Source organism: Cygnus olor, chromosome 13 (assembly GCF_009769625.2).
Source record: "Cygnus olor isolate bCygOlo1 chromosome 13, bCygOlo1.pri.v2, whole genome shotgun sequence".
Taxonomy (NCBI): Eukaryota; Metazoa; Chordata; class Aves; order Anseriformes; family Anatidae; genus Cygnus; species Cygnus olor.
Window position 1 is genome coordinate 1,777,274 of NC_049181.1, and position 69,765 is coordinate 1,847,038.

General features: G+C 48.9%; 3 protein-coding genes and 2 long non-coding RNA genes across 7 annotated transcripts; 3 read left to right on the forward strand and 2 right to left on the reverse strand.

Moving 5' to 3' along the window:
• Positions 1-431: 431 nt before the first annotated feature.
• LOC121077403 (putative P2Y purinoceptor 10) lies at positions 432-5,860 on the forward strand. The gene is made up of 2 exons (XM_040572642.1): positions 432-835; positions 3,999-5,860. The coding sequence occupies exon 2, from the start codon at positions 4,049-4,051 to the stop codon at positions 5,162-5,164; it is 1,116 nt and encodes a 371-aa protein (XP_040428576.1). The 5' UTR covers positions 432-835; positions 3,999-4,048; the 3' UTR covers positions 5,165-5,860.
• A 5,097-nt stretch (positions 5,861-10,957) lies between these two features.
• GPR174 (G protein-coupled receptor 174) lies at positions 10,958-19,090 on the forward strand. Of its 2 annotated transcripts, none has more exons than XM_040572793.1 (2): positions 10,958-15,505; positions 15,887-19,050. In XM_040572793.1, the coding sequence occupies exon 2, from the start codon at positions 16,484-16,486 to the stop codon at positions 17,468-17,470; it is 987 nt and encodes a 328-aa protein (XP_040428727.1). In that variant the 5' UTR covers positions 10,958-15,505; positions 15,887-16,483; the 3' UTR covers positions 17,471-19,050. The 2 variants fall into 2 exon arrangements, with proteins under 2 accessions (XP_040428727.1, XP_040428726.1); XM_040572792.1 differs by having other exon boundaries at positions 10,969-11,105; positions 15,887-19,090.
• Positions 19,091-22,308: 3,218 nt separating this feature from the next.
• LOC121077525 lies at positions 22,309-26,269 on the reverse strand. Its single transcript, XR_005824105.1, has 4 exons — positions 25,729-26,269; positions 24,706-24,985; positions 24,450-24,612; positions 22,309-23,088 (listed from the first exon to the last, which is right to left on the reverse strand). It is a non-coding gene; the product is annotated as an uncharacterized LOC121077525 (long non-coding RNA).
• A 4,294-nt stretch (positions 26,270-30,563) lies between these two features.
• ITM2A (integral membrane protein 2A) lies at positions 30,564-40,221 on the reverse strand. Of its 2 annotated transcripts, none has more exons than XM_040572795.1 (6): positions 40,044-40,221; positions 36,590-36,721; positions 36,178-36,366; positions 35,424-35,534; positions 34,135-34,285; positions 30,564-31,657 (listed from the first exon to the last, which is right to left on the reverse strand). In XM_040572795.1, exons 1-6 carry the CDS (start codon positions 40,125-40,127, stop codon positions 31,569-31,571), a joined length of 756 nt encoding a protein of 251 aa, XP_040428729.1. In that variant the 5' UTR covers positions 40,128-40,221; the 3' UTR covers positions 30,564-31,568. The 2 variants fall into 2 exon arrangements, with proteins under 2 accessions (XP_040428729.1, XP_040428728.1); XM_040572794.1 differs by having other exon boundaries at positions 30,564-31,681; positions 40,044-40,208.
• Positions 40,222-60,398: 20,177 nt separating this feature from the next.
• Positions 60,399-65,069, forward strand: LOC121077490. The gene is made up of 2 exons (XR_005824085.1): positions 60,399-64,180; positions 64,842-65,069. It is a non-coding gene; the product is annotated as an uncharacterized LOC121077490 (long non-coding RNA).
• Positions 65,070-69,765: the final 4,696 nt, after the last annotated feature.

Consider the following 69,765-nt stretch of genomic DNA (forward strand, 5'->3'; position numbering starts at 1 on the left):
TGTAGGCGGGCCAGTTTTCAGCAATCCAAAAGAGGAAGGTCATTCTCAGCAGGCAGTACAAGAATTAATATATATATATATATGTATGTGTTTGTGTATATATATATATATATATATATATACTTACACATCTGGGAAAGGAATTAAAGGAGGCAAAAAGAAAAAAGAAATTGGGAATGATGGACATTATGTTTTTATAAAAATACAGTTAGGGGCAAATTTCAACCTGAAACCATTATATTATTTCAGAAACAAAGTCCAAACCCTTAGAAGATTTAGCCTGTAGGCTAAATAGTCTGAGGTCAACAAAACTTCCAAGAAAATGCAAGAAAATTACTACCTTCCAGTAAGTTTCTACTGATACAGCTTTTGGTTTTCCTTTAGTGAGTACTTACTGGAAAAATAAATTGTTTCTGTATTTTATAGTTTTTTTGCAAGCGAGTGACAGCAGGGAAAAGGAGAAGCAGCTTGACTGAAGGGCACGTTCGTGCAACACAACTTCTGAGCTGACAGAAAGAAATCCCTGTCCGCGGGCTCGGTCCCGCGGCACTGGATGCACTGATGTCATCGTCCTTCCAGCTGTTTTAACGTCACAGGCTGTACACATTTTGTGTGGCGAAGAGAAACAAACTACAGGATTTCCTGTTCTGCAGCCACTGTGCTGGGCTGCAGATGCCGGCAGGATTCCAGCGCTCCGAAAACATGTGGAAGTTCAGAGGGGAGCCTCTGGGGCTGGGACTGCTGCGAAAGCCGGTAGGGAATAGCAGCAGAAGGCTCGCTCCTCCTGCTCTCTAGCATGGATGTCTTCCTCCTGAAGGATGGGAGCTACAGGGAGGTAAGCTTGGTTTCTGCTACGTGCTTTCTTCAGCAGATAGAAGCTATTGCAGTTTCGAGCAACGTTGTCACGGTGGGCTTTTTTTCTTTTCACAAGATCTTATCAGACAGGCTAGTGCAACATCCTCAGCAGCGTCGGTGTGTCTGTGTCCTTGCCTTGCAGGGGGTGTGCATGCAGGCAGGAGGCTGCTGCATGTGGCAGTGCATGGAGCAAAGCCTCTTTTACAGAAAATACCAAAACTTTGTCGTTGCGGACAGAAGCTGCTGTAACCCATCAGCTCTGTTTATGCGTTTCCTATCAGTGCCTGGATTAAACAAACAAAACTACTGCTTAAAGCACAAGTTCCAAAAAGCCTCCACTACTTGAAATCCGAAACTTATTTCAAGCCAAAATTGTGGAGGTTTTTGTTGTTGTTTTTTATTTTATTTTATTTTATTTTTGGACTTGGTTGTATTTCTCTCCAGCATCCCAGCACTGAACAGACCAGAGCGAGGCTCTGCTGTCCCATCCTGTCCTGTGCCGTCCCGTCCTGCTGTGGCCAGAGCCCCGTCCAGCACTGTCTGTCCAAAAAACCTGTGGAAAAGATGAGGGTGCCTTTGCCAGTGGCTCTGGGAGCAGTAAATGCAATACCGCAGAAATGTAGAGCTGGGTGGGGCATGCAGTGATTCAGAGTAGCCAGGCAATTTCCAATAATGACAGCCATGTACGCGTCCAGAAAAATATACTGCTAACACACTCGGAAACGGCAACATGGGTGTTGTAATAGCTGCCTTAGCGTCCTAAAGAACTGCAAAGTTAACTGATGCTTAGTGACCGCAGTGCTGCATCCACGAGTAATGGCCTTGCCCCTCTCTCTCTGTGTTTCCAGCCTGTAAACCCGCCAGGACAGGAATTAATTTCAGCACGCAGCTGGATAAAACTCAGCTTTGCTGCTTAAAAAAAGCCCCCCAGCTCCTGGCTGTGTGTAAATTGGGGCTGAGAGAGGGCTTTACCCGTCACACCAATAGCAACAAATAAGTAAATAAGGAATAGCAAAACAATGAAGGAATTGCAGGGAATATTTTGTGAAAGCTTGGTGCCATCGCTGAGGCACAGCCCGGCCAAAACATGGGAGCATTTCTGCCCCAAAACTGGCATCACCGATGGCAAAAGACAGGGAGGGCCGGAGGGGCCTGGAGCAAGGCGCAGTGAACGCTCCTCACACAGTGAAAACAGAAAACCAACACCAATAAATTAAAATCCCCGCTCTGCCAGGAAGTATTGCACTGGAGGAGCTCTGGCTGGGTCCTGAGCTGGCGGTGGCTTGCAGAAAGCTCCCCGCTGCTTCTTGCCAGGTGCTGACAGACATCAACCAAACACTGAAATAGCAACGTCCTGCCCCCCCGCTGAGAAACACGCACTGCTGGGCTTCCAGGGAAAGCCAAAAAAATGGAGAAAATGGGTGAGATGGCTCCCCACATCTCTTAGGATTTGGGCTGGACGCTTGTGGCAGGAGAGGGGAACCCTTTGGACGAGCCCAGGAGCGAGGCTGGCATCAAGCACGAGCCTCCCATGGGTTTCCAGGCAGGCGAGGATGCTGCAGGGACCGCAGGGAAGGGGCTTTGCTGCCCACTGTCCCCTCGTGCCCTACGCCCCCGCTCCCTGCCACAGCTCGGCAGAGAAAGCAGAAACATCCTGACCCGGGGCTGCCGGGTCAAGTGCGGTCAGCAGCCAAAAAGTGCACGAGCGTGGCAGCTGCAACACCACCAGGCTTTCACTTCAGCCTCGTGTTCTTGCAGCTGAACCCTGGAGAAAGCAAACGGCAGCCAGCACCACGGCCAGGTTCGGCTCAGAGGTAGGTGACCCTCCTGGCAGAGGTGCAGGCAGTGGGCAGCTCAGCCGAGAGGCTGCTGCCTGCATACTCTGTAAGATTTAGAGCCTTTTAGATACAAACATATAGATATGGGATCTATATATATATAGCATCCTACATATCTTTATAGAGCATCCTATATATATATATCATCCTATATATCTAGAGAGAGAGAGAGCATCCTCTATGTATATATATCATCCTATAAATCTAGAAAGAGAGAACATCCTATATACATATGTATCATCTGACATATCTAGAGAGGGAGCATCCTCTCTCTCTCTGTCTCTGTCTCTCCCCCTATATATCTATAGAGAGGGAGCATCCTGTACACAGCTAGAGCACCCCCTCTCTGCAGCACCCTCCTCCTGCACACGAGGCATGCCAGCCCCATGCAGAGCTGCCTCCAGAGGAGGAGCAGGGTCAGAGGCTTCACCCTGACACCTCGTGTGCCGGAGCTGCTCGCCGCTGCGGGCGCTTTAGCTTTGGGAAACCCATCCTTGTGTCAAGCACCAGGCGTGGGGCTGTGGGAAGCTGCTTCCAAATGAAACACCGCTGCTGAGGGGCTTGGTGGCAATGGCAGAGCTGCTGGGGCTGTCCCAGAGCAGGCTCTGGGCTGCTGGAAAGAAACCACAGGCGTCCTGACACCCTGCAGGCTGCCCGAGGCTCCGTTTCCAGCACCACATCTCCTGGAGGCAAATTGCACGGCATGGGGCTTTGCTCCCAGATGGCCAAATCCATCACCCTCCGGAGACCCACACGTACCCGTGAGCCCCGCACGACCCGCCAATGCCCCCGCGCTGGTGGTGAGAGGTGAATCAGGCAAATGGGGAAAAGAAAACCTGCTGCAGCTCCGAGACAAGCGTATTTGTCTTCCTGCAGGGCCTGGGCTGCTGCTGGCAGATCCTTTCTGTTGCTACAACACGATGCCTGCACAGTGTGCCGTGAGCGCCCAAATCGAGTTAGCAGGACCGACAGAGGGACTGGCGTGCGTTCGGCTGGCTATTAGCTTAGGAAAGCAGCCTTGGATCTGGAGCCAGAGCTGTGATAGATCTGTCTGCACCTCCCTGGCTGGCCTCTGCTCCGCTCTGCTGCCAGCACCATCGTTTGCTGAGGCTAATTACTCTGAACCTCTGCGTGGATCCAAAAGGACAATTTTATCAGCCCGCTCAAAGCCGCTATTTATTTGCAGCCCCACTGAAATCCCTTGTATATATGCAGCTTGTTCTTCCACCCTGAGGTGCATTCACTCAATGTGGGGCAATACTGGGAGGTTTGGGGCATCACAGCACTTGTTTTTGCTCCCCACAGAAAGCCTCCACCCGCCTGAATCCACCGCGCAGCGAGGAGACTCAGCCGAGATGGAGAGCAACGCGTCCTCTGGGAACTGCACCCACCCGCAGATGGCCTTCCAGTCCACGCTGTACGCAGCCACGTACACCATGATCTTCATCCCCGGCCTCCTGGCCAACAGCGCTGCCCTGTGGGTCCTGTGCCGCTTCATCAGCAAGAAGAGCAAAGCCGTCATCTTCATGATCAACCTGGCCGTGGCCGACCTGGCCCACGTCCTCTCGCTGCCGCTGCGGATGTATTACTACATCAACCACACGTGGCCCTTCGGGAGCTTCCTCTGCCAGGTGTGCTTCTACCTGAAGTACCTCAACATGTACGCCAGCATTTGTTTCCTCACCTGCATCAGCATCCAGCGGTACCTCTTCCTCCTCCACCCCTTCAGAGCCAAGGACTGGAAGCGCCGCTACGACGTGGCCATCAGCGCGGCCGTCTGGCTCTTCGTGGGGGCCGCCTGCCTGCCCCTGCCCATCGTCAGGAGCCCGGCCCTGTCCAACAGCACCAACACCTGCTTTTCGGACCTGGCCGTGAAGCAGCTGGCGCCGGGAGCCTCCATCGCGCTGGTGACGGTGGCGGAGCTCTTTGGCTTCATCATCCCCTTCGGCATCATCGCCTGCTGCACGTGGAAGATGAGGCAGTCGCTGCGGGAGTGCCAAACGCAGCTGCAAAACGCCAGCGAGAAGCAGAGAGCGCTGCGGATGGTCCTGATGTGCGCGGCCGTCTTCTTCATCTGCTTCACCCCCTACCACATCAACTTCCCCCTCTTCATGATGGTGATAGAGAACATCATCACGGACTGCGCCGTGCACAGGAGCACGCTCCGCTTCCACCCCATCTCCCTCTGCCTCGCCAGCCTCAACTGCTGCCTGGATCCCGTCCTCTACTACTTCATGACCTCCGAGTTCCAGGACCAGCTGCTGCGGCACGGCTGCACCGCCCTGCGGGCTCGCCTCGCGCGCAGCCGCAGCAGCTTCTCCGTGGTGGACGCCGGCCACGACATCCGCACCAAGCCGAGAAACCTGCCGCGCTTCGGGCTTTGGTCCCTCCCCAAGCTCTTTGGCCGGATAAACAGCATGGAAATTCCCCCGGTGCCGCCCGACGAGCTCCTCCTGGAGTCCATCTCTTGAAAAGAAGACGTTCCCCTCCGCGTAGGTGCTTCCCGTAGCTTGAGTGAAGATCGTGTTGGGTCTCCACATACGTGCTGAATTACCCCTGTGTGCAGCAGGTGCTGGGATCGGGCCCAGGAGGACGTTTTGATGAAGGAGGTTTGGGTGCTGTGTTGTAGGTGTCAGGGACCGTTCGCCTTACAGTGTTCTCCGCCGTGTTGTCGCTGAAATATCACAAACAGCCGCCACAACCATCAGTGTTTCTCCCCTGCTGGACTGCAGCTAGGTGTGGTGCCCTGCCTTTGCTGTCATTTCAGTGTTTGTACCCATTTATTGTGTTTGGCAGCCCTTCTGCATCCTGCCGGGGGTGGCGCGGGGCGCACCTGTGCCCTCCGCACCGCAGGCTCCGGATCAGGACGGGTAATGGTGTGCATGCAGAGCAAACCTCTCTCCTCCGAGAAAATCAACACTAAATCTGGACCTTGGGACTGCAGCAGAGAGGATGAGAAGTTGGCGTTGCCATCTAGGAGCCTGTGTTATTTGGGGTGTTGCTAAAGCCTCTGCTCATCGATACAGATGTCACACAAGCCCCTCGGGTCTGCTCATAAACCAGAAGTGGGTCCAGCCCTCGCTGGGACCGAGAAACGTTTACAAACCTGACCCGAGCGCATCCTTCGGGCTTCAAACTCGGGAGGAAATAAAATGTTCTCAACACGTCTTTGGGCACTGTGGGTGTTATTTTCAGCGCTGCCCCTCGCAAACCCTCCCGTGGTTGTAGGGACCGACTCGAGCCGCTCCCAAAGAACCCCAATGAGCCCTGACGGCCACCCCTGGGCAGCATTTCCATAGCACCTTTTTCTTGGGCAGCTGCATTTTTTCTATTTATCAGCTAATTCTGTACTGCCACCTCTCTCAAAGCAATGGCACAAGGTGCAGGGGGTGCCTGTCCTGCTCCTGGCCCCCCTCGGGCTGCCAGCAGCTCTGAAAAGCCCCACCACCACCACGGCCCCGTGGGCTGCGGGGTTTGCTCTCGTGCACTAAGGCGTTGGTGACTGCAGTGCCAAAAACCCTCAGAGGATTACATAAGTAAACGTAGGCAGAGGATTTTTTTAATAGAGAACAGATTTATTGATAATTGGGTGCACATGTCCAGCCCATGTGGCGTTCCTGGCGAGGTGCACGCAGGCGGTGCAGTTTGCTGCTCGCCGGTCGAAGGCAGACGAGGGGAGACCCACACAACCTGGGGAAATGCTTTTTGGGGCTTACCGTGCTCCAGCTCACACCGTCCCCTGCTGGCCTGAGTCTCCTCCTCTCACAAAAGAAGAGAATAATTAAGCGATGTGGTTTCCTTCCTTGACTGAGGGTTGGGAAAAAAGGCTTTTTAGGGCTGCAAAGAGCTGCTTCAGAGGGGCACGTTGGAGTGCCAGGGGTGGACGTCCAGGTCGACCTCGGTGACCACTGAGGGCATTTACAACATCCTGCTGAGCGAAGGCAAAGCCCCTACGGCAGCTCTGACCTTCCTGGCAGTGCCATGGAGCTTCCCCAGCAGCTCCAGTTACCGCCGGGGCTTCACCAGTCTGTTTGCAGATTGCGCAGCTTCACGGCAGCTTCTGCAACACAGCCCTTCCTCCGAGAGGAAAACAGGAAAAAGAAAGCAAAATAAAAACTCACAGCAAGCTGTCACGTGCAGATAACAGCAACCATTCCTGCGAGCAGCCCTGCCTGCACCGCAGCTTGCCATGGAAATAGAGCAGAACCCCCCTTTTGGGGGTTATCCACACAGGATAGCAATGATTTTGCTGTTGAATAACAGCTTTAATAACTCCCTGACCAGAGCTATGCCAGAAGAGGACTTGGTTCTCATCCCTAACTTGAACTAAGTGAAAGTTTTCTTGTTGCTGGTTCTGCTTTGGCAGATAAGGCTGTGCTGGGTTTTACCCAAACCCGGCCCAAACCCAAGGAAATTCCCTTCTTGTGCAGGCTGCTGCCGCCTGCCTGCCGGAGCCCGGGTGGCTGCCAGCCCGCCCTGTCCCACGGCCGGCAGCTCTGCGGCATCCCCAGCAAGATTTAGGACCAGAACGAGCTAACTGCTGAAATGGGAAGGCACAGTGCTGGAGAGAAAGGGAAGCAAGGGCCGAGAGCTCAGGCTGATAGCAGCAGGCTCACCTCTGCAGGTGAAATCCGCCTGCCCTAGCCTGCAAGCTGTCTGGGACAATTTTGGCTTCGGTGATTCCTGGCCAGCAAGGCGCATGGGCAGGCATGAGAAGGATGCAGCAAACCCGGCTGCTCAGCCAGGGACCCCCGGCTCTGCCTGCAGCTGCGGCAGCGCAGTGTCCTGAAATCTCACATGCAATTAGTCCTTCCATTCACATGCAATTAATTAAACACACAAAATTCCCCAGTACCTAAATAAAGGCTCTCTGAGGTGATGCCCCTCGCGCACAATGCTTTCTAGGGCACCGCAGGAAGGGAAGGAAGGCTGCTCTGCTCTGCTCTGCTAAAAATACCTTGTCCTGCCTCCGGGACCGCGTGCCTCCCAACTTCACCTCTGCAAAACCACCCCGCTGGTGGCAGAGCCTGCGCTGCACACCCGGGAAGGATTGATCCCCGGGCTCGGTGAGTGCTGGCACGGTGAGTGCTGGCACTCTGCTCCCTGCCGCCGCTCCCGGCCACTTGGTGATCCTCCCGTCCTCGCCCTGCAGCGAGGGGAAAGTGCCGCGGCTGGCACAGGAACAGACACAGCCAGGCTTGAACGCCGAGGATAACCTAGATGCACAGAAAGCAAACGTTGTTGCCAGGGAGTGGCTTCCCAGACAGCGGTGATTTCATCCCACCCAAGGCCAATTTTTTTGATTCACGGCTCAGCCATTAGCTGAAGATCGGGTCACTGATGGTTATCGGGGTGGCACCGTTTTAGAAATATGGGGCTGTTTGTCAGCTCCGGGGCCGAAGCGATGCGGTGCAAACCACAAATGCCTGCTCACGGCAGAAGGGAAAGGGCCTGGAAAATGCCTTGGTGCCCACCCAGCCTGGGCTGTGCCAGCGCTGGCAAGCCCGGGGCTGCCGTGGGTCAGCTCTGCTGCGGCGCGGTCACAGCCCCGTCCTGCCAGCAAGGTGTTTCCAGCACGAGCTGCCACACTGATCGCCTGGTCCCGCTCCTCCCAACAGGGGATTTTTATTTCTTATTTTTTCAAAAGAGAGAATTTCCCTGATGTGGGCAGACAGGGAGGCTGGGGAGGAAAGTCACTCGCAGACAGAACTTTTGAGGCACTGGATGGTAAAAGCAGCACCGCCGGCTCCACGGGGGTGCCCTTCCCTGGGCTCCTCCTTGGGTGTTCCGGGCCAGCACTGAGGCAAACAGGCAGGCAGCCACCCTGATTTCCAGCCTTGCATTCGGCTGCCGGTAAAGGTGAGGCTGCGCCGGCTGCAGCGTGACATGAAATGGGAAGGACGACCGCAGCGCGGCGCAGCGCGAGCGCCAGCTGTGCGCAGAGCTGGGCGCTGGCAAAACAGGATATGGTTACGCTCCGAAAGGTGTTTTTGAAGCAAGCAGCCTATCTGTACAGTAAGCACTCTTGTTACCCCAAAGGCAGGCCATGCTTTCTTATAAACGGGCCGGCTTCCGCAGAAATGAGAGTGCAAACTTGAGCACCCGCTGCACATCTGAGCAGGAAAAGGAAAGGTAACATTTTCGGAACCCGGCCACTGTTCAGGAATCGAGAGGTTTTTGGTGCTGCCTTTGTTCCTGGCGCTTTGTTGTCTGTTGCAGCAGCAGCAAACCCCACAGCACGAGGCGGCAGAGGCGTGATGTGACCACGGGCAGGCTCTGCAGGGGGTGCAGCTCAGCTGAGACGCAGCACACGGCTGCAGGCGGGCTCCCGCTTTGTCCAGCTAGCCCCATTTTCAGGCAGTTATTTGGCAAGCTCTATGATTCAGAAGCCTGGGGATTGCCCGGTTTTACATCACATGATTTTGGGGAGGGAAAAAGGGTTCTCTTGCAACTGCTAAGGTGAAAGCCCTTTGCAAAGAGCACCGTGCGCAGGCAGCTGCCAGGAGGCGCAGCGCGCTCGGGGAAGCTTCCCAGCGCTCGATGCAATTACAGAAACCCTGCGGGAGCAGCGCAAATGAGCCGGCATCTCAGCAGGGTCTCGGGGCAATGCCACAAGGCCACCAGCCCTGCTGAAGCACCAACCCCCCGGGTGCTTTTATTCTAAAAGAAGCAGCAGATTGATCCACCCCAGAGCCCCAGAGAATAACTCTGTGGTGAAGCTAGCACGGTGCTGAAAGCAGCGGCTCCCACACAAGATTAATTATCCCACATTAAGCAATCACCAGGCTTCCGAAACAATGGCTGTAAGCTTTATATAGTAGGAGCGTGAGCTGCTCAAACAGGCAAGTGCCTCTGTGCTTTGGGTGATGCTCCCCAGCAAGGAGCTGTGCCACTGCAGGGACCGGAGCATTGTCCCTGTGACCTTGCGTCCCCGTGACCTTGTGTCCCTGCACCTCTGTGTCCCTGAGGCTGCTCTCAGCGCAGCATTCGCAGAGCAGAGCAATGACCCTGGAGAACCTCCTTCTTTTGGGGAAGCCCAAATGGGGCTGTGATAAGCTTCAGAAGGAGTTTTTGAAGCATCCCCCGATGCAGGGGGTGCAGGGTCTCCTGCCCCAGCAGTCCCTCTCCTTCCCCCTCCATGGGCAGCACTGTCCTCTCTGGCGATACCATGGGTGACAGGGGCTCAGACCTGGGCTCTGCCACCTTTCTGCTTCGGGAGATGGACATGGAAGAGCTGACGGCCACCCCAATGTTGGCAGATCCCTGCAAAGCAGCAGTTATCTGGACTCGCGGCCTCCCAGAATGACGTCCCGTGCAGCTAACATGGGAAGGGCTCCTGAGTGTCCTGCACCAGAAGCAGAGGCAGAACAGGAGGGCACAGGGGTGACACAGACTTTACCCCCTTGTGCACCAGGCTGTGGTTTCCCAACAGGATCTGGCCCTGGCACTGCTTGCCCCAGGGCAGGAATCCCTTTGCCAACGCTGAGTTTCCATAAGGAGATCTTATTCCCATCGCACCCTCAGTCACTGGCCCTCTGCCCACTGACCCCAACGTGCGCCCACCCAGGGCCAAGAAAACATCAATTAGCACACATGCTCGTTTTTCTCATGGCTTTTCAGATCTTCCATTTCTGTATTTGTCATCAGCAGGGAGGAAGAAGAACTAAATACAGAGATGAGCAAGTGTTTCTGCATTAGAAATGTGTGAATCCACAAGTCTTGTCCCTGGCCAGGCGGGTTTGTGCTGGGCACCAGTGAGCGGAGTGGTGCTGGGAGCCCACGGGGAAAGCAGCCCTGGCCCGTGCCCATGGCCCCTGTGGTGGGGAATGAAAAAAGAGTGAAATAATTTCCTTTGGCAGAGGAGAGAATGGGAAAAGAGAAAAGAAACTGAGTGATGAAACATCTAGTACAGCTTTCGGTCTCATCAGCTCTGTGTCCTCGCAGAAGAGAGACTCTGCAAGGAGGTGCTGGCCCAGAGCCCCTGCTGGTGCCCAGAGCCCCTGCTGGTGCCCACGGGTGCGTGCACAATGCCACTGGGGCGCTGCTGGGGCCATCAAGCCCTTGGGGTCCCACAAGCCCTGCTGGGGCCACAGCCCCGCTGCGCCGAGCAGGAACCACCGCGCCGCTGCGGCAGTTTCCAAAACACACCAAACCCAGCGGCGCCCCGATATCTCCCTCCACCACAAAAAAAAAAAAAAAAAAAAAAAAAAAAAAGGCAAAAAAAAAAAAGGCAGGTCCAGCTCTGACCTGCTGGCACAACGAGCAGAAATAAACCAGGGCTGGCGGGGAGGGCCCCGCGCCGGCGCAGGCTGCACGCTCGCAGCAGTTGCACTTTTGCTTTGTGTGCCGGGAGGGGTGGAAGCGCGCACCCGCAGCGGGGCTCCAGGGGCGCAGCCAGCCGAGCCTGCCAAGGTAGGAGCACGCTTCTCATCCCCCGTTGTCTTCGATTCAAGGTTTAGATTGTGCTTTCTTTAGTTATTATCGCCATGTGGGTTTTGTGCCTCCTGCATTAAGAGAGGGCTGGGGGTGCCCAGCGGAGAGGCGGGTGGGGCGCCAAGTTAACCACCACAGGTCCTCAGAATTAAGTGATGAAAAGCAAGGAGACTGGGCTGGGCAGGTGAGCTGGTGCTCAGGAAGTGACCCTGGGCAGGGCAAGGAGCCGCTCGCTGTCTCCATGTTTCAGAAGTTCCTGCAAGTGCTGGCCAGAGGCCCCGAGCATGGCAGAGAGAGGGGCATGGCTCCAGCCCAGGTGCCGGGTCCCCAGCCCCATTCCCCAGCACTGCCCCAGGAGCACCCTGAGGTCCTGTGCCCGGTTTGGGCGATTCCCAGCCCGGGCAGAGCTGGTGGCTGCCAGGAGGGGCCGGGGCGCTGAGGCAGGGACACAGCTCGAGGGGGGCTTTTGGGGACCGTATAGCGCAGGCTCCACCAGCACGTGCATACAACCGGTGTATTTACTCCTTGCTTCAGGTCCCACTTCAGCATGTCTGAGTGTTACTAAATGGGCTGCTCTTTGCAGAAGGCAGCATGCTGACTTTCCACCAGCAATTTTTGCCACTCAATGGCAAAAACTCGTGGAAAAGGAAAAAGGGTTTCTGTCCCTGCTGGTGCCCGGCGAACCTGGTGCATGGGCTGGGATAGAGCCGGCACTGCGGGAGCGCTGGCTCCGCTTGCTCCAGCTCCATGCCACGGGCATGTGGCTGTGCCCTGAGGGTGTGCACCAACAGTTTGGGTGGAAAACTTGTGGCTTTGGTGTTCGATGCCGCTCCTTCCTACCAGGGCCATCGGCGGGTGCCAGGGAAGGGGCACAAGGGTGTGGGTACCAGGCTGACAGCCTGTTCTGCTGCTTGGGGTACATTTTCCATTTTTAGCTGGGATAAATACCAACAAGAGAGGAGAAGAGCTTGGGCAGATGGTTAAAAGACAAAAGTGGTATATGTCACCAGGAATTAAACCAGAGTGTTTACGTTTTCTTGCACATTTGTGGGATTTACCCAACTGAAATCCCCCTGCCGGCTGGGCTGACTGTCCCACGGCAGACCCATGGCTCCAGCCAGCCCTCTGGGGCAGATGAAATGCCCAATCCCTTCCAAAAGGAGTCCCAGGAGTGCATGGTGGGGATTTATGGTACTCAGGGGTGTTTCGGCACCTTGCTGGCTTACCTGACAGCCAAAACCTCTCCAACCCCCCAAACCCAGCCAGCATGGACACAGGCTGGGAACGCGGGGAGCGCAGGCAAGGCTGGACGCACCGATACCCTGAGCAGGAGCAAACAAGAGGTGAAGGATGAACAACAGAAAGAAACCTCTTCATCCTCCTGTGCCAATGCCCCACAGCCCCAGCCTGTAACATCTTGGCTGTTTCCCTGCTTTTTCCCCATAATGAGCATTCGGCACTTTAGTGACTCATGTTTGGAGTAACCACAGACGATGATGAACGGGCACCTGCTCGGGTTCTCTGCAGCTGAATCAAAACAAGCTGGCTGTGTTGGTATTGCCTCGCAAACACGGCGTTGGCAAATTTATTCTGGCAACCCAACGTGCGGCTGGTGCCGCAATGCAGAACGGGTGCTGCACGAGCAGATGGATGCTCGGGAGGCCACCGGTACCCAGGGCTGGGACGCAGCACACAGCTCCTGATGTAACCCTGATGTAAGGTGTCTGCTCTGTGCCAGGGCAACCAGGAATGCAGAAAGGCAGGGTCTGTGCTGCTTCAGGCCAAGCACGGTGAAGTTTCAGAAGAGGCAAAGTAAACAAGACCATGAGGATGGCCAACAAAAACGCACTGTGGCTTCCGCGGGCAGATGCTACCAAAGTAGAGAGAGAAATTTCCACAGTTAACACAACAAGAGGTAAAACTGCCCCTGGGGAAGGAGGTAGAAACCCAAATGTCTACCAGAAAACTGCTTCAGGAGAGAGAAGACTTTTTTTTTTTTTTTTAAACCCAGAAGCGGGTTTATATTTGCATAACTTATATTTTTATTTATTACTTATGATGATGATTATTATTACTATTATTACTGTTATTACTGGTAGTTACCGCTGCCACAACAGGACAGCAACAATTCCAGGGCCGTACAAAGCCCGGGCACCGGGCAGTGATGCTGTGCCCCCTCGCTGGTACCCATGGGAGGGATGCACACACCCCAACACCACCACTCACATGGCTTCATCAGGACCCTGAGCTGCCAGCTGAAATCCCCGCTGTGCTGGGCTTTAGGAGCTGTGCTGGGCTTTAGCAGCTGCGCTGCCTTTGCTTGTTGGGGTGAAGGCTGCAGGGCTTGCTGGTGGAGCTTGCAGACTCGTGTGCCCGGCTCTATCACGTCCTGGCCCTTAAACGGCTGGCTGCAAACCTCACCCGGTGTTCGTGGCTCATTAAGTACAAACGAACCGTCTTCATCAAGCACCTTAAAGTGACTGGCTATGGGGTCTCCTTGGCAAAATGAAGAGGGGAAAAAAGGTCAGGAGGAAGAAGGAAGTCGTGCCTGGGGAGAGCCTCACCCCCCCAACACGCGCCCTGAGCCGACGAGAGACGAGTGCAGATGACGTGAAACAAAATTTCCTCTTTCTGAAGCTTTTTTTAGCCTCCTGCTGGTTTTTACGCAGCGCTTTTGGCTGAACCACTGCGCTGTGCAATGTGACTGCCCGGGATTTCCAAAGTGCACTTTCTCACCACCACGGGGCGGGTGATGCTGCCCCCCTGCACTGGGGCTCTCGGGGCCCCCGGGGCCGCAGCAGCATCTCTGCCCAGGCGGGGGTAGCAGGAAAGTCCCTGGGCAGTGGGGAGGGCGAAACATGGGCAGCTACAGAGGCAGCTTGTGTACCCAGCGATGGTTTGTCCTGGAGGGGTCTTTACCCACGCTGCACGATGCTGAACCTCCCCTGGGAAGCTCACGGGAGTGCACCAAGCGCTGCCAAAACCCTGTCCTATCCTCACGCCCCTCGGTTACTGGTGCCAGTAAAGCAAATGGAAACTGAAGCCCTCAGCCCCAGTTCCCCACCCATGACTGATAAACCAACGAGTAGGTAAGCACCGGTTAGTTCTCCTACATGACTGAGAGATTACTCACATTTCTAGAATTAATCGTGCAGGTTTTTGCCCTGGAGGTCAGCCTCAGAATTAATAGCAGGACTGGAAAGTCTTCCCAGAGGAGGTTAGCTGACCCCACGGCTCGTTAATGGGCACCTCTGGAGTTGAGTGAGATTATTTCTTGAGCCCTTTTGCTCTACTGGCTGAGTTGGATGTGGGCTCCCTGGAAAAAGGAAAACATCTCAGTGTCTTTGGACTCATCACTCAATGGTATGGCAAGAGAAATAAAATACATGGGCACATAAAAGCTGCCCTGAGAACAGTTTCCTTTGGCAGATTTTGTAGTTTCACAGAAAGCTACTCCAAAGTTGCAGTGCAATCACACTGACAAGTGCTGAACATCAGCCTCACTAAAAAAGTTCGTATTTTAGCACCTGTGCCTCAAAGCACAGGAACAAGCATCACGGATTGCAGCAGGATGAAATTTTTAATCTATAAATGTGCCTTGTGCACATCACGTGGTAGCACACCTTCCTCACTTGGACCTGTAGGTTTGGTTCTTGATGCTGAAGCAAAAGGTGACCTGGAGAAAGGCTGATCAAAGGTCTGAATTCCCTCTATATTTATTAGATCTGGTTTTTGGTTGGTTGGTTAGTTGGTTGGTTTTTTTTGTTTGTTTGTTTGTTTTGTCTGACATATTCAGATATTATCAGCTGCCCACTATGCAATTTTTAAACAAAGTCATCCTACAGTCAGCTTAGTTTACGGGGAAATGACACCTGGTATTTCCAATGGCTGCAGCAGGCCTGCTCACAAGGTGGCTAGTGGAAAGGCTCAGAAAACGCTGCTGGGAGAAAGTGTGTGTTGTTCTGTGGCAAAAAGCATTTAATAAACAGGCCACTTGTCCCTGCTTGCAGTACAAATGTCTTATTTTCAAAAGAAAAATGAAAAAGTTGCCCCCCCCCCCCAAAAAAAAAAAAAAGCGTGTTGCTTTGCGGCAGCACCTGTGCTGATGCACCTTACGAGTGGCGGAGGCTGAGCCTTTTCTCTGCCTTTCCAAGAGAAAGCCCTGGCAGGGAGCTGACAGCCGCGGTCCGCGCCGCCCACGCAGCCCTTTTGCCTGCAAATGCTGACGGTTTGGTGAAAGCCGCCGTCCTGGGGCTCCCACGCCGCCGAGGTGCAGCACCGGCATCTGTACTGATGGAAGATTTACATGAAAATGCACAGGGCCATTTACATGAGCAGCACATTTCTTTCCGTCATCTTCTCAGTTCTTTGTAGCTGTGGTGAGTGTGGGAAGTTTCTGAAGGACTTTCCCGGAGTCCACGGGAGTGTCGAACCCACGGGGAGGATGGTCCTGGGGCTGTGGGCTGCAGAGAGCAGGCACGAGCTGAATCTGCCCCATGATGGAGCTGCTGCAGGGTGGGCTGTGTGCAGCAGCAATTAAACCCATTTTCTATCTGTTCCTCAGTGGTTTGGCACCAGCTTCCCTTGGGTGAGAGTTGGAGCGGGGTAGAGGGGTGAAGAGCTGACCACCGCAGTGCTGCTAGCGAGGGGTTGCTGTGAAAGAGAGATGTTCCTCCGTCTCCTGCAGTCCTCCTGCAGGCTTTGCTGCGTGCGACCCGTGGCTCCGTGCAGCGCTGTAACTGCACCTCTCTGTCTTTCAGCTGCGGGGCCGCGCCTGCCATCAGACTCCTGCGCTGAGGGAAGGGGCTGAAATGCCACCCAAAAGGTGACCGAGGGTGCAGACCTGGTGCTGGACTGTCGACTGCTTCAACACGTAAAGATGGATTTCTCCATGGGGATCTCAGCTCTGCCAGCACCACAAGCAGCTGCATTAAGGTCGGGTAACTTCTGAAAAAGCAGGAAGGGCACGTACAATACAAGCCGGACTTGAATGAATCCAGAGCAGAGCTCCTCACCAGATGGGACAGGATCGCCTAGCTGAAGCCTCATGCACAAACACCAGGGCTGAAGGAGGTTTACACCTGTTTATTTAAGCACCAACAACCTCAGGACAACCTGGCTGCAGAGTGCTTGTGAGGACCATGTTATTGTGCTGGAGTGCTGACCGCACATGCCTACGTTGGCACAGCAGAAGACTTCATGAAGAGCAAAGGTGACCAGTGCCCAAAAGGCAGGAAGGCAACAGCTTGGGACAGAGGTGCTTCTGAGCTCGCAGCTCTTCTGCTTGCCATCTACGCGCAGCACCTGGGGGCTCTGGGGGAAGGAACCAGAGCTGAGCACGAATCTAGAGCCCAGCCATGGAGAACAGCTCAACCTGCTCCAACAGTACCAACCTCAAGCCCTACTATGCAGCTACGTACACTTTCATCCTCGTCCCTGGACTAATAGGAAACGTATTGGCTTTGTGGGTCTTTTACGGGTACATGAAAGAGACTAAACGGGCCGTAATATTTATGATCAATTTAGCCATTGCTGACTTATCGCAGGTTTTATCCTTGCCTCTGAGGATTTTCTACTACTTGACTGGGACATGGGAGTTTGGATCAGGCCTCTGCATGCTTTGTTTCTACCTGAAGTATGTCAATATGTACGCCAGCATCTACTTCTTGGTTTGCATCAGCGTGAGGCGGCTTTTGTTTCTTATGTACCCATTCAGATTCAGCGACTGCAAACGCATTTGTGATGTGTACATCAGCATTGCTGGATGGATCGTGGTCTGCATTGGCTGTTTGCCTTTCCCTCTGCTGAGAAGTGAAGAAGCGAATGTTGCAAACAAGTGCTTTGTGGACCTCCCCGTACGGGAAGTTGACCTCCCCACCGCCATTGCAATGATGACGCTAGGTGAATTGGTGGGATTCATAACACCCCTTTTTATCATCGTATATTGCTCGTGGAAGACTATCTTATCATTAAAAGAAAAAAATGTCGCTTCGCCTGATCTTGGAGAGAAAAAAAAGGCTTTGAAGATGATTCTCACCTGCGCTCTGGTATTTCTGATTTGCTTTGCGCCTTATCATATCAGCTTTCCACTGGATTTCTTTGTCAAAACCAAAAAGATTAAAAACTGCCGCGTCCAGGAGGTGATCTCCCTGTTTCACGCCGTAGCCTTGTGCCTTGCCAGCCTCAACTCCTGCGTGGACCCCATCCTCTACTACTTCACTACGGACGAGTTCCGGAGGCGGCTGTCCCGGCAGGAGCTGCAGGAGAGCGTGCAGCTGCACAGCCACAGCTGCGGCAAGAAGCACTCCCAGGCCACGCTGCAGGAGGAGGCCACGGACTGCTAGCGCTGGCTGCCCCGGGCACGGCCCCGGACCGCAGGTGCTCATGCAGGTCTGGCCTCTGGCCGATCTGCTTCCCCAGGACACGTGCTCTAGGTGACCCTGCTCGAGCAGGACTTGATGATCTCTGGAGGTCCCTTCCAACCTCCACCATTCTGTGATTCTGTGATACCAAGAGCGGCTCCTCAGGCATGCTTCTGCTGGCCCCAGGGAGGATTTGAGCTAAAAATACAACAAAAAAAAGCCGACCAACCCCTTGATGATTTAATACTTTGGCTGTAAATGTTCCCTGTGTAAGCACCACCATGTAATTCCCACAGGCCCCGCTCCCGAGCTGGGCCTTGGCAGGATCAGGCTGTGTAGCCCTGCCCTGCTGCCACCTGCACACATCCCGGTCACGCACCCTGGCACCAGCCAAGAGGCTGCCAAGACTTCGGAGTTTCCCTATCCAGCAAGAATTCAGTCCTAAAGTTAGCACGTGGCCCAGTGTTATATTTTTCTGAAGCAACATTTTGGCACAACAGCTTTAATGTCTACATGTGCCTGAGGCCTCAGGTCGCCCCGAAGGCCTGGCTGCGTCAGTAAACACCCAGGACTCGATTCTGGGGGTGCATCAGTTGACAGCTCCCCAAATCACAATGCCAATCAAGTGCCCAGACACTATTTTTTTTCCTACCATCAGCCATTTTTTAACCATCAGGTCATTTCTGGATCAGGGTAAGAAGTAGCAAAATGCCACCAGTGGCCCCTTTTGCTGCCTGTGACAAGCTTTAAACACAGGGCTCTGCTTTGAGGGTATTTAGTCAGGGTAAAGGTCCAGTGAGCCTCTCAGGTCCTTTTTTTTTCTTCTCCAAAAATGGGGTAAAATGGTTCCCCTTTCGCTGAAAAGAGACTCTGCACCATAACACCTGCTGTGGTGTTATCATCAGTATTACGGTGAACTGCCCCTGAGTCCAGGAGTCGATGATTTTGGGGTTGGGATAACTTCCTGTAGTTGTAAAAAAGCCACCTTAGTGAAGTTCAAGTCATTAGCACCAGCTTCGTTAAGACGGGGCACAGGAAGCTGAGCTTTCTGAAGTTTACTGTGATGGGAACTCACTGTATGCCGAGTCCAAGGAGCTACCTCACAGGTGGCTTTAAAAATCTGAGAGAAATATTCAAATGTGGATGTATTTTTAATAGTAAGTTCTTTAAAATCAAACAACAGAAGCTTCGTGCTCCACTGATACTTTATTTGCACCTTCTTGTATAATCTGTTGTTATGTGAACGTTTGAAATGTTACATTTTGAAATGTAAAAATACTGTGATATTAGATTTTATTTAATGCAAATACTGTTTTATAGATTTTATTTATGAAAACATTTTGTAGAAAAATGATGTGAATTCCAGAGACTGTTGGAACACGGAAAGACTTTTTTTAAAAACTTTTAAAATCCCTCTATATAATAAACCACCCCACCCACACTGCCAGCCTGTGTCTGTACATGCGTTCAGCTGAGTATGCACCACTAATTTGCAGAAACCAAGCAGCACACTGTAATTTGTTCACAACAATAAAAAAAAAAACTATTTATTTTCCAGTATCTGCTTGCATTTCCTGTTGCATATAATAAAAAAATCTTTTCTTTAGATTTTTTTTTATTTTTTCTTCCCAATTTTAAATGCAGTTCTTGGCTTGCTCTCAAACCTTCAACTGCCTGCATCACCAGTAAGTTCCTGCTTACAGACCACGCAGGGCAGCTCCTGGAGCACCGCTGCCTCCCAAGCACCCGGAGAAAACACAACCGAGCACACACAACAGCTCCCAGCTGACCGAGGCACGTCAGGCACGCATCAGTTCAGTGCTCATATTTTAAGATAATGCACAATTTTAAGCTTTTGTGCCATTTTATGAACACCTACATGTTTCAGACCCACCCCAAATGGAGTGTTTTCCCTTAGGTCCATCAGGCTGTGAGTTGAGTGGTGTTTTCTTTGGGATGGGAATGAAGCCCCCAGCACCAGAGGGCGAATCCCCGACCTCTGCTGTGCCAGCCGCATGCGCACTCACCACTGACCTCCTTCCCCCGGCCGCGTGGGAGGCAGCAGGACGGCCCAGCACGACCCCACGGAGCCACTTTTAGCTTCGGAGCGGGGAGAGAAATCACATGAAAGAGTGTCAGAAGTTCAGAAATAATCAGACGAGAAAAACTCAACGTGTTTCAATTTTCCCATTTAGAAAATACCGTAGGTGCAAGAGCAGCCATTTCCTCCACAGTGTGGTTTATTCATATTACTATTAACGGTCTCTTTTTACAGGAAGTCTGCTGCAATGGTCGCGGTAGCTCGCGTGAGCCGGGTTCAGGTGCTCTGCCTGCCTTGCCCTGCCATCTGTGGCAGCTCTGCTCCAGGCAGGGTTTGCTTCAGCTGCCCTCTCCATCAGCTCATAGCACTTGGCCAACGGTGTTGCAGACACCTGGGGAACAAAGATGATGCCTCACTTAGGTGAGCAGAAGGCAAATGTCATGCCCAGGGGTGGCTCAGGACTGGCTCGGGGCAGAGGGATGCTCCAGTGTCCTCCCAACACCCTGCTTAGGTGCAGCTCGTGCTAGGCCCAAAGGAAAGGTGAATCCTCTTCTTATTTCTAGCAGTTACATCTCAGGGGAGTTTTTCTTCATCTGGCAATGGAAGAAGAGTCCTCCAAGGACTCACCCCGAGGCTGGAAGGCATGCCTACTGCCCCCCACTTTATCTTTTTCTTCAGATTGTTGAATTAAGTTTATTCTCAACTTTGAAGCTTTGGAGCCTTTACCATCACCCTGAAAAAAATCAAACCCTCCACAAGTGAAGGCAAAGCATTTTTCCCGGAAAAATAGGGTATGTTTGGGGACCTTTGAGTGTTGGGAGCAGCACCAAGGCAGGGTTTTTTGGGGAAGCCCAGCATGAGAAGAGCATGGCTGGGTCATGGGTTGGAGCGGAGCTCTCGGCTCTGGCCGTGCTGGTTTGTGAACGTCTCGCCACCCCGTTTCCATCAGCTCCCCCGCCGCCGCGCGCCTCCGAGCCCACGCACCGCCTGCCCCAGCCGTGGCCCGTTTCATCACAGCCCGGTGCCGCCTCGCACAGCTTCCCCTGCTAACAATGACACAAAGGAAGAGATGTGACAGGGCTTCTGCACGTTGAGACTTAAAGCTGCACTTGCGAGCCAGGGCTGCTGCAGAAGCAGGGGAGTGTGCACCCTCCCCTCTTCCTGTCCTCCTTTTCAGACCTCCACGAGACGGCTGAGACAGGTCGGAGGCCACTGGAGCCAGGAGCCCGTTGCTGATCGTGGGCTTGAAGAAAGCGCTGTGAGCGCTCCACATAACTCAAAGATCCCCTTCCGTACAGTTCTTTACCTAAGCACGGTTTTTGTTCCCCAATGTGCTTCTCTCCATTCATCAGCACTGCATTTATTTGTTATTTTGTCATCTTGTTGTCAGTGCCCAGCGAACGCTCCCCATTTCTCTGTACTCAGCATTAGGTTTTTCTGATGCAATCAAGCAAGCACCAGCAGCAAGTTCTGACACCTCGCTGTTCGCTTCCTTTTTAGCTTTGCTGTTAGAGGCTAAAAATCAGCATCACCCCCGGTGTCCCCAGAAGAGCTCGGCACCCGCACAAAAAGCCCGCACCGCTGGCCGGGCAGCCTGGAACACAGCTCGTGGACATACCCTACAACCACAGTGACTGAGCCAGATAAAAATCAACCCCATCCAACACAAAAACAAGAAAGAAGATAAAATATCATCAGAGATGGTTTGATGAATACCCTGACAAAGAACAGAGAAGTTGGAGCGGTCACAGCAGTGCCTGGGTTCATGCTGCTAGCTAACACCCAGGGCGGCGGGGCTCTAGATTTTGGGCTGATAAACCAAGCTCTATACAAATACAAGCCATATGCTATACACCAGGGGCCAAGAGATAGAGTTTCCAGATCTAGCTTTAGAAAAGGTTCTTTTACTTAAAGCCATCCAGAATAAAATAGCCCCCAAAACCACATCCTTGCCAGCAGTTTTGGTAGCACCACTTGCTGCTGTGATGATTTTGTTGGGAACAACAGCTACCACCAAAGAAAAGTGCTTTACTCACCCTTCTCTATAGTGATTTGCTCTAATGAATTAAGTTGCAGGGGTAACACTGCTGATATAAAGCAGAAGGCCCCAAGGATTCTCAAAATTTAAAAAAAACATGCCACAAAGGAGATCGTTTGGGAAGCTAGACGGCCCTAGGAGGAACTTGGGGTGAAAACATGACATTCCAGTTGAAATAAGCAGTCAGAGATGGGGATCGTTGTTTTTCTTACCACATCTTTCCTTCAGTGTTCATTGTTTTCTGCCCTATTAAAGCCTTGCACTGCATTTAATAATCTCCAGCTGTAACAGACTACTTTTGGGCATTGGTACACCCTCCTTTGTGGTTGTCATCCTCCTTCTGCTCAGAGAGCAATCTTCAGGCAACAGAAGGGGGTGCCTAGCCCAGGGCCAGGCATATCCGTCTGATATACTCAGGCCTAGATTTAAGCGTAAAGGGGTTTTAGCATCACCTGAATCTCACTGAAAGGAGCAGATCCTGGTTCCAAGACACAGAGAAGGGATAAAGCTGTCACTGCCCCTCCTTGTAGGTACAGGAAGAGGAATGGTCAAAATTCCTCCTCAGTCCAAGAGGGGATTTTAATTCCTTTTCCCCTTGCTATGAAAATGCCCTTGGCCATTCTGTATGAGGACGCATTGCTCCTCACATCAAAGCAGTGGAAAAAAGAAAAGGTGACAGACCAGTAGCTGGTGCTGGGTACAGGGAACAGACCCAAACATGACTTTCAGTGGTTAGTGCTGTCTCCTCAAAGGGGAAGGTGCTTGTTCCTGCTGCACGCTCTATTTTTGTACCTTGCGTCAAACCAACACTGGATACAATCCGTAAACACCACCAGCTGCTGGGAGGGCTGATGTGGGGTTTTTTTTGGTGGCAGTTGGCACTCCCCGATAAGGGAACTCCACCCTGCCCCTGGGGACGTGATGGCTGAGCGGTGGCTACCCAAGGAAGCCAGTCTGGCAACACGCACGGATGTCCCCAGAGCCCGTTCAGGCTGCGGCACCAGGAGACGTCAAGGAGTTCTCAACCTGGTCACAACTCGTGCTCAGTTCTGGGCAGACGCAGAGGTGGCAGCACAAAGTTAAAGTGAGGGGGAGAATGAAGGCTCTTGGAGGTTGGCTACCTCCATGGAAAGCAGGTGGTTGAGCTACAGTTGTCAGGATTACAATTTTTAATGCAGGTCTGATGAGTTTTTCTCCCCCTGCCTTTTTTTCCCCCCCCTAAACCTAGAATTCAGGGAGGGGAAAACATACAAACAAATAAAAAAACAAACGACCAGCAAAGGTAGGATGAACATAACATAATGGGTTCCCATATTGTACTATGAGAATTAACAAATCTCTTAGCTCTTCTGCCTACCCATTTTCCCAGTGAGCTCAACTGTGATGCAAGAAGGAGATATATCACTGGGGCTCCAGGTAAGGAAAGGTCATGGCTTTTACCAGCTACGACGTGCAGTCATCAGTGGTCTGCTGCAAGCACCGAACGCCCAGCTTCATCTCCCTGCTTCCCTTCCAGACGTCCTAAAGGAAGAAATCTATCTCAAACTCTCAAGTCCCCTAAGATCTGTTTTGCTGACTAGGTTCTCTAATCTGCTGGAAGTCTGCATAACGGCACTGAATCACAGGGCTGATACGTTGCCCAAACCCCACTATTACATGACATAGCTGATATTTAAAGAAATGGTAACTCCTTGTGGTCAGACAGAGGGCTGTGCAGCTAGAAAGAAAGTTCCCAGGAGACCTATGTAAAACAGAAGCTAAAAATCACATGGCTTTGAGTTTCTAGTTTAATGAGAGGTTTCTTATTTGAGTTAACACCAACCATCAAAGCCTCCGTCCCAGCCTGGTCCCGCTGGCGAGCAGTCCAGAGCAGCACCATCACAAGCCCAAAGGCACCAGCAGCACCATGCCGTTCTGCCAGTCACTTCACCCAGAATATCTCTCTCGGATCGTCTGCCCAGCTGACCTTGCCCAGAGCTCTCCCGTGGGACATTAAACCCTTGGTGGCACCTAGCTCAAAAGCTCTTCAGCTTCCTGGCTCAGGGGGATCTTCTACAGCAGTCGCTGGCTTGGGACAGGGCCAAGTTCTCTCTATAGGGCAGTAAAGGAGGCATTTACCCTCCACCCTGCCATTACGTTGCTATCTTTAAAGCAAGCCACAGGCTACAAAAGGTTCCAGGGGACACACCGGCCATAGAACAGGGATATCCTTGGAAATAACACTACAAATTCCAGGAAATCTTTTACAAGCAAGGGTCAAACAGTTCCCTTTTATGTGGGGCAGCTGGTGCGGTCTCCCCGGGGAGCAGAGGACCCCTCTGTGGCTCGGCCCCAGGGCCAGAGGCACCATCTTGAACTTCTGCCTGTCACAGAGGCAGAAGACAACCGCCAGAGCTGCCCCGGATGGGCAAGCAGGATGGTTTGGTGTGGGGCAAATAGTCCTGCTACTCACCGGGCTAAGGGACAGCCCAGTGAGTAGCAGGGAAATAAATGAGCTGAATTTGGCATGTGAGCACTGAACTAAACGCACAAGAAATCCTGTTTGCAAGCCCTGCTGATGACTTCATTGCTGATGGGGTTTGCCCTCAGATTCCCGTTGAACATCCACACACCTCTGAAGCTTACTCTGGATCGTATTTTGCAATGGGAACATGCTCTTGTGCTGGCTCAAGGCCACGTCTGAGCCCAGCGCAGGGCCCTGATGTGCACAGTGCCAACCCCCTGGGTGAGCTCGGCAGGGATTTGTTAGCATTTGCAAGGGCCACGTGAGGGCAAGTTTGCCTGCATTTGCATTCATTCAGCAGAATGAGTTCACTTTGGGGACTCAGGTGTTTGTTCTCAGAGATGTGCTTGTAATATGAAAGCCGCGTCAGGTTACTCACTGCCTGATCAGCGCTTCAGATGTGGCCATTGCCAGGCTGGGTTTTCCATGGCGACCCTTCCAGAGATATCCTGTGCCGCCCTCCAAGCAAAGCTCCAGATTAACGCCATGTAAATCCCAGGGCTTCACATCACAATAGGTGTGCAGTTTAACTCCTCAGGCTCCTAGTGATAAAGATGTCAAGCATCTGCAGACAAAACTCAGCCCTGAACCCCCACGATGGGGCAGCACCCACTGCCCTGGAACCAAAGACTCACCTCCAAGGGCACCCTGCCTGCCGGTGTGGGCATCTGGGAGCTGGGCAGCCTGGCACCAGCTCTGCCTTCAGCCTCTGGTTTAAGCGACTGCTTCCAAAGCTGGCCTGTGACGGAGCTGGTCGTTGGATCTCTGGTCCCTGAGCTCTCCCAGCAGGATGCTCTGCACTCAGTTCCTTCGCTCTTTCCTTTGGGGCACAACAACCGTCTCCCTCCAGCCAAAGCCAGGCGCTCGGTTTCCTATTCCAAGGTCATTTGCTCCTTGAGACCCCACATTGCATACCTGGAAGAGTTTAAGATCTTTGGCAACAGACCTTTTAATACTGACTGAAAACAGCCCTGACCCTTCTCTTAACTTTCTTCTTCCTCTGATCAGCCCCAAACATGTTGGTTGGAAGGAGCGCACCCAGCGCTCAGCCCACCGCTGCAGAGCAGCACAGCCCAAAGCAAGAACAAAAATCTGATCTCTGCACGACAAGCCCTTGGTAGGATTAGCAAACGGGGACTACAACACCATCCATCCAAAGGCAAAAGGATGAACACAGAAGCAACACTGCAAGGCTGAGATAGTAGGGCTTTGAAGCACACATCCATGCTCCTCAGTGCAATGGCAGAGCCAACGCAGCCTCTTCCATGGGTGAAAACACAGAAGAGGAAGAAAATCAAGCAAAAAAAAAAAAAAAAAGTTTTGTACAGGGAAACCATTAGCTCCACTAAGGAACAATGAATTTTGTGAGTCTAGGATATGAAAATATCCAGCGTATTTGCAAATAGGGTGTTTATAAATAAGATACAGAAGCTGTTGAGATATGGAGCTCCTTCTCTCACACTCGAGGCGCTCAGCCAGACACTTTGTTTTCCCTCCTGTTAGCATGAGTCACTTCCCTTCCAAAAATCTAGGGTTGTAATCTACCACGAAAACAGGGCCCCAGAAATACAGTGGCAGTCAGCATCTCCAGATGCAAGCTCCTCTCAGCCCATAGACAGTTCTACCTCCGACTCACCTCCAGCCAAGCAAACCCGTACCACAGATCGCGCCTTCAGACTGTCAGCAGTGGAAGGAGGTGGCATCTTTGGAGGGCCATTTCTGCTTCGCAGCTATCCACCTGCTTCAGCCATGGCTTATAAACTGTCCAAAGTGATAATACCAGAGTTTTGACAAGAGCAGAACAACTCAGGACATCAAGGAAAGCAGCTTATACTGCAGCGCAGATGTACAAGATAAGGATGAATGCTTTCATTTCTTTTTGGAGTGCAAACTTATGTGAAAAACAGCAGTTACAGCTCAGATCATAAACTCAGATCACAGCCACGGAAGTGCTGTCATTTACTTCGTGTGAAAAAGTCTGACTTCCTCTTTTACTGTTAGGTGAGGAGGCAAAGCCCTAAGTGCTGCCAGCTTCACACTGCGCCGGTGATAAGGTACGCCGGTACGGACAGGGCAGCCTGAATGGTAGCTCCTACATCTCTCTTATTTGTCTAAGCATTAAGGATTAAGTAGTGAGAGGGGCTCCTGAGGATCTGAGGTGACAAAGCAGCTGTCACTGTCAAGCCCAGGGAAGCCAAAGTACTGAATTACTGATCTTCAAATGAGAACGTAGTTACAACTGATATCATCTCACAAAAAAAATATGTATAAATAAATAAAATAAAGGCCCTACCTCCCCAAAGAAAGCAAGCACACACATTCCGCTGACCCAAAACGAGGGATTGTTGACCATCAAACAAACTGTGGGTTTATCTATCGGTGGAGCTGTTCCTGATGAATCCCACAGGCAGGCACTCTAATGCCAGCAGAAGAGCACCTGGCTCCACTCCAGCAAGGGATTAGGCTCACAGGAAGGAAGCTCTTGTTCCAGAATAAGGTGTCCACATGCGGGCTTAACCTGGAACAACTTCAAATGTCAACATGCCCTAAAATGGAACAGCTCAAGAGAAGCTGAACACGTCTGTAACACACACAGATCACCTACATCCACAGTCAGAATGGTTCTTAAGACAGTAAATTCACATTTGTCAGTGTGAAACCTGGGAGAGGTGCCACCATACAAAATGACAGAAAACAAGCTTAAGTAAACAAAATAGTTGGAGCTATAAGAAATAATTTCCTTTGGAGGTGGAGTGCTAGGTGGCAAGGCTTTAATTATTCTCAAGACAGGAAATACACCCATTTCTATTGCCTAGGCAATATAACAAAGATAAACACATAATAAAGAAATCATTTTAATGAAATAGTGTGACTATAATTATATATACGTATAATTATTTTGCTTAGAGTCTCAAAGCTTCAATCAGTGCTAGCATCTGGGCACCGTGCCATAGCTGGCAGCCAAGCCATCCCCCATCCAGCTTAAAACGAGGACAGTCAGAGCAGCTTTAATTCCTCCAAGCCTTACCTCGAGCGCAGTCTTCCCAGAAGTGGTAATTCAGCCACACGGCTAGCAGGTACCCCTGCAGGGACCTCACGAACTAACCGCGCTGTATGTATCTGGCCCTATATGTGTTCTTTTTTACTCTAGGATTTTTAGTCCGGGGCACATTAGAAGAATGTGAAATTAAACAACAGATTGGGCATGTTTTTACCTAAAAACCATAATGTTTTCTTTCTTTCTAGCCTTCCTGAGCAGTTTGGAAAGGGCCAAGAAACAAAATTGTCCACCTTCAAAAACTAAAGCTGGCACCTGCTCTGCCATTACGAAGAGGAGTGTCCAGTTTAGCCCAACCTGCTGCAAGCAGAGCCAAAACAATTGGGGAAGAACGAGTCCCAAGCACAGGAGGAGGATTAAAAATATAGTAAAACTTCCTCAGGGAAATTTAGTGCTGATTTCAGAGCTGGGATATTTCTGCCATCACACACCATAAACTCTTCTGAGCACGCCTGTGTTTTTGGTAGCTTTTCGTGTGATGCAAAGAACTAATAAAGTCCACAGAAGTCAGTCCAGTCTTGCTGAAGTCCTAGCAGATTCCTTTTCTCTGGGTGCCTACATGCACACCGTGACTTTCGATATAGCTGTGAGGTGAGTCTTTCACACCCCTGCTAGCAAGGCTGTGCTGCAACAGCCCATGGTATAGAGTTGAGCTTATGGTGAAATATGTCCCACTTTTAGCCAAACAGCTTAACAAGTCTGAGGTGCTAAAGCTCTAATTAATTTCATATCATGCTGAGGCCTCTGTATGTCTTTTGAATGTTTCATCACTGTCCCCATTTTTCCTTACTTGGATCTTCATCTCAAGGTATTTATACAAGCAAACAACAACTTAATTCCTATGGTTTTTGGTTTGCTTGTTTGTTTTGTTTTGTTTTGAACCACAAAATCAGGATGAAGAAGAACCTGAAGTTCTAGTGTAGGGTAGCATCTCCTCGAATGGCAATGTCTGCCTGCCACTCACACCACCACCAGCTGCCTGCATCTTACGGGTCACATTCAAACAGAAAGCCTTCAGGCTTCTGCAATGGTCAACAGCATCTGCCCCGACTAACAAACTCGTTTGCTCTTACTTGCCATTTTCTCACGTGTCTTCCTGATCAGAGAACAAATAAACTTGTAAAAACTCAAAGGTAGTGCTGGAAGATGAATCATCCAAAGCACTGGAATCCATTTTAACATTTGTAAAGGTATTTAAAGCTTTAGTTTAAAAACAATATCATAAAAGATAACCTGCAAGCTAGCATAAAGACAAATGTCTGTACGCAAGTGCACAGAGGCTGCTGATTGTCCTGGGCACACTGATTACTTTTTTAGTCAGCACACTTGTAAAAACAAGCCACTACTGTAAGTGAGTTTGCATTTGCATCTTGGCAATATTATCCCTCCAGTTACGACACTCATGTTTGAAGCACAGTCTCACTCAGACATTAAGTAGTATTTCACACATTTACACATTACTGTTATAAAGTAGTTCTTCAGTAAAGATGAGCTACGCCTAAAAGCAAAGACTCAACACCAGCTGAAGGAAGCCTGCACCAAACCACGTTTATGTTTAGTTACAGTAGTTACCTGGAAACCCCTGTTTCAGCCTAAATAGGTACAGTGTCAGTTTGAGTCACCTACCAGTGCCCAGCCCGTGCTGAGGCACCGAGTTTTTTACCCGTTATGTGTACCTTACCGCCCAGCCCCGGGCAGCTCAGAAGCACAAGGGCTTGCTGACTGTGCCACCTACCGGTGCAAGGCAGCCTTCTGACTCCTGCAGACCAGAGAGCTGAATGCAGGAGCTCCTCAAAGATACAGGATCTGGAAATAAGCAGCATTCCCAGGATCTTCTTAGAAGCCACCTTGCAGCGGCAGCCCTTTGATCGGAATGCCTGTCCGCAGCACAAGGCGATTAGGGCCGGACCACGAGCCCAGCACACCGCCCGCACGGCTGAAACTGCAGCTCTACTTTCTCAAAGACAGAGCACTAGGGAGGTAAGGAGAACAATGTGTTCCTTTCAATACGCTGGCTCATTGCCTAGAACATCTAATAGGTTTTTAAGGAACTGACTTCATTCTTCTAAAGTCTTTACCAGGCAAAGGTAAGAGAAACCGCTGCAGCCTATCTGGAAGCATTTCTTGCATTCCTGCTACGTGTCTGAAGATAGGCAGCAGGTTAAAGGCTCGTACACTGAGAGCTCTCCCCAAACAGCTGCTCAGAGCTGGAAGGAAGAATTACCGTCTCTGTTTTCAATAAAGCCAAAGCTTAATGCTGCAGTCAGATGCTCTTGCTCTCTGCAACTAACTCATTATAAATCTTCCCACTACCAAACCAAACCAGACAACCACCCCACCCTCGATATCCTCTCAGACGATCCGGAAATCTTCGCCACAGTAACTTGTCCAAGCACACAGCAAGTCTGCAGCCGCGCTGACAAGTTTCTACTGCTTCCCCTGGTAAAACACACCTAGCACTCTAACAAATTAAGAGATTTCTACAGCACTGTAGTTCAGTAACAAAGGTAAGGACACAAACACACCATACTTACTATTTTACAGACAAATGCTCTGATTACAAAGAGAGCAAAGCTCTGGTTTTGGGACATGTGCTCTGCATTGCCCTATAACTAGGGAGAAGAGCTGTGTTAATTTCCAAGACAAAACAACAAAATTCCCTACTGCCCCAGAGCTGGTCTACTCCTTTCCCCCGCACACTTTCACAATGACAGAGGAGCTTCTCCTATAGTGGCATTTTACTCGCTAGTTCTCAGCGCAGAAAGCCTGCTTATTGTTTTACTTCCAGCTGTAGAAGTCACATATTTTCCAGGAAAGCCAGAAGGGTTCGATACATACTTCAGCTCTTTGAGCAATCAGACTAATAGAAATCTTACCGTCTCCTACCTCTGTGCTTAAAGCTGGTAAAAGCTGAAAGGTGCTTCAGTAAGATGTTGATTAATCCTCTGCTGTCTTGGAGTTATGATATACTGAAAGGACTCATCTCATGAGCACGGCCATAAATACAGTAACACAAGCATACTGTTGGCCACCAGCCTCCTCAACAACGTTGAAAGATGTGTGCTATAATTCACCCAGTTTTCTTCACTGTACCACAACTGAGAGGTGCTGCCCTCGTGCTAGGAAGCCTGCACAATGAATTCAACTTCTAGTAGCACTAAGCTTCACTAACAACTACACCGCGGGGGATCAAGTTTGTAGTGATGCATCTTTTCCTCCCTCTGTTCCTCAAGTTTGTTTTGCACTACAAAGCATTTCCACAGTTAACAGGAAGAGGAAATCAGGCTTCACGGACTGAAGGAGGTAGGGGGAAGAAGGGAGAAAACCGAATGCTACCCCAGACCCACAACCCTCACTTCTCCCTCACGGCCCATATACCTGCGTAGTGGCCTCTGCTTCTGAGCACCAGGAAGTCACACAAACACCGAATTTTTAGAGAAACATTTATTACAGGGTTGCAGAATTTATGCCAATATAAAGTCCCTTAATAAAACTCTCATCAACTGCAGGATGCTATGTCTTCGCTGCCTTTATACTACAGCCTTCAAAAAAGGAACAATGCTCTGACTGCAGTAGTAATGCTACTTGCTCATAAAAAGTTGATCTAAAAAGCTTGTATAAGCCAGTAGTTTAAGTTTACAACTACAGTCACATTCACAAGTGAGCTATTACCAGAACAGATTCTTGAAATAGAAAGTTACAGGATAAACCAACTCATAACCAAAATACTGACAAGCTTTAAGAGCAACTCGATCTGAATCTAAGAACTAAATACCACAAAACCAAACAAAGGTAGAAGAATTAAGTGTAAGCTCAGGGAAGGTTCCAAATATACATACGAATTCAATACAGTAATTGCACAAAAAGAAAGGGTAGTGTTAGAGGTTTGTGATCACTGAGGTTGGATTTTACATGCTTCACACATGGATGTTAAAACAAACCTTTAATGATATGCATCAGGAGGTTTTTAGCCAGGAGACTGAGTGCAGAGCTACTCTACAGAACTACACAAGATGTGCAAACCACAGATTATTAATACGTTAATCATCCTGTGAAAGTTAAGGTGAACAGAACTGGTTCCAGCCAAGGAGTCAGTTAACACTTCTGTATATATGTTTTTCTGCCATTCCCAGATTACTGTAGATCACACACATTCAATGGATAAACTGATGTTACCCTTCTGGAAAAAAAAAATAAAAACAAAACCAACAAACAAAACCAAAACACCTTACTCAAATTTAAATTCTACAGAAAACTAAGAATAGGTATACCAAGGATCAAAGAAAGCTGAAATGGTGACTGTCTTCTGAAACACAAGCAATACACAGAAAATGCATAAGGCTTTTGATTATCACTGCACATTTTAATTTAAGAAGTCGACATCTAATGGTGAGACTTCTCAATGAAGGTGTGAACTAGTCACCTCCCATCCAATGCCTTTCACTGTTGACAGATCTTTGTTTCAACAACGAAAGAGTTTTCAAAGTGTCTGATTGAGTGACAGTTCTCCGCTGAACGTTTCTGCAGACCTGGGGACGAGACAAGATGAGGGCCTAAGTAAAGCAAGAGACCTGTAACTTTGCAGCAAGTATTTACAGGTTTTGTTGAAGTCATTACAAACAACAATGAAATACAATCATTCTGTGCATAGTGTTTTTACACCCACGAATTACCATTTGAGCTGGATACGGGCTGGTTTTCCATCAGAAAACCTCCCCCATTCTCAGAACAGTGACAACTTAAGAGGAGGCTAGATACAGACAGAGGATAAAGCAAGATACTGTCATTTTACCTAGCATCCTGTAATTACTTCAGTGACAGAACACTGAACAGATTGTTTCTCATAGCCCTTCCTAACCACAAAGGAAAGTAAGGCAAAGACAACTGAAATTACAGGGAAAGAGCTGAAAAACTCTAAAAAGGTGAGGGGTAAAAAAAAAAAAAGCGTAAAAAAATAGTTCTTTATCAGCACTTCTCTCCACCCCAGTATGCATTAACAAAGAGTGATTCTATAGCACAGTCTTCACACGGGAAGAGAGATGAGGATTTACCACTCAGCTGATGGTCTTATTGAAGTTTTTTCCTAACACTACTAAGGTGATTTTCTCTATTCTGGGACATGCCAGCACTGGATCTGATACAGGCAGTTCACCTCTATCAGCTGTGAAGCTTTAATAGGGGACAAGAGAATATGGTAGTCCTGCAATCAAAGACAAGCTGATTGAAGCACATGGGTATACAAGAATTAGAGAAGAAAGCTTTAAGCTTGTTTAATAAGCACAGAATTGTTCAGAGCATGCAAGCAAAGCTATCCATAGAAGCCCACAAGCATTCTCCTAAATCAAACACAGCGGGGTACTGTTTTGTTTTGTAAACACTTAACAGCTGGACTATTAGCTCCTCAATTCACCTCTATCTTAGCTAAGAAGTTTCCAATGGCTATCCAACTGGATACACACATTGAACAGTCAGGAAGACCTGTCCAGTCTCTCACGCCTTCACTTAGGCCTCCAGGGAACTGCCTCAGAACCGTCTGATCTAACAAACCACTCCACAAACTCCACAAAATCTGAGTGCAAATGCAGCATCAGCTAAGTGAACAGTCTTCTCCACACGGTTTACAGGAGTTTATCCACTGCAGTCTAATTATTTAAGTTGGCCTGGTTTTGCGCATACTTGAAGAAAGGTGTGCTAGAAATCTAATCTGGAAAGCAAGAACAGTTTTCTCCTCAGCAGCGTTCCTCCATTTTACTAGAAGTTTCTCCCCCTACCAAGGGCAAAACAAGGTCAGTTACAGGAAAGAAACTGTACTAAGGGGCATTGTTCGCTTGTTAGAATCCTTTTGTGGAAGTCTTCTGTGGAAGTCATTTACCGTGCAGCAGAGCTGTCAGCAACATGAATTGAAACATGCTATAGCAAGATGATCTTAAGGAAACACTGCAAAACACTCTCTGCAGTACTGTCAGTAGGCTACAGTCTTTCAGACACAAGAGCAGTCAGTTCAGACTTGTTCACAACAGCTCTGACACATGCCTCTCCCTCCCATAAAAGGAACATTTACTGTTTCTTCATCTGCTTTTGCTATTTAGGACCACTGTTTTATGTTGCCACATACAGAGCCTTCCGTCTTGTAGTAACAGGACGTAGTCTCTAGCAAACAGCAGATGTGGCTCCTGACGCTGCAAGCTGTAACTGGGGAGAGGAAAATCTTGCCCAAGAGTTTGGCAGGAAAACTAGAGCAGAGAGTTCTGACAAACCCATCATTTGCATTCTGAAAGGCAGTAACTGACAAAGGATTAGTTTGCTCCGCATTTGATGAGAGCAGCAGACTAAATGGTTTGAGAACTACAATGAACTAAAATCCATAGCATCACATTTCTGTACTTCAGGCCTCCTTCCAATATGTCAAACCACTGACACAAATTCATTCCTTTTTCACAGAATGGCTAGGGGTGGCACAAAGAGACATGCGAAGCAGAAATGGAGCTCAGAAGTTCCCATGATGTGCTCTTCCTCTTTCAGAGGAGAAGTCTGGGATGTCCAGATCTAATGTTCAGTATTTTTCAGAGCAAATGAACAAGAAGATGATGTTGTTATTTGATGCTCCTGCAACCCAGTTTCAGAAAGGACAGTGAAAGAGTAATCAACACCTACAGAGACCCACATAATCTGATTGACTGCATGAGTTTTTAGGCCAAACTAATCTATGGCTTCAACCAGAAAAATGGAACAGATTTGCTTATGTTCAAACCTGTTTTGGGCACTTAACTTCTAACTCTGTAACCAAAAGCTTCTCTCACCATGCTTGACTGAAACTTAGACTTGTATTTGAAAATAGGGAAAAAATATCCATCAGTTCTAACAGTAGCCTCAGCTCAGAAGTTACGCTGAACACGCAGATTTCCAGCTCTAAAAACCCTGACGGTGTATTTACCCTTTCCCTACTCCAATAGGAGGTTTTTTTTGTTTGTTTGTTGTTGTTTTTTTTAAACAGAAGGAAACTTACCTGTTATCTGGTCTCTGCGCTGAAGTCTGAAAGTCTCTTTTCCAACACAGAGTTGGTAAATGAAGATACCCAGATCAGATACATTATCTATCTCCTCCGTAACCACCATTTCTTCACGGACTAGGTAAGTCTGAGGCAGGTAAGAACCAGTCTAAAAAGAGAAAATACCTTGAGATATACTATAACAGTAACAATTGACACTTTTTTTTTTAATTTTCTTTGGAAGGACTTGAAGCCTAGATTTCAGCTTTCCATCTGTTTAATATTAAAGATATGCTAGTCTTGAAGAGTTGCACACCAGAGAAGTTAAAAACTGACAAAGGCCATGTCAAACAGTTGCAATTACATTCAAGTAGAGTGCAGTTAATCTTAACTCTGCTTTCAAGTGCTTTGCAAATTGCTTGCTTCATATGAAGGAAACATTAAGAGAACCTGTTTAAGTTTATTTGTATGCAACAAAGATTGCAGATAAAACAGGGAAACTTTCATAATACTTAACTTTTGTAGGTCATGTTGGTTTTTTTCTTTGTATTAGGTATAATTGCCTCAAACATGAAAAATGAAGTCTTCACCAAAATGTTATAGCACTATTGAAATAAACTTGCCACCCCCCACGATCAACTCCTAAAAGCAGGGGCAAGGGGACACACAAAGCTGATCTTCATTAAGCTAAAAAAAAAATAAATGAGCTAAGCTACATCAGGTGGCACCTAGCATTAGATGTTGGGGGGTCGATGACTTTTTTAAAAAGTACGCTCGACACACGATAGTTCAGTATCGCATTTAATTTGGAAGTAGCAGCAAGCTCTATCAGCTTGACCCATAAGACAAGCCTGCCTTCTTGGAAGAATACCACTTTTAGTCACTGGACAGTCAAAATGCTTGCGGTGAGCTCCTAACTACAGTGCCAGTAAAACAGAACAATTGTTCTTTTCATTAAAACTCGCAGGGCAAGTGAGCTTTCCAGAGGCAACTTTGAGGTTTAGGCTTTCAATGACACTTGGAGCTTCATCAAACTGCTTTATAATAGCTAAATTTAACCTTATTTACTGGTTGCTTTCAGCTTTCATAAAGCTATGTATTAATAAGAGCATTTCCCATGAACCTACTCAACATAATATACACTGACAGCTGGCCTTAACTTTAGTACAGTGACTGAGCCAGGGGGATTATGTACTTCGATGGCAAGAGGACTGTTCTAGCAAAAGATTGTAGTTCAGGAGCAACATCCAGCATTCTTATCAGGAATTCTCTCGTCAGCATAACTAAACAACCAAGTCTCCACATACCGCCAGTTTTGCAAAGAGATCCATCAAATTCCTTGGTGGCATAACTATGGACGTGTTCAACGGAATCACATAGCAGTTACCCAGTTGCAAGTCAAGATATGCCGTCAAAAGCTGTTTTGGAGGGAAAAAAGGTTTTCAACTGATTAATCGTGGCTTTTTGATTATTAGCACACAGTTCTACAAAGTCTAAGAAGTAACTTCAAAAAGATGAAGCTCGTGAACAGCTGGCTGAATGCACTGCTTTGATACAAGTCTCCAATGTAAGAACTTAGCTATTATCACTTTTCCAAAGTTGTTAGTTACACTTTACAACAGAACTGGGAGTTGACTATAAAAGCAGTTTGTCATAATTCTTAACAAGAGTAAAGTTTCTATCACTACAGAGAAAGTACTTGGCAGTGTGCTGTCATAACTGAAGGAGTCCAATTAAGAACAGTACAGACAAGAGGAATCCAACTGCTGGTAAGTGATCGTTGTCTACAAGTAATTGTTCAGACAAAGCATTAAGGTCTTCCTAGTCACTTCATCCTTACCACTGGGTGCAAAAAATGCGGAGACTAGAATTACCAACATAATCTGCCCTCTCCCCCCCCACTATTTTTTTTTAAATATAACTTTGCAGAGCACTCAGCCAAAATCACCTGCATATACAGGTCTCAGGAACGAAAACCTTGGAGCTATCCTGACTAGCATTCTCTCTAGTTTCCCAGTGAGCTGTGAACTGGTTATTTCTTACTGCTGCACATGTACTTACCCTATCAAAGTCATGGACAATCGCAGCTGGATCACTGTCTGAGAATTTCGGAACAGGCACATCGATGATGGCTATGTTATCATCTTCCCGAATGTCAGCTTCTTCGGCAATAGGGAGGAAATACGGTTCCACAGCACGATCCCGGTTTTCATTTTCAAAGTAACACATTTCGCCACGGTACACCTTATGCTGAAAGTAAGAGCAAGATTAGTTATTTTTTTTACAGTGAATATTGCTTTAAAACCACACTTCCAACATCTGTTACAAAGCAGTGCAAGTCTGAGACCTGAAGCTTTTATAAAGGGTACAGAAGCCTTAAGGTCCCAGTTACCAAAAGATTTCTATTACAGAGGTAATCCATTTATTGTTGCACTTTTTGTTTAGCGATGCTTAAAAAGAACTTTCACACTACCTTAGGCATGAAGTACTTGTAGATGCAGGCTCCACCGACGACAACTCCTGCCAAGATGAACGCTAAGCCCAGCAGAGTCAACAGACATCTTCCAGAGGAGTTTTCACCTCCGTGTGTGGCAACTTCCGGATCCTTTAAACAGAGAAGGATAAGAACTGAAAAAGTGTAGCCGCCCATAATTTAAAGTAGACACCTACCAAGTGCTTCACTTTGACCTACAACCCGACGATTCTATTTCCTCTAGGTGTGTGCTGAGAAGTCAAGCATCATAAAGTAAGAAAGCACTTCCATGAAATACTGCTGTATCATATCAAGATGTGTTTTCACACAGCGCTGAATAGAGGATATTTCCTTCATTACAATAATCTTTCTAGGCAAACCTCTGTCCAGAAACCGTAGCTATTTGAAAAAGAAACTATTTGAGCTGTAAGAAATTTAAATAACTGTAACAATAGATACAGTGCTGCAGCCACAATATTGTACAAGGAAAGCAACATTTGTAGAGCAAGGTCATTTTCAGGAACACAGTGTTCCCAAAGCCTACTTCCTATCTTCTTCTCCTCCATCAGATGGAAGAAAAATAGCATTACTGTTCTTAACAGAGCTGGACTAACACAGGAAGCTAAGACGCAATTTTGTCTATTAGTTGGGAAAGAGACATCTGACATAAATCCCACATTTGGGTTTCAGAACTTTCTCAGAATATGCACGTTCACTGCGAAAGAGAACTACTCATCAGCTCAAGCACAGCTTCAAATTATGTCAAATAAGAATAAACTCCTGTGGTACATCCTACCTTGCAGCTTCAAAATCCTACTCCCTTGGTGGAAGGTTGAGTAACATCTTGTATACAGCAGCCGAAAAGCCTATAGTTCACTGACTTGTTTTTTCCTGGTGCGCTTTCAGACAGAGGACTGCAGCCAAGGGAAACAACTCTCACCATTACATAACACGGGGATCACTTGTGTAATGCCGATCCAGAGTTAGTGGCGATATCTGAACGACACATTTTAAAGCCCTGTTCTTTAGGCGCCTTCCTAGGCTTTCAGTCAAAAAGCCCACACAAGCAAGGTTGAGAGAAGAACAAAAGCACTGTCAAATCCTAGGCAAACAGAATAGACATTCACCTGGACAAATAAACTCTTTAGGTCTACGAAGAAAGAAAAAAGCCACAAATACTTAGATAACCTACATGTTTGGCACATAGTCCATTTAATGATTCATGACTACAGCATTTAACAGTTGGCTTTCACAACCTGCTCTTTCAATTCAAAATGTAAAAAAAATAAAATAAAATGATTTCACGTGGGGTGCAAAAAAAAAAAGAAAGTTTTTCCTCTGTGCTGTTCCTAGATTCAGCACAGCTGCCTCCATGGCCATTCCTAATTCTGGTCCCCTTATTTGCGCTCCTGTACAACACAATACATCAAAGTGACCTGTGATCAGAACAAGTCACAGTATTTTTACAAAGGCTGCACATATTTCCATGCTCAGCAAGATATAGCAGTGTAAAAGTCAAACACATCAGCTATGCAACTAACGAAACAAAAAAACACTCTGTTTAGTGAAAGTCAACACTCCTACATTCCACTCTCTCATCCTCCAAACAGAAAAGCGTTGGTTCAGCAAGACATAAGCTGCTCCAATTGGCTGGTTAAGTGTTTGTCAAAACAAAAAAACTAAACTAGTTTCATGTCAGAATTATGCCACATTTACACGTCGTTATGTGGAAGCCATCTTTCAGAGCTAGCTTGGTTTTAAGATCAAGGCTGGTTCTGTTCTCATCGTGTTCTGCCATCTCCTCCACCTCGCCGTTCCTTACTCATCGTTAGTAAGGCCTATCATTAGCTGAACGCAGCAGCCTGCACCAGGTTCCAGCACTACAGACGTCCCAGCGCTCGGATGATGTCAAGGGCTAAGTAGCTACACTTGCGCCACACTTGTTTCAAACAAAGCCAAGCTATTTATCATATTAAAAAGCAATGTCAGAAGCCTGGATCTCAGACGACCGAGTTGACATAGCTGATAAGAGAACACAATTCCAAGACTTTGCTCCAACAGGTTACACAGCCTCTGCTCAAAACCAATATGAGCAATAAAATACCTGCAAGGAAAATGCAGTTCTAAGCTGTGCGGTGACAAGCAAAGAAAACTAGGCATAACGGAGGAAAGAAATCACTCCTGTTAACATGGGCAGCTAGGTCAAGAGACGCTGTTGACACAGTCCACTCCAAAGTATCTGCAAGGAGAGCACTCTGCAAGCTCAAGGGTTTGGTGCAGGTAGTCCAGGGGACTTTTGCTGTGCTGTTTCAACCAACGTTAGCCATTAAGCTTGTTTGCTCTCCACAAATATCCCATCAAAAGAATAAGCATTACAACAAGTTTGTCTTCAAGGAGAGTTGTGACCTCGCTGTTTGCATGCCCTGAAGTCAGAGTGAAGAGATATTAGAAAAATAGTCAGACACGTATGCACACACAGACTGACCGAGAATACTGTGGTGTGCATGACAAAACAGTGCAAGTTGCTTCTAAACTGAAGGAGTTTAGCTATCATGAGAATAGAAGGGAGGGCATAAGACAACGTTAGGGCTGCGCTCAGAAGCTGCGTGGCAGAGGCCGCTGAAGACACGCACAGCAAAAGCTGCCTGAGGAGCAGCCGATGAGTTTGTCCTACAAGGAACTAGTTGACCTCTCTAATTTGGAGCTTGCCCTCTGCGCACAGTTTCTCAGCTTCCTCCTCGACCTGCAGCCGGTGCTGTGGCGGTAGCCGTACGGGGCACGGCTCGGGCAGCTCGAGGGAGCCCGCTGGGCAGCAACGCCACGGCACAGCCTTCCCCGTTTCGAGAGGAGGCTCCTCCAGGTGAGGGCACGGCTCCTGGCGGCGTGCGCAGGGTTACTAGTCGGTTAAAACCCAAAACACAACAGCTCCTCTCCACGATGAGGAATAAACTCAGCCCGCGGTGCTCTTCTAGACCTCCCGCCTTATTTACCTAGCGGCCGGCCTCCAGCTGACTGAAACCGCTGGCAGCTACGCGAGGCACCTCCAAAACAAAGCCTCCCACAAACTTGCAAAGTTCAGCGCGAGTCAGCAGCGCGACAGCGGGCGGCCGGGAAGGAAAAGCCAACCGCAGGGCGCCGGGTTTCTATTTCCAGCGCTCCGCCGCAACCTCCGCAGCTCCGGCCCGGCAGCAGCGGCCCCGCACCCGCAGCGCCGCGCCCCGGGGCCCCGCAGCCCTGCCGGGAGGCGCTGGCAGCCGCCTGGCAGCCGCCCGGAAGCCGCCCGAGCGGCCGAAACCGTGAGGGGACCGTGAGGGGACCCCGCACCCGGAGCGCCGGCAGCCGTCACAAAATGGCGGCGGCCGCTTCCTCCTCCTCCTCCTCCTCCTCCTCGCCCTCCTTCACCGCCTCCTCGCCCTCTCAGCCCTCGCCCCCCGCCGAGCCCCGCTGCCCGCACCCTGTCGGCCACCAGCGCCTCGGCCGCCTCCTTCTTGGCGCCGTCCTTCTGCGCGAAGGGGGAGCTGAAGGCGATCTTCACCATGGCTCCGCCGCCGCCGCGTTCCGCCGCTCAACGGGCTCCGGCCGGCGGGGCGGGGCCTGAGCGCCGTGGACACGCCCCCTCCGGTCAAGGGGGCGGGGCCTCCGCGCAGCTCCGCCCCCTGCAGAGCCGGGGTGGGGGGGAGCGCCCGCCTCTGCGTGGGGCCGTCAGTGTGCCAAAGTCCCTTTTCAGCCCTAAAACCACGCTGCTTGCCCCCAGAAAGTGGTGAATGAAGTACAAGGAAGCACAGGCACCGCCATTGCACGGGGTGCTGTAAGGTCCACGCAGCACAGGCGCCATTAAACGGGGTGCCGAAAGCTCCGTGAGGGTGCCTGACGCCGCCGTCTGTGGGGGTGCTGTGGGAATACGCGGCAGGATGGCACCCTGCGGGCACCCTGCGGGGGATAAACCAGTCACCGGGGCACCTGGGTGGTGAGATGGGCACAGCGTCTCACCTATCCCCCATGTCAAGGCCGATCTGCCTCCCCAGCCCTCAGCACAGGCCTCATCGAGCAACCCATGCTGTCAGGGAGCCTTCCAGAAGCACCATGGTTTCTCCCCACTGGGGTTCATACAGCTCCACAGCCGCACCTGGAGCCTTGCAGGCAAGGGTACAGACCTCACCGCTGCCTTAAAACACCTGCATCCTAAAAATGGCCTAAAATCTGGGAGAGGCTACCAGTGACGTGGTAGCACGCGGTGAGGGGACAGTAGCAGGGAGATGGCACCCGCTGCACGATCCCCCAGCCTCCTTCCTTTTATCTGGGCCCCTCTCTGCACACTGCTCAAGTGGGTAATCCCATAAATGATTAATATTATGTGTTTGCCCCCAGAGCACATCACCAGTGAAAAGGAGGCGTCTCGGGGCCATACTCAGCATGGCACTGGGGTGGGATATTTTTAGTCAAGTGCACCAACAGCCACCTCCCGTCTCCTATGAAATATGGCCTAAGGAGGCTAGAAGACAGACAAGACATCACCATTCATTAATGTCTCCAACGGGGGAGAAGAAGAAAAGGCTTCGTATGTTAGAATGTCTGAAACCATCTTCTCCTTCATATGATGAAAGTCTGTGTCAGCCTCATTGGAATTTGACTTTACGGCTCTTGAAAGAAATCTGTTTTGAATCTGGTGCCTATCCCATTGAACTCTTCCCCGCAGACAGCTGTAATTAAACAGAACTGAACACTATGCAAATATTGCAATAAGTAATTCTTCTAAGTGTAAACAAAATGCAGTGTGTATTCCAGCATTCAAAGCATGTTCCTGTTATTCTACAGATGCAATATCACTGTTATTTCCTTTCAAGATCATAGGTTTGATATTGCCGCCTTTCATGTTAGTAAGAATTTTGACTTTGACTTCGTTCAGAGAAGAACAGTCTTTTATGTTTATTTAACCTGACTTTGTCTAGTAACAGAAAACACTTTTACCTCATTTTGCCAAGAAATCAGCTAAAATTTAATTTTCATACTTTATAGCCTTAGCATGTTAAGAATGAGTTAAAGCATACTATTAGCATAGTCCTTAAAACACAGATTTAAAAAGAGATTAGATACATTTCCTGTGTGGCCAATGCAATATCTGTGCTCTATAAACTGACAGTTTATCTATTATATGAGAAATTTTCGGTATCTCAATCTAGGCTAATTATTTTGTGCTTAACCAAATTGACTTTATTTTCCAATTACCCAACACCTTTACTTAAAAAAAGGACACAGAAATAAAGCTGGAATAGACCCTTGCTATTTATCAAGGCTAGTGTCTGTACATCCTGCTTGCTTCACTGTCTACATCCTGTGATGCACTGCAAGGGATGGATGCACCTTGAAAGACTGTGCTCAGATAACAATTCAAATACATATTTTTTTTTTTTAACCTGAATTCACTGAATTTTCAAAACTGGAACTGTCGTAAGATTCATCTTTTTTTTTTTTCTTTTCATTTCTGTTTGTAGCATCTGTGACAACTTACAGAAAAAATGATCTTAATATGTTCAAAACTTCTTTAAATGTGCAATGTTCAGGAAAAAATTATTCCAGTATCATCAGACAATTTTTTCCTATCCTTATGCACTGATAATAGCTGTCAATTTAGTCAGTAACTTTTCCTTCCATATAAAACTCATTGTACAACATTCTGATTGTATTTTGTAGACCAGCTGTAATGTGAAGTAACAGGCCTGGGAAGACAAATTCCACCCTGAGATGCACAGACATAAGGCAATTCAATTTTTTTGCCATCCTGAAATCATCAGGCTGTTCTACCGAATAAATATTAGAGATCTCCATGGGTGACTTCATCATTTTGTCTGTAAAATGCTTTTGTATTAGCCTCTTAGTACTGGCCCAGTTTTCTTTCAGACTTTTCCCACATGTTGGCTCTAGTTTAGGCTTGGAAATTCCAAGACATCTAAACAAGTAGCATCACTTATTCTTTTGAATTTAGTAATGTCTTTGATTTTCTTTCTACTAAAGCATCCTGGGCTTATTCGTTTATTGATTTATTTATTTATTTATTTATTTTGGTATTTATTCAGGTGATCATCTTAATCACCTTGAAAGGCAAGAGGTAATCCCCTTATCCTTAATTATCTTTTTAATTCTTCTGGATTTGTAACGTTAAAGCAATACTGCTCTAAATTGTAACAAATGTACAGATTGGATTGTCTTAGAGACTGGAGGAATTTGGCCAGAAAGAAGGGTGAACGGGTGTGCCGTATTGGCTATGATTCTGTTGCCTTTAAGCCTGCTCATGAATTGCTGTGAACCACGTCTCTTAAAAGTGATATTAAACATGGACACCTCTCATTTTAGTGGTAGTGATGACATAAGTAGACCAGACAGTCTAAGAATATTAATTGTAATGTGCAGTAGTATGTTTTATTGAGCCAATCATTGATTCAGCAGATAACGTCACTTGAACCATCTTTTTGAGCAACCCTGCTGTAGCACTAAAACTAATTTTCAATGAGTAGGAGTTTATAAACTATTCTGATGTACTTTTTAAAAACCACAAGCTTCAAAGCGTGTTCATGTTTATTCTATCTCCTTCTTATGTATGCCAGCAGAATGCTTTTTTACCTTTTGGGAACAATATGGTATTACATTTGTCATAGCTCGTATTCTCAGGCTTTGAAGTAGAAGGCACTACGTGTGTGCACAGTCTTCAGTCATGTGCATTGTTCTAGTTCAAACAAAAGTATGATCAAGAGGGCTGCAGTCTGGCAAGACATGTAAGCACACGCTTTACATTTCAATGGTCACTCACAGCTTAATATTAAGCATGTGTTTAAGTTTTTTGTTAGACTGAAAACCATGTACATAGCTAAGTACTGAAGTGCACATTCAGGCAGCAGGGGCTTGGTACTCTTCCTGCCCTTTACACAAATTCACATGTACAGTGGCTGGCCCTTATTAAATACACATACAGGAGCATTGCAGTGCTGAGCCCCAGCCTGGAATCAAGGTAGCACACAGAGAAACAATAATTAATACAAGTAATTGATAACAGTTTTAAATATACACTATATCTATCAAATGATTTTTTTTTTTACAAGTAGCATAGTCGCTGAAAAAAGGGCAACAAAAGGTAAGTAATAAGTACATCACATAAGACCATTAAAAATGAAAGAGAAGCTACAAGGGTGCTAACGTTTACAAAAGGAAACCTTCCCTAATTTTGACTGTTTATAGTTACCCAGATACTTGAAGTTCTGTTTTTAAACTCTGGTCCTTTTCATCCCTCTTTGTAAGACTTCCTCCTTCCTCATCTCCTCAGCCTGTTTTCCTTCACTCCCTAGCTCTGATATTCGCTGTCTTCACTGCTTCTCAAATCAGAGATCGTGGTTCTTTCCTCTTTTGGTCCCTGCATTTCTACCTCACTCGTGTTTATAAGGCTGTTGATAAGGAACCTATCAGCACTTCAGACTGCAAAACTGCCACGCTGCCAGCTGCCAATACAAACTTTCACAGGGGAAAGGTTTTTCCCCTGGGTTGTGATGAATTTGGGCCTTTGACTGAAGATACCAGTTTCTGGACAGAGATTACTGTGCTTGCTCCACTGACTTCCCGGAGTGCTTTTCTTTGTTACAGCAGCATTAGATTAATATCTGTGGCAAAGCCAGCAAACATTACTCATTTCTGCTGATCACCTCATTACCAAATACTATAACAAGAATATTAGCTAAACGCAAAGTAGCCTATTTGCATTCAGGAGAAAGTCAGGAGCCCATTTTCTCTGTAGTGACAAACTGCGGAAGTGATGAGCAGAAAAGTGAGCCTCAAGGAGACAGAGACGGAGGGGTGATTACCGACCAAGCAGCAACGTCAACAGCATATCCTCTAATGACTGTGCTCAGACTGAGCAGTGCAGAGGACCCGGCTGCCCACACAGCAGATGCCTCACAGAGCAGAATTCTGCAAGAAATTCCAGTCCTCCAGAAAATCTGCAAAGCAAGCAGCATGCCCAGAGTGATCAGCAACCCCAGTGACTAAAGGGCCGGATTCACCTCTGGTGTAACTGCAGTGAAGCAAGCAGAATTACACCAGAGGGATGTGAGGGCCCCAGCGTCTTGGCAGGTCTAAAAAAGCATTGCTAAACTCTGTTATTAGAGGAAAAGCAATAAACACTCAAAGCTCAAGCTATCTTCTACTGAACTGACCAAATAGGCATTTTTGGACAGAGATTATTGTTTACCTGGGCATTGAGGGGTGTCATCTCAGGTCCCCCCTTTTTGCTTTCCCCCAGAACCACCCAGATGGACTGTATGCCCCAGCAATTCTCCCTCTGGCCAAGGTGGGCTTGCTGAGGCTCAGTCCGCTCTGCCGCTCGATGGCACCATCCCGTGAGTCCACCTGCCTGGGGCTGCTTCGGGCGAGGGACCCCAGCCTAAGCAAGAACCATGGGGCTGTTACTTATTAGGCACCCTAAATGGGAAAGTGCTGGGGTTAACCCCACCCCTCCATCCTTGGCATTTTCTCTGTGTCCTACCCCCCCGCCTGCTCGCAGTGGCGGTGGGGCGGTGGCAGAGCCCCTGTGCAGGAATGCAGCGCAGCAGCAGCACAGCCCACACCTCCACCCCCCAGCCGGGGCCTGGCAGGCATTGCTGCAATGTCCAGCCTCGCTTATCAACATCAGCAAAACAACCACGCGTTGACTGTGCTTGTGAACACAGGCTTAGGTTGAACTTAGCTCTGGTGCAAGCACGGACACAGGTGCAGCTTGTTTGGCTATGTTTTATGAAGCTGTACTGAGCTCGGCGTGCTCGCCTACAAGTGCAGTTAAGCTAGAGCCATGCGTATGTTGCGGCCGTATGATCATCTTCCCAAATCAACAGAGCTGTGTTGGCAGAGATCCCTAATGCACTGTCAGAACTGTGCACTGCCTGGTGCAGCTTGTTGGACTAGTTACGTGCGGTTGTACTTTGGGACGTGTCGATATAGCTCTGCACACAGCTCTTGTCTGGCATAATGAAAATACTGCCTGCAGAGATGGGACACTCCTAAACGGTGTGAATGATCGTTGTGTGATCAGCTTAACACCGATTCAGGTTTTCAGTGAGGAAGCAGTTCTGAAAGAAGCCGGGGTTTGGTCTGATTGTTTACATCCGTACGTGTTCCATGCGTACTGCTTGCATATTGAACAGCTGTATCTGTTAATATGGTATTAATAAAGGATTTATAGCTAGACAACATTCCAGCTGGAGACTCTGCTTATTTACAAGATGATATAATCAGGCACCAGTCTGAGCACTGCACTAAGAGACTATAGGAGGTTTCGGAGCTGGGGTGAAAACTCGTAGGTGGATCTTTCATGGGCTTTAGCAGAGTTTCATTAATCATGCAGAGGTATATGAAAATTGGAGCTGATAGCATATAGTTAGTAAAAAAAGCTATACTACAGTTATAGAGACACCTTTCCTCCAAATATACACCCTGTTTTCTGTTACTTGTCTATCTGAAGAAGAGCAAGTATGTATTTTAGATGTTATAGCAATATAACTAATTTGTAAGAACTTAACAAAATATTTTGTGTCACCTTACTTACCAACCTGCTGTCCATTAATGCTGACAAAAATTGCCATTGTACTTGCCTTTGAGTAAAAATGCATTGCTAATTTTGCAGCCAGTTGCTCTGCAGTTTTACTTTCTTTCAACTAATGATATAATATGAATTTTCAGAAAAGATGCACTTATGGAAAGTGAACCTGTCTTCACCCTCATCTACTCCTCCAGGCATTTTTTTAGCGTACAGGTGTCCCTTTTCATCTGTGTGAAGCCTATACTGTCAAAAATAGAAATACCGCAGAACACCTGTCCCAACAGCAGCTTGGAGTGCAAATCTTGTCAGTTAAAGAGATTTGTTGCTCTTTTTTTCCTGCAGATTGTAGGCAAAGTTGTGCAATGGGCTGGAGATTTTCTGTTAAGGAGCAGAACAGGTGATAGTGGTATCCTGTCACGGTCTTTATCTCTGAGCAAAGGGACTTACAGCACTGAGAGGCAAAGCCTCAACAAGGTTGTGGTGTCTGTTCCGGGGTGAAGATGAAAGCTCATTCTGTAAGACGCAGGCTACGAAGCCCAGCTTGAGTTTCCTCTTTGCAGTGCAGAGAGGAAGAAGCATTAAGAGAGGAAGAAACATGATCACATGCACACACACACTTATACACAAGCGCATACTTACACGTGCTAAGTTTGATGCGTATATGAAATATTATGTTGTCAGAACAAATCCTAATAGCATTACTATTTCTTATTAGTTTTGAGAAGATGGCTTTTGATTCTAATGGAAAGGAAATCTACTGTCTACAGCATTTTTGCAGACTACGGGTTTTACTGCAGAAGGTGTTTTCTGTTCGTATGATACCACATCACGATACAGGAAATAACTTGTGGTACTGTATTTTCCTGTTCCAAGAAATCTCTTCAAAGAATTTGTTTTCATGCTGAGGAGACACCTGGTGATGTTGGCAGTCTTTGATGGGACCCTATGCAATGCTATTTTTGAACGTGTTGAATCTCCAGCAGACAGCAGAATGAATAGCATTCTGGTTTTGAAGGAGTGGGACTAAGAAATCCTGAAAAACAAAGAAACAAACAAATAAATAAATAAATAAGGTGCTTTCTTCTATGGCACTTTTGTATGAAGCTGCCCAGTTCAGAATATATACTGAATATATGCCCAGTTTGGGATACACTGAAATCTCACAAAACTAATGTTAAGGGCATGTGTATTGGCCTAGATTTAAGACCATAGAAACATGGAAATGTTTGTTGGAGGGGAATTTAGTTGGTTATTTAGTTCAAACTCTGACTCAGATAAGTACTACCACCAACATTAGATGGGGTTTTGTCTAGCTGAATTGTGAAAAACACAAAGGATGAAGACTTTCCAGCTTGCCTTGGTAACCTGTTCCCGTACCACCCTGCCTTCCGACTGAGTTTTGGTTTCCTAATGTTCAACCTGTGTCTCCCAAGCCACAATCTGTGGCCATTGCACCTTGCTTTTGTCTTCTGGCACCGCTGGCAGTAGTTTGCTTCTGGCATCTCTGCAAATGCCCTTCAGATAGCTGTGGGCAGCTCTTAGGGCCACCCCTGGCCTCCTCTCAGCAGCCTCTGGCTGCAGCTCAGGTGCTCTGGGCCTCCATTGTTTGGCTCTGGGCCCTCTCTGGTGTCTCTGCATCCTTGAGCAGCAGTAAAGCTAAATGCAGCCTCCAGGCCTCACTCAGTAGAAGGGAATAATAGTTTCCCTCATCATAATGTAGCCCAGCATGTGGCTTGCCTTGTTCAAGACATGAGCACGCTGTTGGCTCACGCTCAGCCTGGCATCTGCTGTAATCCCCAGGTGCTTTCCAGCAGGGCTTTCCTTTCGTGCTGGGGCAGGGGCAGAGTGATACTGGTAGGAGGCAGTGCTCAGCCAGAGCCCAGGGGGTCAGCTCCAGTGATGTGGAGGATGTCTTGTTCCTGCTGCCCTGTTTCTGACTCTCGGCTGTTCTTCTGTCATGCAGCTGAGCATATAGGACGGAGAGTTTCCAGGAATGTGAATGTTCTGCCCTGGCAAACCCATCTCTGTTCTTCTGCAGTTTTGAATTCCTTAGAATTTCAGTAGCCTTTCAGGTGTGAATTGTGTCGGCGCTTCATTTCCTGGAGATGGCAATGCAGTCGCCCTGCAGGAAGAGCCATGCTGAGGCAGCAGTGTGTTTACTTCCACTTCTTTAAGGATTGCCTCACAGAAAAATACAGTTCTCGACAGTTATGTTGCAATGCTTCATCCTTTGGTAACGCTCACACACACTAGGAACCAAATTATGTCCCAGCTTCATGCAACAATAATCTTGAAATTCATATGCTGGAAATTCACATGGGATCATTTGCCCTAAGGGCTAACGACTCTTCAGTCTCTTGGGGTTTTGATATTTCCCAAAGCCTACATTAGGGCTGCTTCTGCTGCTCACAGCCTGCTGCTCTTGCTGCCCAGTGAAGTGGCGTCCACATGCCCGCCATGCTCAGCAGGAAAATTAGTTCAGTCTCAGCACTCCGTGGGTTTCCCAGGGGGCTGTCTGGAGAACGATGACCTTATTTCTAGGTTATTTTCTCCTCCTTCTTCCCAAGTGAATATTTCCATTAGTGAAGGACATGATCTCCCCTGCTGTGTCCTGCTTACTGTCTGTCATTTGCCGGAGGCCTGGAGATGGAGCTATCTTGAATCCAAATTTAACCCTGTGTCAAGCGTGCATCGCCACTCTCCTGAAATTTAGCTACTTTCATTAGGTAGAGTTGGATGGTGTTTTGTGATACAAAAAGATGTCACGGAAATTAATGAGAATGTTAGAATTCTTCCACTTACATCCTGTATAACCTACTGAGAATAATAAGTAGACAGAATATAACAAATAGAAGTGTCTTTGGAATTGCTTTGTGAGAACATTGCTTCAATTATTTGGATGAGCTCCTTTTTCACCTTAATTAGCAGAACTGTGTCTGGTTCATTTCAAGACCTATTAGAAATAATATTAACTGGGGGCAGTTTCTGTTCAATTACTGTACCAGAAGGATAAGGTGCATGCAGCTTCAGTCCTGTTTTCCATCATGCGGACATTAGAAATGGTCATTCCACTGACGATAGAGCACAGATTGTTGTTTTCATAACGACATTGCTCACTGTGCTTTAATCAGTCTGATCAGCAAGAAAGGAGGTGCTGGAACAGCGCTGTGCAGGGCAAAGAGCTGGAGAGGAAAGAACAAGTGGCATGGGTGGGAAAGTGGTGCAGAGCAGCACTGGAGGAAAGGGGAAGGAAGAGCTTGCTAAAATGTAAAATCCGGTGCTCTTTAAAAATATTTTACACTTCACATACCCATTCTGATCCTCTGTGCAAAGCATTGCAGCCATCAGGCAGCATTGCACTTGGGGTGGATTTGGAGCCCTACTTATGCTGAGGAAGTACGGCCTCAGTGCTTGAGCACATTGCTGTCTCCTTGAGTCTATGTCTTACTGAGAGAGCACTGTCATTTGCAATCAGAAAACAGATAAAGAAATTATTTACAACACCTGACTCTGAAGGTTTGGTACCGGTATGAGAGGATCTGCTGCAAACTCAGCAGCAATAAATGTGCGTGTGTGTGTTTGCTCCTGGGAGCCACGTGTTACAAAGGTGTCACAGACCCATGGCTGCTGCCCCGATGCTTCTCTCTCCTGCCATGCTGGTTTCTGCCTGGCCATCCCTCCCCTGGGCCGTGCAGCCCCGTGGCCAAGCGCTCCCCAGCTGTGCTCAGCCCCCCCAGCCCATCCTCCCGTGCCTCATCCCCAGGAGAAGCCGTGGCCCAGCAAGGTCCTGCTGTCCTCCACCACACGTGTTCCTGCAGTCAGGTTCTTCCTGTGATGTCTCCTGCCTACCTAGCTGTATTTTCTGAACAGGAAACCACAAAGTAGACAGTCGTAGATTACAAAAGATGCTATAAATCAGCATGCTAAGACCCCATATGTAACAGAAGCACAGTGTGTATTTAACTCTTCAACAGACAAATATTTCAGGGATCATGTGCTCTCAGCTCTGCGTTTGTTGTGTGTATATATATATATAATTTATAATATATTTATAATTAATAATACATTATATATAATATGTATTGTAAAATGCAGCTGGTACAAGAAGCCATGTGAAAGGGTGTTGGCTCCTATCTAAAAAGACCAAGGGCTCTCCAAGGGTGGAGCTCCCAGGGAGGGTTGCCCAACACCTGGACGTGCTGCAGGCAGGAGAGGCGGCTGCTGCCAGCATTCCCGCTCCCATCCCCGCCTCTTGCAGCACAACCACGCTGCTGGGCTTGTGCTGTCAGCCTGCGATGGGCATGTTAGTGTGGAGCATGGAACTTGCTGGCTGCTCGGCAGGTCGAGCAGCAGCCATCCAACCGTTGTGCTAAGCTCTGTCTGAAAGGATGGCAGCAGGCTGAGTTACAGAGCAGTGGAAAGTTTGGAAGAGTGAAACACGGCGTTGGGGTGGCCATGGCCATGGTCATCCATGGCACCTCCTTCTCTCTGCTCAGACCACAGCAAGTGGCTGGGGTTCAGGCCGTCACTGCTCCTCTGTGGTCTAGAGATGTGATGCTAAGAGTGGAACAGCGGGAGACTGTTGGTCCATGAGCTGGACCGTTCCTTTGGGATCCATGCAGAGGATCACCCACACCCTCCACCCAAGTCCTCTGCTGCCTGGGCCTGGTGGATAAGCTCTCTGAGGCTGTGGGCAGCCGTGCCCTGATCCTGCTCACCCTATGGAGGAGGACAAGAGAGGTTGCCCTGCTGTGTTGCGGGGAGCCAGGTGGGCAGGGGCTTAGTGGAGACCAGAGAGAGGAGGTTCATTCATCAGCTTGTTATTTGCTCACAGCATTGGCCGATCTGCCTTCCCCTGGCTGAATTCAGCCATTTCCATGTCACTGCTGAGTCCGAAGGGGGGACGCCAAGGGCCCAGAAAGCCTTATCAGCCCCTGCCTTCTGGCAAACACTGAATCAAATTCGAACTTTTGGTCTTTCTCCTCCAAACCTTCTTCTTCTGGCGCAGGTCCCAGCAGGGGTGGGGTGCGCTGGAGCTGTGCAGCTGCTGCTCTCGGGACTGCCGCCCAAACACAGGAGACGGTTCTTTCCTGGGAAGCCAAGAGGCAGCTGTAAAACCCGCTCCCACCGGCTTCAGAGACTTTTCTAGAGACCTAGTGCCGTCAGAGAAAAATCCAGACCTCGTTTCTTTTCCCAGTTTTTCCACAATAGCGTTAAGAAAAAAAAAAAAAAAAGCACAGTGCAAAACAAAAAGTTCAATCCCTCCAGGCTGAAAGGAAGTGAAATCAAAAGAGAAATACAATTTCTACAGACAAGCTTTGTATTTTGGGGAAGCAACTGTTGGCAAAGGTCAGGGAGGAACGTGACACAGACAGATGGACAAACAGCGAGCGGGAGCGCCGCGTGCTGCCGGCACAGCTGCGCCCTTGCAGTTCTGCTCATAGCGAATGCTAGCACTCAGAAAAATCCTCGCAGCTCTACTTCTCTATTGCCCTTCAGAAATCACCGTAGGGTATCTAACTAGGGGATTTTTCAGATGTAAAATTGAACCAGAGAGGAGAAAAGACATCCAAATCTCTCTCTTATCCCTCATTCATGCTCCAGCTTTTCCTCATCGTGCTCCTTCTTTTGCCCACTGTCCCTGCAGCAGCATCCCGAATATTGCGTGGTGTCTGTTTGATTTCTTCTTGAGGAAGAAAAGCTGCATTGTTCATCATCTTCCCCTAACTGAGCTATGCCAGAGTGGCACCTATTTTGGCAGCGCCTTCATCGTTTCCTCATATCTGACTAATAGGAGATGATGAAAAATATGATTCATAAAAAAAAAAAAAAAAAAAAAACAGATAATCATCTAAGAAAATTAAACACATGATCTCTAAATGTGGCTTAATTTTCTTAAGTAACAATCAACCCTCAAACATCGAGTTTAATCTCAAGGCTCCATCTTGTGGCAAAGTAAAGCAAATTCACTTATTGTGAAACAAAAATCAAAGGCAGTGAAAGGGGTTGCTCACTGATGTGCAGGGTAAGTTCAATGTAATGCCAGCGCGAGCCCCAGAGCGGCAGGCAGGGCCGTAGCATTCACGAAATGCCCAAATGGCTGATGTTCTGGAAGGCAGAAATGAAATGCTGGAAGATCCTGCTCATGCCTGTCGTCCTCTTTGCCCAGCACCGTGCTGGTGGCTGTGGGGCCATCCCCTGCCTGCTGGTGGCCGCAGGACTGAGGTGCCGGCCCCATGCGGCCTGGGCCTTTGGGCACCAGGCCTGCAGCTAATGCCATGGGGAAGCCGCTCCCATTCACTCTGTTTTCTTGCATATTTTCAGACCACGTCTCCGTCCCTCCACTTTGCAGGGGGTTGTTTCTTCCTTCTTACTATATTTATTCACAACATGGCAGGAAGGGACAGTGACTAAAGGGAAGAGAGCTTGGGAGTTGTTTCCGAAACCCACGAGGGCAGCCAGGTCCCCGTGGGGTGCAGCACGGCATGAGCCATGGCCATCAGGGCCATTGGCCACTCTCAGCTACCAAAGTGTTGCAGTATGTCTTACAACCCCTTCCCCGACACCGTGCCCCATGCTTGGGAGCAGGAGCTGGGCCGCCCTGCCTCCACCAGATAACACACGGGCTTTCCCTTGGGCAGCTGGGGAGGAAGGAGAACTGCTGCCTTATCTTCCTTCCGCCAGAACCTCGCCAGAGTGCGTCAGCTTTTTTTTCTTGCTAAATATAAACTAATGTAAAGTAAGGCTGGTTTGCAAGCTGGAGAGCTCCCAGGAGCATGGCCAGGGCTGGATGGGGCTCTCGGCCCATGAGCATGCCGGCCGGCTGTCCTGGGACCTCCAGGCTGGGCCACCGGGGGGCCATGGTTGGGCTGTCCCGGCTGTGGGCCGTGTCCTCGTGAAATGATTATTGCTCTGTGGTGATGCAGGGAACATGGTGTCATCTCCCGGATCATGCCTCGGGGATGCTGGATGTCCCTCTGGCAACAGGCTGTGGCGTGGTCCTGAGCAGAGCCGGAGCTCCCACACCTCCTTCCTCCTGTGCCCACTGGGAAAAGGCAGCGCACAGGCAGCAGTGGCTGCTGCATTTGTTCAACATGTGGGAAATTACCGCAATTTTGGGGGTAATTGTGCTGATTCAGAAGCGTTTAATGAACTGAAGTATCTTTCTGCTCCGTGCCTTTTTATTTTTTCCTGTTCCAGCTACAATGTCAAGTAACTAATGAATGCAACATGATGTGGTATTAGGTTTAAAGCAGTATTTTCCTGTTGCTGTTCCTTACATGTTGGTCGCACCCTTAATGATCTTCATAGGAAATATTTACTTTGAGGAGTTTGGTTCGGAGTATGCCAAGTGATCAAAACCAGGCAATGCATGGTCTGCTCTCATATGACTTCAGTTTTTCCTGGAAAGAGATGGGAACAAAAAATCTTACTTTCAAAATTAATGCAAATCAGCTTGAAAATCATCTTGTCCCGATAAATGAACACGCTGTTCTTTCTCAGGCCATCTATTTTTATTGGAAGAGAAACTCAAGGAGGAATGAACACCGGGAAAAGTGAGGTCTGTAAAGGTGGTGCTGGTAGTGTCTGAACGCAGGTGTTGCTGTGCAGTGTACATGCAGCATACAGCAAGGTACACAGTTTTTCAGCAGTATAAGGAAAATCCCTTTTTTTTCTGTAAATATGGGGCTGAGCCATGTGACGGGAAAGGACAGGAGGGACAAAGCCATCAGCGTGGCCCTGTGCTTCCGCTGTGAGCACGAGCTGCCTGGGAAGCCAGCCTGCCCTGCCTTGGGCTTTCTTGCGGGAAATGCAGATAAAACAATTTTTAGCTAAATCGATGGCATCACAGCATCTCTCCTTCCCTTAGCACCGCCTCCTGCACTCACGGATTTGTTCCCTAAGGACATGCCTTACACAACTCAAAGTATTTTCCGTGCGACTGCCCTAAAGACAGATGAGCACACCACACTTGTGCACCTACACTTCCAAAATTACTGCTTGCATCATTTTTTGCTGCTTTTAGTTAGTCACAGCAGCTGCTTACCTCCCTGGGGGGCTGCTCGGAAGGATGCACCCTTCTGGTGCACCCTAATCTCTAAGGAAATCTCTCTACTTTAAGAATCTAAAATCTGTAAGGGAGATTTTAGGAAGGCCACAGGGCCACAATCAGCTGGCTGGGGTAGAGTGGGGACCTCTCACCTTTCCCAGACCATAAAATAAATAGTTTTAAAACTTTTAAAGATGCTAAATTGCCACCTGCCTCCACCACCTGGATTCCTGGCAGTGCTTCTCCGGTACTGCTGCTATTTCCCTCTGCGCTGTGGAAAGCTCTTCTGGCAGGCAGTCCCAGCACTGACTCTTTACTAGCCAGCTTTAAGTGACACTTCACAGCTACACCAGCACACTTATTTATAAGCAATCAATAAAAATGCAGTTAAATATCCAAGGAGGAGTTGTGCGGCGACAGCAAGTGCTGGATTTTGGTGTGCAGCCAGCGTGCTCGAGCTCTCCCAGCGAGTCGCAGGGGCTCGCAGAGAACTTTGCTCCTTTTGTCTCCGTAACACGTCTGCTCGTCTGAGACAAGTTGACCTCCAGCTTCTCAGCTGAATAACGAGACAAGGAATGTGTTCAAGCTGTTGAATAAACTGCCATCATCTGTAAGAGATTTCCCATCCCTGTGCCTTAACGGTCAGAGCGACTTTTCGCAGGGTTGTCTCGAGCTTGGCTGCAGCACGCTGCTTTTTCTGCTCATCATCTGAGACAGGCTTTTCGGAAATGAGATTGTCTCCTTCACGTGTTTTTTTCTCCTTTATTTGTTGCTGATTAATTATTCCTCAGTCCCATGTAAACTGGAGCTGCATGCGCACGCTGCCCGTTTCCAGATCCCTGCATTCCTGCGGTGCAGCGTACCGTGCTGTGCTTGTTGCTGAGCCGTGCTGGAGCTGTGCAGGCTCCAGGGACTCCCCACAGCATCGCTCTGGCAAATGCCAACATTTTGCAAGCCCACTTCATTATTTCAGCCCTGAGACCAATCCAGAAAGCGCTCTGGTTTCGTGCTGGGGATGGGCAGAGTATTTCCAGAAGAACGTTTTCCCTTGTCCCCACCGCAGTGCCCAGCCTCCCTGGAGCTGTCCTCCAAAGCTGTCCACACCTCTGGTTTGGTCTCACAGCATCACCAAATTGCTGGCGAGCCTGTAGCTAGAGCCTGGGAGCTGCAGATACCCTGAATAATTCTATTTATTTTGCTTTTATTTTGAAGTGCCACACTCGTGGCACTTCCCAGAAGAAAACTCACCCTGCTGTGAGTGACAGGTGCAAGGAGTTACAGCCCCGGGTGCAAGGACTGCTTTGGAGGCTGGACCATGGCAAACAGTTTGAAGAAGTCCCGACCTCCTCGTGGCTCAGTGACAAAGTCACCGACAGCTTCGCTTTGCGTGCAGCCCCTCTCCGAAGCACCGTGTTCCCATTCCATGCAGGCCAGGGAGCTCTGCGTGCAGTTTCCACCTCCTGCAGGTTCCTTGCCCAGCTGCCCCTTGCTGTCGCATCCCAGATGGGACCAAAAGCTGGGGCCTGCCTCTCTCCCCGCTGGTGGTGCTAAAGTCACTGTCCTGGTCCTGGGCAAGTGTTCTGCCCTACTATTTCCCTGCCTTCCTTACCTGCTGCTCCCCCAGGGAAGACATCTGCTATTCCTCTGTGCTGCGTGGAGCTTTTCAAGAGATCCTCCTCATGCTATTTGAAAAATAGTTTGCAGTTTAATTTTATTAGGTTGTCAATAAACCAGCAGGGTGTAATTATACACTCAAACCATCCCGACTTGAAAGCGCTGTGATCACTCCCTTGTTCTCTGTGAGCTGTAACTTAATGCAAAACCCTCTGTCGTCTTCCATTTTCTAGTTCTTTCATTCATTCCCACTGAGTAATTAAAAATGGCTTATAAATAAACACTGCGGATGATTTCCGAAATGTTCTGTATTTACTTGCAAGGCTGGTACTTCTGTCATTGGCCCACTTAAATGATTTTGAAAGATTGTATACAGGTTCCTTTTACAATGTATTTGAAGTTTGTAATCCTGCTTAAATACACAAAAATAGGAAGGATTAACAAACTGCCACGCTGAGGCCAAAAGAAGACAGAGCTAAAAGCAATCAAGGAGCAGCCTATCGGATGCATGAAATAAATTGGGGGAAAAGTGGAAAACTGTCAACAAAAATAATATGTTATGGATCCTCAAGCCTTTGTGTTTATGCTAGAGGAAGCCTAAAATAATCTGTGGTTTCTGATGCTTGATTTAGTTTTCCACAAGCCTAATTAACACCAGATTAAGTTTGCTGCCACTATAGTTTATTGCTGAGATTGACAAATACTCGCTGTTTATTTGTTTTCTAAAAAAAAGACTGGAGGCAATAACAGTATGACACAGCTAATAAGCTTGAAAGCAATGCTGCAATATTCATTTTTATAAACTTAGTCTTTAGGAAAAAAACAAACCCCATGACTTCCCATGGTAAAGTTCTGGTCCTGCAGTCCTTGTGAAGGACAAGGTCCCACTGATCGGATGTCCCACTGATTTAAGGTACAGCTCTGCGGATGTAAGCTAGAAATTAAGTAAGGATTTATGTGTTTTGCTGTGCACAGACAGACTTTGCCATAAGTTACAAATAAATGCCATGCCCAGGGGCACGTGCGCCCGCGGCTCTGCAGAAGGGGGCTGCACAAAGCAGTGCCTTGCCCACAAAAAGAGCTGGTCTTTGTTCAAGCCACCCTGCTTGGTGGCCCCGGGAATTGGTGTCCTGTGCCCTCTCCAAACCAGCTTTGAACAGGGTGGGTGGTGGGGTGGCTGCATCTCCCAGTCCCTGGGCAAGGTGCTGAGCACCCCGCTGACATGGGATGTGGGTTCCTCCTGCCGAGGGAATCGTGGGATCACCAAACCGGCAAAGGGCAAATTATGAAAAAAAAGTACGTGGCTTGGTGTGAAGTAGTGCTCCCGGATTTTCCATGATTTCGTCCGAGTTTCTATGAAATGGCTCGAGAGGTTTCTCGGGGAGCTCCAGGACATGGGGCCAAGCAACCAAGTGCTGCTGCTTCTCCTTAAAGTGCGCACCCAGAAACCAGCACCCAGCCTGGGAACAAGGAGGCAAGTGGGGAGCAGAAAGCCCTAAGGATGGAGTAAATAGATGTGTGAGGAAATGAATACATGCATGGAAGAAGGAGCACACGTATGAATTAAACGTGGCCATGGCACAGGAGGGGTGAGGTCGGATCAGGCATCGCACTGCTGACAGCAAATCAGGGCCAGCGCAGCCTCTGAGATTTCCTCCTTCAGTCTTCACCTCTGCCCAAAGCTGAGGCCAAAACACGATTGTCCTCCTGCTGAGCAGAACCCGGACTATTTTTGGAAAGCCCGAATGGATAATGTTACTGTTTGGTAATGCAGCCAGCAGCTCTGCTGGGAGATAAACACAAAGTCATAAGCCAGCGCAAATGTCTGATGATAAGGGGCAAATGTCAGGATTTAGTGGCTTTCTGCTCTTTTCCGCTACATTTTGTAAATCCCTGATGGAAGCAGATCACTCGGGTATGACGCAGGCAGCGTGGAGCCCACACATCAGGGCTCACATCGTGTTTCTGGCCGTGGAAAATGGAGGTGGCATCTCGGTGCATCCTGCATCCAGGCCTCCAGAATGTCCCAAACCTCCTGCACGAAGCTCTGAGCTGCCCGGGGTGAAGCTGGCCCTGGGGAGCAGCTGCTCCTTGCCTTGTTGCAGTCAGAAAGGCACTGAAAAAGCTCTCAGGTCTCAAGGGAGAATTTCGATTCAAGTCTGCACAAAATTTTAAAAGCCAGACAAATAAGAGCAGCTGGAGGCCACGAGAAACTTGGTGCTGAAGCCTGTCCCAGCCAAGCCAGAGAGGTCTGGTTTGGGGTGCATGGGAGCGAGGGGGCTCCCACCGGGGAGGAGAGCAGAAAGCAGGGTGTGAGCTCTGTGCTGTTGGCCAAAATTCACCTTTAAAGGATTTTTTGGCAGTAGAGATTGCTGCCTCCTGCTCCGCCTTGCTCTGCAAAGCTCTGGCTCACAGCAGTGTCAGGAGCAGCCCCAGGCTTGCTCTAAGCCAAGGTCTTGCCACCAGGAACAAGAAAGGACAGGAGGTTCCGGAATTGCACTGAAATAGAAGAAAAATACCGAAGATTTATTTTTTTAAAGCTGTCTCTAAAATTCAGTTAGCATCAGCCTAAAAGCCTCACTGAAAAAGCTATCCCTTTATTTCAGCTGTACTTGGGGAGCAGCTATTTCAGCACCGCAGTTTATCATGCCCCGTGATATTGTTAATTTTGCTGCGAAGCGAGTAGGGCAGGCATGGGCTGTAGAGCCATTTGGATTTAATAATACACTTCCATACCTTCTTAGCCCAGATTTCTCAACCAACTGTGCAAGGATTTATCGTTTGCTAACTGTAAGTGAATTACTGCAGGGTAACCCAACCCTGCGGAGCAGGGATGATATCTTTCATATGGCCGGGGAGAGCCCGCAGCAGGGCTGGGGCTGGGGCTGCAGCACGGGGAAGGGCCCCATGTCCCTGCAGGGAATTGGCTTCCTTCAAGGCAAGGAGAAGGAGAGCAAGGGGTGGAGGCATGGGGCAACGCCTGAGAGCAACGGTAGGAAGTTCTCCAGGGTAGCACTGCCCCTTCTGGCTCTTGCTGGTCCTTGCTGAGCCCAGGAAAAGACGTCAGCTGAGAGCAGCACGTGTTTTGCAAACACCAGCTCTTCCAGCTGCCGCTGCTAAGCTCTCAGTAGTGTTTATTCTTCAGCTTCAGAAATGAGGAACTGAGCCATATAACAGAATTAGAGTGTGTTTCCCCAGGCTTTGGATGTTTTACAGCCCGTCCCTGCCTGCCGTGGGCAGGGTTGGGCTTGGGGGACGGCGTTCGGGGCTGCTTTCCTGGGGCACGAGTGGCCACTGTAAGCACTAAGCAACCCCATCTGCTCGGCCCATCCCGTACTTTTGTCACTGGGATAGATTGCTCTGCACGCCATACCCATCAGCTGCACTGTGACGTTGCTTCTGCCTCCTCAGAGCGACCGAACCTTTTAAAAATGGGGTGCGTAGTCAGTAACACTTTGAGGATCCCATTTCCAGATGGCTCACCAGCTTCCTGGGATTCCTAAGCTGTTTCACGACCCCTAGGGACTGGTCGTGTTTTTGCAAATGGTAATGGGACCCAGGAACTGCACACCACCTAATGGGGAAGACCAGTGGGCAGCGATGCAGGATCAGCTGCTTCAAACACGAGCACCCACGCACCCATTGCCAAGCACCTGCTTGGTTCGGGACTGGCCAGCATCGAAGCTCAAGCAATGCAGCAGCTGCAGCAGGGGTGGCAAGCAGAGGGCTCTGCTGGCTGGCCCCGCAGGACACGGCGCAGCCACCAAAATGCTCCCCGCAGGTCGCTGCTCTGCCCTCCTTCCAGCCTCCTTCCACTTGTTCCCTTCGTGCGTTGTACGGAGTGAGCCGCGTGCTCCAGCTTTCTCCTTTAATTGCCATGGAAATTTGATAATTTCATCCTAAAGGAGAGCTGAGGAAAACTCAGGAAGAGCTCCGATTACTGAAAACTGGAAAAAATTAATCTTGATTAAAGCACTTCCCCCATGAAAGTAAGGACCTCCTGAACTTTGCAAAGAGCTGATTACTCAGAAGCTGCTCTTCGGGCAGTGCCCAACTGTACTGGTGCTACGGCTCGTCCAGCGACGTGTACGGGAAGAGTCCAACCTCCACAAGGCAAAAAGCACTAAGTCTGTAAAGGTGCAATTTAGGGCGATATTGGCAAGAACTTGCTTCAGTTCCCTTCTTACTCAAGGTGCCAAAATACGCATGTTACCCTCCTAAGCCACAGTGGCTGCGAAATGCCTGCCGGCTGCCAGCACCCATACAATTTCTCAAATGAAAAAATAAGACTTGAGCATCAAAGATTTTTGGCCCGCACAAAAAGAAGGAGCAGAAGAGGGAGCAGACCCTGCTCCTTTGGCTGTTCTAAGGGAAGGGTGCAGAAGTCACTTTCAAAAGCTCGGTGTAGCAGGGACTTCGGCAGGGTCTGGCAGGTTGATTCCCTCCGAGGCAAGAGAGGACTCGGATGGGAAATGCTATGAGGCTTGTTCATAGGCATTTAAGCACACCTGGACTTTACATTTAAGACCAAACTGGGTATTTATTTTATTTTATTTTATTTTATTTCATTTCATTTCATTTCATTAAATGTGGGGATTTTATTTTATTTTATCGAACGCGGGGATGTGCCTTCCCCACCCCTGCTCGCTCAGCCCTACAGATGCTTACAATTACCCGCAGATGCAGATGTAAATGCAGATTTTGCAGTTACAATTTGTACCCCCCAAAATTGTCCTTTTGAAGAGTTGTCTCCAAATTTCTCTGGGCTTTCAGCACTGTATTTATTTAGCAATCGACTCGCCGCCGAAGAGAGCGAGCGCTATCCTTGCTCTGCGTCCCCTTCAGCGGGGAAGAGCTGCAGGGTGGTTATGCAGAAATGTGCCAGACTTGCTCGGAGGGAGCCGGGCTGGAGCAGGCACCAGGAGACCACTTCCATCACCAGGACCGCCCCGTGGATGATGCTGTTCTGTCTGGGATGGGGCTTTGGCCACGAGGGCAGGGTACGGATGTGCCACCAGGGCTCGGTCTCCCCAACGCCACCAGTCCCGCACCAACCCCAAAGGCAGGGACGTCTGCTTTTGTGGGGGTTAGAGGTGTTTCTCCGGGTGCTTCCAAATGGAGACAATGAGACAAAAGACACTGCAGGAGGCCTGCAAGGATCACATTTATTTAGCAGCAAATCCTCGTCATTTCTGTTTAAGGCAGGGTTTGTTTTTTTGCATTCTTTCCTAAGAGCCTCAGTGATGGTTTGAGATGTAACAAGCGGGATTTTGTTGCTTCAGTCATCACGAAAAGGGTTCTGATTTTCACTTCAAATCTGCAATATCCGTTTTTTATTACAGGTTGCTTGGTACCGCTTTCAAAACCCCGTGTGATGTGGACAAAACCCCAGCAGCAAACCCCGCAAAGCTCCCACCAAAACGGCCCCGTCAGCCAGGGCTGCTCAAATTCTGCCAAATCCCTGCTACAGAAAAAGGAAATAACTGAAAAAGTGAGAGATTAGCCCAAGGAGGCGTGGGTCCAGGGTGGGAAAGGCTGCACGTGCTCTCGGCAGCTCTCCGTACCAGCTCACGCTCCTGGCAGCCCGTCCTCAGGCGACTCAGTGCTATTTTATCCAAAATTTGACTTTTTGACTTGGCTCCTATTAAACAGGCGTCAAAAAGACAAGATAAAACCCAGTGGTGCCTACCCGATGTGATTGCTGTTGTACCTCATCGTTCAGTTCCGCATCTTGCAGTGCAACGGGCCGGGCTGTTTGCCCATGGGAGCTTTTTTGGTGAGCGTGGAGGAACGGAGAGACCCAAAAGAGCACCCTTGGGTGCTGCTGCCAGGGCTGGGTGATGGGCAAAGCCGCTGCCCCCAGGTTGGGCTGGAAGGTCTGAGTGAGGACACAGCTCGTGGTGCTCGTGCTCACCAAAACTGAGCAGAAAATGGGAAATGCTACTTAGGAAAGTGCTGGAAAATAACGTTGAAGTGTTGATGGAAAGCCTTGCTGGAATCTCAGCATCTGAAAGTGTTGAGCTGGTCGAAAGCATGGGCTGAGCCCCCGCTGGCAGAGGTTTAGTGGGAAAAGCTGCTGGCTGGAGACAGGCAGCCCTGCCAGACGTCAGTCTGACGCTGTTAGATAGCAGGGGGAAATAAAAAAAAACACAGAACAACACTCTTTAGCAGTTACACTGCCCCCAAAGAGTCACACTTTCCTTGTCAATCACAAAATATTTGCATTTGAAAGGGTTTGCACTGGGACTGATCCTGTGCCCTGGCAGCCAGGGCAGGTTCAGCTCCCCGGTTGAATCCTTCCTTTGCCAGCACCAGCCTGATAGAGGCCTTGAGGTACTTTTAGCTTCTTGTTAAATGAAGCAATGAAAATAGAAGGAAGCAAAAATCCCTGGGCCACATCCCCAGGCTGAAATCATACCCGCCATGTATGGCCATCAGATTTTGCAGATTTCCTTGCTCCAGAGACTCAATAGCAGGAGTCTGCACGTTCCTGTGTGCAGCATTTTGCTGTGCAACACCCAAGTGGGTGCCAGCAGGCTGTGCCCTGCCGAATGTGGGTGCACGTCTGTGTCTATGCCCACACTTAAAGTCCACATTGGATGTAGACCCCCAAGCACCAAAACACAATAGCTGAGAAGTCATCTCCTGCGGCATCAGGTCTCCTTGCATGCAGTTTGATAGGTGTAAGGGTGGTTTTTAGCACTTTGTGGAACAAGGTGGGGCTGAAATAGTTGGGGGGGAGGAGATGTGTCTGCATGGGAAGGCTGGGACCTCCTACAGCCCCTGTGTAGGGTCTCTGTACCTTCCAACCATCCCTTCCAACATATTTTCCCCCTACTTACCACGCGTCTCAAACTCACGGCCAAGTCCATCCCCTTTCACTCCCATGACGTTGATTGTGGTCCACACCAAGGTCCTCAAAGGAGGCTCGAGGTGTCCCCTCCCACGGGGCAGCCCCTGCTGTCCGACCACGTCCCTGTGTGCCGGGGGCTCCGTCGGTCCCATGGCACCGCAGGAGGACATCTCCGAGGGGCCGGTGCTCACAGCCGCAGCCGCATCCCCTGGACCTCATTATTTCATTGACAGCAGTCAATATCTCCCCGCATAGGAATGTATTTACTTATAGGCACATAAGTAATTCATTTATAAAATTGAATTATCTGACTAGGGAGATTGTGTGTTTTGATTGTGTAGCAGTACTTCTGAAACCGACTTAAAATTGATAAAAGCCAGATGGAAAGCGGAAACAGTCCATTTCATGACTCTTTAAACGTTTAAGTTGGTTAACCCTTGTACTGCACAATTTCTGAAGCTGTGGTGTAGTGTGGAAGCAATTTGTTGGTGAGTTCTCAGGATGCAAAGTGGGCTGTAAGTGCTCGCCGGCTTGGGTGCCGAGGGGAAAAACGAGTCCGTGGCCTCCGGCTGCAAGGGCTCTTGTGGGAAAAACTGCTCAGGAGCAGGACATGGCATCCTGGATAGCGCTGCAGCCGAGCAATTTCTGAGAGAAGGGGCAAAATGCCGCCAGGGGGAAGGCTCCCGAGCGGTGACGGCGGGGGTGAGCAGGGACACGGCAGAGCCAGCGCGCTCCCTGCACCGTGCTTCCCCTCGCTCCTGGCCTTTTTTTTTTTTGAGTTTGCTCTTCCCCAGGGCCATGCGGTGCTAAATTTCCATTACTTCTCAAATTGCCCAAACCTGTCCAAAATACATGCTGGTGGTATTAAAAAAACGGCATCGGATTCCCTTAATAATTGAGGGAGAATCTGACCCGAGCGGCCCATGTCTGGTGTCTGCAGCTAGCGGGAGGGACGCCGGTGCTGGGAACATCTGCATCGCATCCCGCCCTGCCCCAGCCCCGTCTCTGTTAGCAATATCCCCACAGGTGCTGGGCTTGGTGGTGTCCTCGCTGCTTGCCGCCCCGCCACAGACACGCCAGAGCTCTTCCCTCCGTGAGAAGCCTCTTAAATGAGATTGCCTTTAATTGGTTTACAGTTCTGCTTCTGCTGTGCTCACAGATTGGAAGAACGAAAGCTGGCCAGACCAAAATACTTTACGATCTTGGTTTCCATCTAGTTAATATTTTCCAAGCTGGTTTCCTGTTTTCCTGTTGCCAAAAACACGTATCGGCAAAGTGTAAAATAGCTCACATAGCAGAGATCTGAAACAACCGCTTCTGCTCAGAAAAGCCCCGGCACTTTCTTTATCAGCGGCCCGTGATGCAAGCCTTGCTCTCCGCAGATGGATTCGTATCACCACCTCAGAGCTGCAGGGACGAGGCTGCGGTTTTGGGGCCATAATTCAAATACTGGGGTCTGTTTTGCTCCGAGAAATATTTTTCGGATGCCAGCAAAAGGTGGGTGTTCTGTTCTCATCAGTCCAAAATATTTCATTGTCAGGCAAAAATAACAGCGAAACTGTTCTAGGGCAGCCGGGGGATCTGTGATTGGAAAATTTCACTCTGTCTAGGGTTACTCCTTTCAGGGCTCAATTCAGTCAAAAAAAAAAGAGAAAAAAAAAAAAAAAAGAAAAAAGAAATGTGGTATTGTGAAAGGCCATGAAAGGAAAAACCTTTTTAGCGGGGCGTAGAGCCAAGGCAAGTGAGCAGGCTCTGAATCCTGCACATCCTGACAATTTTCTCTGTACTTAAGCTATTAAGCTGCCTGTGCCCCGGCCATTTCTGCTCCACAGCTCCAGAGATGCAAATGTGCGAGTTCAGAGCTGGAGGTCCCACACTGCAGAGCTGATGGTTGAGCCCCGGAGGGGATCCGAGCAATTCCAGCATCCGAATCCCGCAGGAAAATCCCAGGGGCTGCTTTAGAAAATTATCTGCCTGTGCCCTTGCCACCATCAGGGTGCATGGGGGTGTTGAGTAAATAAATGGCATTGGTAAAATAAATAAATAGTATGCTATATAAATAGATGGTAGAAAAAAATCCTAAAAATTGGGCTGCTTCGTCAGGTGTTTTGATAAATTGCAACATTTTATGTTACTTTTTTTTTTTTTTTTAATGTAGGAGAAAAACGGAAATTATTCAAACTAACTTGGGAGTGCTCACTTTATGAAACAAGAGCCAGCTTCTGGAAGCAAACACCTAACAGGGAGAGCGTGAATTGTGACAGCGCGTGGAAATAGCGAGTGCTGCCGGCCCAGCGTGGGGCGAGTTCCCGGCTGCCGCCCCGCGCTGAGGGCTCGCGGGGACGCTGATTGACAAGGAAAACAAGAAGAGGAAGCTATACCTTTACAAATCCGTGGCCCTTGTATCGGTTTTCTTTGCGCTGCTCCAATCAAGGTTAAAGCGTTTTTCCAGTCGGCGAGGGCAGGAAGGGAGCGGGCCGCAGCGCTTGGAAAATAAAATAAATGCATTGGGTTAGAAAAGCAAAGCTATCGGAGAGGGGGGCAACGGGGTTTAATGGCAGCAGCCACCTCTGTCGCAGCCTCGAAATGTAATGTAAGGACGGGTGGCTGGTTACGGGCTGATATAACCCAAAACTGAGCATTGATAGGATTTGATGGACAAGTCGTTTTATCCAAAAGTTGAAGATTAACACAAAAAAAAATAACAAAAGTTGCTGCTGCCGGTTCCAGATCAGGCCCTTGGCCACTGACCCGGACACACATTTCCTCCTCTTCTCTTAAATTAAACCGAATAGAGTAAATAGCACCGAATAGGAAATAATGTTTGGGAATGCTTTAATGTACAGAGAGAGGAGCGCTGTAAATCATGCCCTAACCAGGGAGAGGCTCCAGAGAGAGCAGTGCTTTCCGACGGCGCGATTGAACTCCTGCTCCCATTTACTGTCGTTCTCCTGGTAAATCTGCAGCCCCTTCCACGGGCTCTCCCTGCTTGCAGAGGTACTAAAACACTCGCTTTGGAAATCAGGGCAGCCGGGAACATTTTTTTCCCTGTGATTATTTATAATATGTTAAAAAAAAAAAAAAGATTTAATAATAGTATCTTATTATCCTAATATACCCTACATATTATCCTAGTATCCTATATAATAGTATCCTACTACTGACTGCTTTATAAAATGTGAATAAATTTTAACCCGAATAAAACAGGCCTGGGTAGTCAACAGCTCTCAGAGGTAAACACTTTGCACCCATGCTTCAGGAATATTAATGAATTTTCTGTATTTCCCATAAAACTTTTCAGCACAGAACCTGTTAACTCCAGGACAGAAGCCTATTTGGGGGGTGCAGCAATTGCCTCAGCCTCGTAAATGCCTGACCCTGGATAAAGGCAACGAGCCGCACACAGCACCCACTCCGGCCTTACTGCCTGCCACAGGAAAGCTTTTCTTCCCCTGCAGGCCTGCCCAGAGCGTTCCCATCCTAACGCCGTGCGAGCAATGGAAATGGCACTACCGAGAATCGCTTTGTTTGAATTTAAACCTCGCAGGTCTGCTTATTAAGGCACTTCATCTCAGGCATATGAAATAATTTCTTTACAGTAAAAAAAAAAAAAAAAAAAAAAGAAGAAGAAAAAAAAAAAAAAGGGAAAATTAATTTCCTTCCCTCAGCTTGAGTTTCGGAGGAAATTCCACGTTATCACTCCAGAGAGCACCCGCAAAAGAAAACAGGGAGGAAGCAGAGAGAGCAACCTTTCCCTCCCGTCGTGGCTGGGCGATGGGGATCGGCTCGGCAGGACCCCGGCCAGGAAGGCCCCAGGGTGCGGGGGGCTGCAGCCAGCAGGTGGGGGCTGTAGGGACATCAGGAATGGCATTGACTGCTCAAATGCTGGCGTTTCACCCTGTACAAGTTGCTTGTTTAGCCTTGTTTAGCCACATGGATTTTAGCTCAGTGCTGGCCAGGTTTTGGTGTCTCTTCATGTCCTTTTTTTTAGCGTTTTGTTGCCACCTCAGGGTTTGCTTGTTGTTGCCAGCCCATTGCAGGCTTTTATAGACCTTTTTAAATTTATTTTCATGGGTTCATACTCATAAAAAAGGCAAAATGGAAAACAAGGGTGGGGAGGGAGGGAAAAGCTCTCGATGCTTTTGGCCATGAGGTATTTGGTCCTCGTGTCTGAGGAGAACGTGGGGGGGACAGGCTCAGTGCAACCCCTGCTGCAAGTCAGATGAGAAGTGGGATGCCTGCTGGCATTTCTGAGAGGATTTTCAGCAAAGCACAGCCATAATTCCAGCTAACATCCAGCCCTCCCTGTCATTCACCCCTCATGCCCTCGTCCAGGAGAGCAGGACCTGGGTGCTGACATCCAGCATCAAGCTGTGGTGGGAAGAGGTCTCTGAAGATGAAGGAGCTGGTATTGGGGGCACCCTGTTATTGACCCTTCAGAGCATTTTTTGTTCAGGCCCTGGTGCCAAGTGGAGGAGCTGGAGCTACTTTTTGGGAGGCAGCTCCTGCAGGAAGGTTCCTGGAGGTGCCGTTGGTGGCAGTAGGAGCCTGGTGCCCAGAGCTGGGTCACGTTTCCAGGAGTTTCTCCCGAGGAAGCAAATTGCACATGACAAGTATTCAATTACAGTTTATAGCCAAGAAAAAAAATACAAAATAAACATCTACTCTGCATGAAGGGCTCTCTTCAAGTCTTGGGAACTGCAAATTGGGCGGGATGATTAGCACGGGCTTCCTGGTGCCGCTCACTGTGGCTGAGCCCGACCGCGTGAGACCCGCTGTCCCCCCTGGTCGCTGTGCCGTGGTGCTGTGGGTCCCCTCCGTGCTCCTCTGGAGTAGCTTGGGAGCCAGGGCCCTCGGCAAGGATTGAGGAATCGCTAATCCGCCCTCATCTGGGGACGCCAGCTCGGAGTGTTATATCATTTGTTATTAATAACATCCACGGTCCGCACCAAGAGCGCGTCCCATTTCATGCAGCCGACTGTTTGGGCATCGTGTGCCACAGGCCATATGGGCCTCGTTTGAAAGCCCTCCAAATCGCAGGGGTCCATGTGCAACTGATAAAGGCCAATTTGGGGGGGTTGGGAGGGGGGGACCGCTCTCCAGACAAATCCGAGAAGGACGCCCTATATGTTTTCTAAGTGCTAAACTCAAGGGAAATTACTTCATCAAAACCCGATCCAGACCACAGTAATGAAGACTGTGATGTAGCCAGTGTTCGACCATGTTGACTTTACAGTACTGGAATTAATCCATCTGCATTGCAGCTCGGTGAAATCACTTCCAGCCCGTAGCGGCTCCGGGGCTGACTTCATCCTTGCAGACCCAGATGCAGAGCCCTCGGAGCCGGGGGAATTACCGGCACGACCGAAGCGCTGCTCGCGGCGTGGTGACAGCTGTCTGTCTCCATCGGGGGAGATGCCCCATTGCTCTGAGGGATGATCACAGCCCCATGTGGCTGCCATCGCCGTGCTTTACCTCCCCGGGTGGCTGGAGACAGGCGGGTTTGCTGCTTTCCTCTTCCTCAATGGGATTATTCAATTTGCCCCCCCCGAAAAACCCGCGGTAATCTTACCGTGAACTGTGAATCCACCCCGATGCTATCTGCTGTATTGAGTGCTTCCTCAGCAAGGTGCTTTCCCCTGCTGCGGCAGTCCCTGAGACTGCTTTTAAATAGGGAAACGAGCAAAATATTTGTGCTCCGTGGTGCTGCACAGGACAACGTGCGCCCTGTCATGCCCGGCTGCAGCGCCCACCCCGCGCTCGCTGAGCCGCAGCCAGCAGCAGTGGGTTCAGCTCCGCACCCTGCAGCCCGCTGCCCAGCCCTCGGGGTTTCCCTTCCCTTCACCCCATACGTTTCTATCCACATTTTTCCAGTATGAAAGCAAACAGGCCGTTTTCTTGGTAGTGGCAGCGTAGCACAAACGCTTTCGCTTTCTGTGAAAATGAGGGGCTTCCACGAAGTGAAAAATGCTGCAGAGACCACAGAAATCCCGATCTTGATAGGGTTCCTGCAATCAAATGAGGAGGAAACCCTGAGGACAGACTCTGACTTTGGGGCAGGCGGTTACAAAGCCGGGACCCCTGGGATGCCTGGCGCAGGTCTCTGCCGAAGGCACGCAAGCCTGCCTGTAAGCGCAACGCACTGCTCATTGAGAAAGTCTGTACAGAGCAGGGAAATTAAAGCAAATTCATCGATTCTCAGCTTTCTGAGGAGCTCCCTGTTCAATCTATCGGCAAAGGCAGTGTTTAAAACATGTTTAAGGGAAATTACCAAAAAAGAGACAGCCTGGACAATGCCGTGGACATAAGGCACTGCAGGTGGTGAGTGCACAAGGAGGGAACACAACCTCTGGAAATTGGCCTAAAGGAGACAGTTTTTAGGAAAAGTGTAAAACGTGAGTGTATCCTTAAGCATTTCTCAACCCTTGTATTCTTGCTGGGCTTTTTACAGTCTTACCTAACCTCTGTCATGTAATTTAATTAAGTTTGTTTAATTTATTTTTCAAAAAAATGCATGTGGGACTAGTAAACCTAATTAAAAAGAAACATTGTTAAGCAGCCTGATACAGCTATAATTTGATTTAAAATACTGGATGATACCAACATTATAAATGTAAACTGATATGCCTTTTTTTAAAAAAAAAAAAAGAATCTAAATAGAATTTAAAAATCCTTCTTCGTTTGGAGCGGGCTTTATGGGCTGGGGTTAATTGCGGAGGCTTTCTTCCTCCCGTTAGGTTGCTGCAGGGCTTTTTGCGAGGGGGGTAAGAAGTATTTCCTACCCAAACAAATCACTACCGGCTCTGCGTACGAGCCAGGTTTTGATGCCTTCGTTCTCCTCATGCAAAATCCCGCCTGCCCAGAAAGCCTGGCTAAAGCCCCCAGGGATTTCAAAGGTCGGGGACACTGCGGATAGTTTAGGTTTGCTTCTGGACTAATCCCCTGGATTCCAGAGGGAAAGCTTCTACCTGGCGTGAGGCAGGGAGCAGGTTTCCTCAGGCCCTGTTTGTAACGCTGTCATGAACACGCTACGTGCTGCGCAGTGTGATATAACCCACGGCATTACATGACGTGCCAGGACC

What these genes read in the sequence shown, in the direction of transcription:
- ITM2A (XM_040572794.1), bottom strand. Translation starts at nt 40,127, where the DNA reads ATGGTGAAGATCGCCTTCAGCTCCCCCTTCGCGCAGAAGGACGGCGCC. An exon ending in TTGTCCATGACTTTGATAGG is followed by an intron (nt 35,535 to 36,177) that starts GTAAGTACATGT and finishes CCTCCAAAACAG; the next exon opens with CTTTTGACGGCATATCTTGA. An exon ending in ATCTCTTTGCAAAACTGGCG is followed by an intron (nt 34,286 to 35,423) that starts GTATGTGGAGAC and finishes TTCTCTTTTTAG; the next exon opens with ACTGGTTCTTACCTGCCTCA.
- GPR174 (XM_040572793.1), top strand. Translation starts at nt 16,484, where the DNA reads ATGGAGAACAGCTCAACCTGCTCCAACAGTACCAACCTCAAGCCCTAC.
- LOC121077403 (XM_040572642.1), top strand. Translation starts at nt 4,049, where the DNA reads ATGGAGAGCAACGCGTCCTCTGGGAACTGCACCCACCCGCAGATGGCC.